We start from the raw sequence: 72,089 nt of genomic DNA on the forward strand, positions 1-72,089 counted from the left end.
TTCCTAAAGAGCATGGCTTCACTTTTACGTTTCCTAGGAAGGCCAACTATTGCAAGCAAGGATCCATCATGAGCTGAGAAGTTACACATACGATCTGATTCGCCTTCCCATCTTTAACATCACTGCCCGCCTCATTCTGCAAGCACTGAAGATGAGCTTCCTTAACCTGGCTTTGAGAAAAGGTAAAGTGTCACCACTCGGGAGCTTTCCACAAAGCCGGCTCTTCATGCCCTCTGTATTGAATATCTAAACTCCTGCCGGGGGCTGGAGAGATGGCTCAGTGGTTAAGAGCATTGCCTGCTCTTCCAAAGGTTCTGAGTTCAATTCCCAGCAACCACATGGTGGCTCACAACCATCTGTAATGGGGTCTGGTGCCCTCTTCTGGCCTACAGACATATACATAATAAACTCCTGCCTACACCAGGGGTACTAGGACACTTCTGCAGACATCAGTACAGATTTAGTCTCCTTGTCTCTGTTAAAGAATTTTCTTTCCCAAACTGGCTATCTAGCTACTACTGCCTTTCCAAAGTTTCATGGAGGCCACATTTTGATGGCCTGTATCTTGCACTAAAGGCTATTCTATGATCACTTTATAGATGCATACACAACCTGTGACATAACAGAGTTTCAGTGATAGTGAGGCAACAGAGGAGTAGAGTTCTCTTTCAGACCCAGTGTGGCCCAAGGAGCAGTAGAGGAAGATGTCAAAACAAAAACAAAAACAAACAAACAAACAAAAACCCAACAGTATTGTGGAGAAGCCACACATTCTTCTATGTGAACACGTGTGAAAATCTCCATGGGCTTTCAGAAATACTGAACAAATGTAGCCCAATGGCTGAAACTGAAAAGATTAACCACACCTAGTGGTAGAGTGGATATGGTGAGATTGAAAGTATCATGCAAGGCTGGCTGAAGGAATGTACAATCTAATAACTTTGGGAAACAAAATTACAAATTACATACCTGCCATATGATGGAGCCTCTCTATTCCTAGGTATTTGCTCCAAAGAAAGTCAGCCATACTCCATATCAAGGCTTGCATGTGAGGTCTCTTAGAAGCTTTACATGTAACAAGCCCAAACTGAAAAGAATCAAAGTGTGGACAATTGTGGAAACGGATTAGCAAACTGTCTTATTGTAGAATAATGTTGGCAGTAAAACTGAGTGGACAATCAACACACACAACCCTATGTGAACAAGCCTCAAAATTATCATGAAATCAGATGAAACAATGCAAAATAAATTGTTTGGCTGGGACTTCCAGCTCACTCCTGTGAAAGCCCCCATTTTTCTCTCTCTCTCCAAACCCACCCTCTCAGAAAATCTCCAATGGAGACAGCCAAAAAGCCCAGTTCCACATTCTCTGTGATGGGCGGGTTGTCCCAGAAGTTAACAGCCAAAGACCCCACCTGAAAGGATACCATAATTGGACACAAACCCAGTTTGTGGCAGACACATCATCATCCCATGCCTCCAGAGTATGTAAACTCCCTCCTTTAGATCGATCCCGTGATTTTCTCGTCCCCCCCCCCCCCGCCAGCCCCTACCCCGCACCTCCATCTCTAGGGACTGGAGGAGTTACCCAGGAGTTGCTTTGCTCAGAATAAACCTGGTCTTTTACTTTTTAATTCAGCTTGATCTGGCTTACTTTATCAGTGGAGAAACCTATTATTAGGGTGCAGAAAACATATGTCATTATTGAATGATTCCATCAGTAGTAAATTATCCAAAATGCAAGCTGATGTAATCTAAGCAGATCCATGTGTCCCTGGGCCACAGGTGGAGAGATGTGTGGAAGGGAGAAATAGCCAAGGTTCTATTGTGGAGTGTTATTTTAACTGGGCAAAACGTGTTACATTTGTTTCCATTGCCTTTGCTAATTGATGCAAAGATGTGTTACATTTGTTTATGCTGCATTTGTTTAATTATGTAAAGATGTGTTGCGTTTGTTTCACCTTGCCTGCCTAAGGCACCTGATTGGTCTGATAAAAAGCTGAACAGACCATTGCTAGTTAAGAGAGGGATAGGCAGGGCTGGTAAGCAGAGAGAATAAGTAGGAGGAGAAATCTATACTTGAAAAAAAGAAGAGAACAAGGGAGAAAGGGAATGGCATTTGAGGCCAACCTCTGGTCTACACACACACACACACACATACACACACACGAATATGAATATACAAATATGGCTTAAGAGGGAGCCAGAGCTCATAGATATAACAGGAAGACATCAAAGACATTAAAAATCTGGTTTATACTTTTAGTGAGTCATTTGAATTATCATTCCATTTGTGTGACATCTGTTAATATTGCTAATACCTCTTACTTGGTGAAACAACTCAATGGTTACTTGAATAACCCTTGAAATGTTACAATTAGCACACCAGATTGTAACTATTTTAGCCAGAGGGTTGGTAGAATATCATAGCCCAAATGGGAGGCTCCCCTCACCCTAGCCAACAGGGCGTGGGCTCCTTCCACCGTCCTGTAAGAAAGTCTTTCCATCTTAACCATCCCAAGGACTGAGACCTTTTATTCCAATGTCTTTCCATGGCCGAGTGACCCTCACAATCCACAGTTAAAAAATTTAGAATAAACAAAATAGAAGCCAGTTGTGTATTGGGAGAGAGAATATACTCCCCCTATTTATTTTGGTGAAATACTGTTTTGATTACCATATGCATTCTTTCTACTATAGCTTGTCCAGTAGGGTTATATGGAATATCTGTAATATGTTTAATATCATTGATTTACACAAAAAAGTTTGAAATGTTCTACTAGTATATGCAGGACCATTATCTGTTTTAATAACATTAGGTAAGCCCATATAAGCAAAAGCCAGTAGACAATGAGCTATCACATCCTTAATTTTCTCTCCACTATGCAAGGAAGATGTTAACGGAAAGGTTGGTCTCAGTTGAGTAGGGGCTCTGGCACTGAACAAAACAAGGGAGTTTGTTTCTGTCCTGTACACATGGTTGCACCAGTGATGGAGGTGCCAGACACCAGCAACCCAGGGCAAATAATTCGCCAACATTTTCAAATAAAATTTAAAGAAATGAAACAATTAAAGGAAGCTGTAGCTGCATATGGGGCTCAAGCACCCTTCACGTTGGCCATGGTAGAATCTTTCTCTGCCGTGAATTTAACACCAAGTGATTGGCAGCAATTATGCCATGCTGTCTTATCTGGGGGAGATTATCTCCTATGGCGAAGGGAATATCGGGAAAATCGTAAGCAAACGGCCCAGTTAAATGCTCTAGCGGGTCAAGCTCAACGTAATTTAGATATGTTAACTGGAGCTGGGGCTTATGCCAATTTGCAGCAACAAATTCTTTATGATCCAGGAGTATTCGCCCAAATAGCTGCAGCTGCCACTAAAGCTTGGAAGGCCCTTCCTAACAAAGCAGCTGGGGATCAACTATCAAAAGTTTTACAAGGACCATCTGAACCATTCCAAGATTATGTAGATAGACTGTTACAAGTAGCGGGTAGATTGTTTGGAGATGAGACAACAGCCATGCCTATGATAAAACAACCTGTATTTGAAAATTCCAATAGATACTGTAAGGAAGCATTACGCCCTCACAAAACAAGGAGTTTAAATGAATATATCAGGATATGCAGAGATATAGATGGGAATTTCATTCAAGGTCAGGTTATAGCAGCAGCTATTCAACCTCGGACAAACATAAGAGGACTGGGAGAGAGGGCCGGAGGCCGTTAATTGTTTTAATTGCGAAACTCCTGGTCATTTTCGAAAGGAATGCCCACAGCTGATAATGAAGGGAAGGAGGAAACCTGGCTTGTGCCCTAAATGCAGAAGGGGAGCACTTTGGGCTAAAGATTGTTTCTCTAAAACAGATATAGATGGGAAATCTCTGCCACGTACCATTAATCAACAGCAGGGAAACTGGCAGAGGGCCCTGCTCCAGGGCCCCAAAACCTCAGTGTACGGAGCAATGACTGCGGAACCGCAGGGAAGCAGGCTTGCAGCTCTGCAACCACTGAAGGGGCCCCACTTAGGGAATTTGGGCGTTGTCAATCTGTCTGGCTACTTCCTGCTGAGAGGGGATGCTGCATTCTTAGGGGTGTTTACTACAATTTACTGCCATTTTCCAGTCGCGCTCAGACATGGGTCGCTGGGTCGCGGTGGTGGGGAAGAGGCAGAGGCTCCACCTCCCCACCTTCCAGCTTGTTGCGGTGGGGCAGATCCTGTCCTGCTGGTTGCCCCTGGCTGGGACAGAGGTCCAGTTCAATGGGCCTTGTCACGGTCTTGCTGTGCTTCTGCGCCCTGAGGCCCGTGCTGGAAGCAGGCCTAGCGTTCTTGCCTCTTCGGTCCTCGAGGCAGGTCCTGGGGTTTGCATGCATCGCAGCCCCTCAGCACCCGCTGCCTGGAGCCGCTTGGCCTTGGAGCCACCGCCACTCACACTCCACTGCAACATTTCAGGAGGTCTCAGGGATTCAAACCACATGCATATCGAATAAATCTTTAGGCTCTCATCGTCTGTGGAGACAAAAACAGAACCCCCTTCCCAAAACAAATTCTTAAAACCATATTTTAAAGTCAAAATACCTTTCTTAGCAGTTCCTAGAATCAAATGTCTTTCTCCAGTCCAGAACACAAAATACAACACAATCAACATATCATACATCTGTACACATTTTATCTTTTTAAGCTATATACATTCTATCTTTCCAGAATACATATGTCTCCTCTGGCCAGGGACAACCCTGTTTGCTTACCCCTCTTTCTCGGTTGGACTTTCACTTGCTGCCTGCATGGCCTGGAACCAAAATGGAGCGAAGGACGTCAGGATTAATACATACCCCAATCCACCCTCACCTTCTGAGGGTGACCTCTCAGCGTTCCCTAGTTCCCGATATCTCGGCTGGGACCTCCAATTGCCATTATCTCGGCCCTTGGTCTGTGCTTTGTGCGCTAGACCCCAGTTCGCGAGCTTCGGGAAAGGGGGCTGGAGGTTGAGAATATTCACACAGAGACAGACCGACATGCAGACCTTCAATCACTGGTATCAAAAGCCCATCTTTAATAGCACCATGGAGGCTTAAATACACTTCAGTCAATGGCCCACAGGTGAAAATCCCATCCTCTGATCCTCAAAGCTAGGCACAGCTTCTAGTAACTTCAATTAGAAGGTTCTAGCAGGGAAGAGGAATTCAAGGCCAGGACTCATTAGTCCCAACATCATTTGAAGAAGAACAGAATAAATGTGAATTGTGAAGACATGGTCATGTTTTGTGTCAAGGAAAGATGGATGTGTTCAAAAGTAATGGCAAGAAAAACGTGCAACTGAGTGGTAGAGTACTAGCCTAGTATCCATGAGGCCCCACGTCTAACCATCGGTTCCACATTAGAACAATTGGGTGCACTGAGTCAAGAAACATAATGAAAATGACAGTGCAAGCTTAGGAACAAAAAGAAGACAACACGGTTCGGTGTGTGGTTTTGAGGTCTTGGGTGATGCCCTGGATGGGATCCTTAGGCCCATAAAATAAAGGGAGAAGGGGACTTGAAAACGTCATGAAAGCAGAGCAGAGGGCATTTGGCACTGTTTGATTCTGCTTTATTAATTATTCCACAGCCTTTTGGTATACTCACATCCTCCAATATATCTTTACAGCACATATCCATTAAATGATAATCTTACTCTGATGGTTATTATTAATTATCCATTTGTCAAGATCTAGAATCGTCGTCCAAGAGACAAACTTCAAGAATGCCTTCGAGGGAGATTCTAGATTGGGTTGATCAAGGTGAGAATCCCCAGATGTAGGTGGCACCACCCTAGGGGCTGGGCTCCTAGTTTGGAAGGGAGAAAGAAGGCTGTGCCAGCATTCATCCCTTTGTTTCCTGACAGTGGGTGTGATCAGACCAGGCCTCAAAGACTTGCTGCTGTGACTTCCCTGCTGTGATGGATGATGCCCTCAAATTGTGAGCCAACTAAACCTGTCTTTACATTGTTTCCATCAGGGATTTTGTCTCTGTAATGGGAAACATGACTAACAACACTTCCTTCGGGATGGAAGATAGCTCAATAGTAGAGCTCTTACTTAGCATACAGAGGCCCTGGGATCTGATCCTTAGCATTGCAAGCAAAATTTCAAAGTAATAAGCATTACTGAGGGACCGTCAGCTTGCAAACACTAGGCTAATTCTTTCACTTTCCCTAGATACAGTTCCTTCTGAACTGAATTATGTCTTCCCAAAACACAATCCACAATGTGATTATATTTAGAAGGAAGGCCTGTAAGGAGGTAATTAAGGTGGAATGAAGTCATAAGGGTGGAGTTCTAATCCAATAGGATTAGCATCCTTATAGGAAGAGCTACCACAATTTGTCTCTGCCCCCACACAGGAAACAAACAAACAGCAACCAAAACCCCTTGTACAGAGTGACACCTTATTCACACTAAGGGAAGAGGCAACACAGGAAACTATTTCCGTTGGCATTTCACCTTGGGTTTCCAACCTGCAGACTGAGAAAAATGTAATTGTTATTTAAGCCATATATTTTCTAGAATTCCGTTCTGGTAACAAAGTTGGTGAGTCCATACTTTGACACGAAGATGCAAGACTGTCTGGTTCACTAGAAATATTCAGTAGTTTAAGTAAACCGGTATTTTAAGGGCCATCATCTTACTGCACAACAGAATACGTCACAGGACAGCATTTTGTCTGTCATTTGCCTTTCTCTTCCCGGTTTACTTTCAGTCCTCTCCAGACAAGCTGCCTGGGTCCTGACAAAGTGCAGAATCCAGAGGAGATATTGTGCCGTCCATATGTTTCTATACGGAGCAGATTTCTATTCCGATTACATCCCATTTCTCCACTCTGAAGTTTTGGCAAGAACGCTTCAGTTGTTAGCTGTTCACATCTGTCCAGGCCTGCAAATTGGGTGTTGAAATGTGTTTTTAAGAACTACTTGCATCCATCAGCGAATAAGGTCTGTCTTTATAACTGTAGGAAGATTTGTCGAACAGAATCTGCAACTAGACTTCGAAGCTTTTGATCTCAACTTCCAGAGGACACACTCGCCTCAGACCCATAGGGGAGGACACTTTCAAAACACGTCCTTGCTCTCTCAGCGATCACAGGCCATTTACTCATGTAGGACAAGCTTCTAAGCTGTTCGTAGAGGTCTCTGCCCAGTTAGACTTCCTGGTTTTAGTACTTCACTAGTTTAGCATGATACCTTTTTTTATTCTTTGATTTTTATTTGATTTGTGTCTTCACATTTAAATTAGATAGCTGGGCATGGCAGTTCCAGCCACTATGGAAGCTGAAGCAAGAGTTTGAGACTGCCATCTGAAAACAAAATCAAATCAAACAAAATAATACAAAGTCTCCAAATGTATTGGGTTTCTCACAAGTAGTAAATTGTGACTAGCTTCTTTTCTGAGAATTTTTTGATCCTATACATTTAATGGAATTATTGATATAGCTGGATTTCTACCTACCATTTTGATAATGTTGTATTTTTTCCTGTTTTTTCTCTTCCATTTTAGATTATTATGGATTGATTGCCCACTTTTCATTTTCATTCTTTTGCCCACCAGCAGCCCTAACTTTTTGTTTTCTTCTTAATTTTTGCTTGTTTTGTCATTTTTTGTTTTGTTTTTAGTGGTTACATTAGGCTTTTGGTAATACTATAGTTATACTTGTCTAGGCTGTCTGTACCCTCCTTTTTCTCTTTAGTATTCTACAGACTTGACTCTCCTGTCTATATTTTGTATCGTCCTTATGATAGTTTCCTATGTGTGATTGCCTTTTTAGACTTCAGCTGCTTTTAAGACTTCTCTTTATAATCCCTTTAAGCAATTTAGTCATATGCCCACAATATTCATAAATTTTGTGTTTGAGATATTCTGGAAATTGTTCAATATGTTGGTTAATAGGTTTTTAATTCACAACTGAACAAACTGGCCAGTTTCCCCCCCCATTTCTCCTTGTTTCCTTCAAAACCTCCAATTTTATGTACATTGTAGCACTTTGTGTCACAACCCACCAATGCTTTTGTTCATTTTTGTCTCTGTGTTTAATTTTACATATTTTAAAATAAAGATCTTTTTATTATTTATAGGTGTGTGTGTGCGTGTGTGTGTGTGTGTGTGTGTGTGTGTGTGAGAGAGAGAGAGAGAGAGAGAGAGAGAGACAGAGAGAGGGAGAGAGAGAGAGAGGGAGAGAGAGTGTTATGCACATGAACGCAGGTGCCTCCAAAGCTGGAGCTAGAGTTACAGGAGATTGGGAGCCCCTGATGTGGGTCCTCTAGAAAAGCCAGATGTACTCTTAACTGCCGAGCCATTTCTCCTGCCCTTCTTTCCGTTTTTAAATTATGTTTCCAAACCTAGTGATTTTTTTCTTTCCCCAGCAAATCAGCTGCTTACCTTATATAATGTAATTTCTACTGCATTCCTTGAACAATTCATTTCCACACATTTATTTTGTTTTTTCTCACACACTCTGAATGGCTCCTTAACATGTTCAGTTAAATTTTTCTCTTAGGTTTTGGAAGACATGAAATACAATAAAAAATTACTATTTTAATGTTCTTATCAACCAATATGTCATCCGTGTCATTTCTGGATCTGTTTTAATTTATTCCCCCCCCACCACTTAGCAGTTTCATTTTCTTTTGCTTTTTCCTTTCTTTCTTTCTTTCTTTCTTTCTTTCTTTCTTTCTTTTTCTTTTTTTCTATTTTTGAGACATGGCTTCTCTGTTGCATTGGAGCCTATCTTGGAACTTGTTCTATAGACCAGGCTGTACCCAAACTCACAGAGATCCACCTGCCTCTGCCTACTGAATGCTGGTTAAAGGCATGTGCCACCACCGCCCAGCAAAAATGGCTTTTTAAAAGGGATTACTGCGTTAAACCCTCTATGTGGGTTTCACACCCATGGATTTAACCAACTGTAGATGAACTTTTTTTTTTACTTGAATCTGTATTGAACAGACTTTTCTTGTCGATATTCCCTAAATAATGTTGTATAACACCTATTCATATCATATCTATATTGAATCAGGTGCTATAATGATGTAGAGACCATTCATTTTAAACTATTCTGGAAGGTGGAAGTGGTGGCACACGCCTTTAATCGCAGCACTCTGGAGGCAGGGGCAGGCGGATCTTTGTGAGTTCAAGGACAGCCTGGTCTGCACCGGGAGTTAGTTCTACGACAGTTAGGAATACACAGTGAGACCCGGTCTCAAAAACTAACACGCCTTCCCTAAAGAAAATAAATGTATACAGGAGCAGATCATAGGCTTTGGGTAAAGACCAGTCAGGGGCGCTGGGTATCAGACAGGAAGCCTAGCCAAGCTATTCTTCTAAGCGCAGCACCCCAGGGAGGGAGGAGGTCAGGAGCGCTGAGCGCAGCCTGGACAGTCATGGGGGTGGAGGCATCAGAATCCTAACAAAGGGCAGGATGGGCTTTGGGGTAAAGACGAGGCCGAGGCTCCCTGGAGGGTGTTGGAAAGGCCTGTGGGGGAGCACCAAAGCCAAAGACCCTGACTCCAGGCCGATGGACCCATGCCGGAGGTGAGAGGATGCGAACGGCCAGCCCCGGCAGACCGGGATAATTCCCCGGGACGTTTGCAGGTGGGTGCGCCCGGCCTCCACGCAGGAGGCGGCGCGGCGCACGGAACCAATCACGACCGGCGTTGCCACGTGATGAGCCGTAACCAATAGGAGGTGGCGTCGAAGTCAGCGGTGAAATTCAAACGTGGCTCCGGAGAGGAGTTGGGGCTCTGCTGTTTGCGTCCTTGCTCGGCCTCCGGAGGTGAGTGCAGCGGAACGGGCATTGCGGAGCGGCTGCAGCCAGCGGGAGGCTGCGGGGAGGTGATGGCGGCGGGCGCTGGGGACCCGGGCCGGCCGGGCAGGAGCGCAGGGCGGTGGTGCGAGCTGCAGGACCCGGGGCTGGAGTGGGAAGCGGGGCCCGGAAGTGGGTGGGAAGCAGGCGGGACTGGCTGCGCACCCCTCAGAACCTGTCTCTGCTATCTGGGACCTGGGAGCTGGGAGGAGGTGGGGGGCCCCTTGCTGCCTTTCTCGCCTCATTTCTGCCGTGGGCTTGAGTTACTGCGTTGTGGAGAATCGGTAATGGGCGCGACAGGAAGAAAGACTGCTAACCAGTTAAAAACATCTTGGCGCTGAAAGACCGGGCATCTGCCCAGTGCTGCGACACTACCTTAATCCTTGGGTTAGAATTGCAAAGGCGCAAATCACAGTTTTGTCAGGGACAGAAGTGTTCAAAGTCAGTCAGCGGAAGGATGGCTTTTCTTCTTGCTTTGTACTCTCAATGTCGGTGAATACTCAGGCAGAGTAGGTAACCAAAGGGGCAACTTATTCTCAGTACCTGACGGGTTCCTTACGTCTCCTCTATCACTCCCAGTATTCAAGAGAACACCTCCTTTCTCTTGCTTGTAATGATGAAATCTATAGACGTCCCGAGAAAATAATTCTGGGGAAAAAAAAAGTGAAAGGAAGACCTTCAGTGAAATGAAGTTTTAAGGGCATTCACAGGGCACGGTGGTGTGTGTATTAATCCTAGCACCTGGGAGGTGAAAGAAGATGAGTTAAGACCAGCCGCAGGCATGTAGACCGATCAAAGCCATCCTAGGCTACTGGACATCTTGACTCAAACACACAAAACTCATGGCCAGCATTTGTCTTCCAGATACATGCAGTGTGCTGTCACTGATAGTGTATTGGGAAGAATAGATGTGTTTGGCTTGTTGAAAGTTTTCTGGTAAATTATAAACCCATGTCTTTGTGTGTTTTGTTTGGTTTTGGTTTGATTTTGGTGCTCCACTATCACTTAATAACAATTACATTTAGATATGTTTACAAAATTAATGTTTTGTTTTCTTCGTTCTGGAAGATGAATTACAGTTTAGAAATGGAGGCTGAAGAATTAGATGGCAGGAAGTTGACAATTGATTCTATAATGAACAAAGTAAGAGATATTAAAAATAAGATAAATGAAGACCTTACTGATGAGCTGAGCTCGAATAAAATCTGTGCTGATCCTACAGGTGAGTTTTTCTTTTCTTTAAAAAACAAACAAAGAGATCAACCACTGTTGCCTAACATAGTTTTTTTTTTTCTTCAGAAATTTATGGCTATCCATTAGACTGTACTTCATACTTTATCTTTTTTGTTGATAAACATTACAAACCTTTCTGCTGTCTAGAGAGAGGCGGGGGGGGGGGGGGGCAACATGGGCATGGTAGGGTACCTTATACCTGTCATCCCAGCACTTGGGGATCTGAGGCAGCAAGATCTCAAGTTTATGGCCACCGGGAGAAATACAGTAAGGCCCTGCATCAAAAACTCAAAACAACAACCACAAAAGCATCATTTATTAGTGTACTCAGCAGTAGTTTTCTGACCTCTTCTGCTCCTGCCAGCTGGCTGTGTTGGCTAATCTGCCTGCTCGCCTTACACGTGCAGGGTTTTCTGTTTGTTTTTGTTTATCTGCTCCTTTTTTTTTTAATGGGCTGAGGAAGGCTCATGAATTTTACTGAAGTTATATTGAAAAGTCTTTTTTTTTTGATTTATGTGTGAATGTGTTACTGGCACATAGGTGTGTATACCACTTTCATGCTTGGTGCTCTTGAAGGTTAGAAGAGGGTATGGATCCCCTGGAACTGGAGTTATGGGTGATTGTGAGCCACCATATGGGTGCTGGGAATGGAACCTGGCTCTTCTGCAGGAGCAACAGGTCCTCTTAACTCCTGAGACATCTCTCCAGTCTCCTAAAGTTATATTTAATCTTAACACCAAACACTGGATTTGAAGGGTCCTCCTATTGGTCTTGTGGCTTCACCACCCCCTTTCCTCTGTTAGCCCTTATAGAGCCAGAGGTCCCTTTAGTCCCAAACAGGTGTCACTTTTACCTCTTCCTACTTCTAAACGCCCGCTTGCGTAGCCTTCCCTAATGTGCCTGTTTCAGTTACCTACTGAGATGGGAGTGTGTCCCCTTGTGCTATTTATACAGCCCAAATTCATTTCATGTGTAATTTATCTGTATGTTTAGATGTCTTTCTGTTCTGATGGAGGAGCTTGCCATTCCTTCTACACTGTTCTCCACTAGAGTGCTGTTTTTCCAGTCTGTTGCTCTGTCCAGTGCTTAGAATGAAGCCTGGTATGAAGTTGGCACGCACTGGGAGACGACAGCTGAGTGCGTAATGCACTAGCTTTGTAAGAAGCATTAGTCTCACAAGCTGATTTTTTTTTTATTTTTCAAATGGTTGATGTCATTTGAGTGGCCAGCATATGGATATTCACAGGATAAGACAGAGATGCTCTGTGTTCCATCATTTTAAACTGTGGGTTAGAGCTTCAGTAACTATGTGAATGGTGGGTCAGGAAAAATTGGCAACAATGTCTGAATGCTTGGTAATTGAAATTTAATTCAAAGGCAAATGTACGATAAATCCAAGGTGCTTCTGCCTCTATGTGCCCATGTTGCATTGCTCAGCTGCCCTGTAGCCTCGGTTCCAAGTGCACAGTGAGTGTACTTTGCACTGTGCACAGTGTCCTACCACTCGGTGCTGGTAAACACTGTCTGCAGTACCTTGGCTCAGATTTGAGATGATTGCATGTTTTAACTGTGCACATGAAGTTTCTTGCTCTTACAGAAATTCAGTAGTTTAATGATGAACAGCAAAACTTTTAACATTTTCCCACTTCCTCATGGGTATGAAATTACCATTATCTTTGGATTGTAATATGTTTTAGAATGCTTGATTTTAAAGTTGCGGGTTTGCTGACTTAAATTTCATTAAAAAATTGTTAATTTATGCTTAGGATTAGAACAGAATTTCCAAGAGTTTTTAAAATTGCCATGAATGTATTTCTTCCATTTTGTACTATATATTTATAAGTGGCAGTCTCAGCATTGATGATAATAAAATCAAATACCGATCAGTCTGGAGAACACTTGAGATGTTCCTTGCCCTCCAATTTCAAATATCCAGCCAAGATTTCATTTTTTTGCGTTAAAAATAAATAAATGCATCCGTCTTATTAGGACGTAGGTTTGCCTTCATTCTTTGTTTTGTTTTTTGAAAAAGGGTTTCTCTGTAGCTTTGGAGCCTGTCTTGGAACTCACTCTGTTGACCAGACTGGCCTCGAACTCATAGAAATCCACTTGTCTCTGCCTCCCAAGTGGTGGGATTAAAGGCATGCACGACCACTGCCCGGCTTTGCTTTCATTCTTGATAAATGGTAAAATTATGTGTGACAAAATTATTTTGAAATAGGTTGATTTATGTTATTGTCAATAAGTGTTCAATTTGTATGCCTTTTTCATGTTCTTGCATTCCTGGTGGTTGCTTAAAAATTTCTCAGGTGAAAGGGTATTGCAGATTTGGAAGCACTCTCTGTTCAGTAGAGAGCCTGGTTGGTGCCCAGAGGGCTTGGGAGTCTATCTCCCGATCACAAATGACAAAATGCATTTTTTTAGGTATTTCACAAAGTAGCTTTTAGTAAACTAGTAGAAGATAAACTGAGAAATTAAGTTAGGATTCGGCCACATTAAATTCAGAGTGAGAAAGCAAAGTCCAGAGTAAGATGTTCTGGCAGAAAGCAAGAAGAGTCGTTTTGTCTGCATATGGAGTGACAGCTTCTTTGGGAAACTATAATTTAAAAGTACTTATTAACCACTAAAATACCCTAATTAGGAGATTGGTAGTTAAGTTTCTTTAAAAACAAACAAACAAACAAACAAAAAACGAGTCAGCACTGAATAAGTGCGTTACCAAGTGAAAATTATGCTTGGCGGGTTTAACCCAGGACTGTGTACACCAGGCAGGACAGACTTGGTTGTTGAATGCCTTGAAACTCAACACCCAGAAGGTAGAGAGAGGATCAGAGGTACAAGGTCACCCTCAGCTAAGTATTGAGTTGTACACCACCCTGGGCTATATAAAACTCTGCTATAAAAACAAAACAAGATTGTCTGATTTTCTTGTTGTGGTTTTGGTTTATTTATTTTGAGACAGTCTACCTATAGCCATTCTGATAAGGCTGTGTAGACCAGACTGATCTCAAAACTCACAGAGATCCTCTTACCTCTGCCTCCCCAGCTCTGGGATGAAAAGTGTGCATCACCATGCCTCGCTTGAAGTTTCTTCTTGCTGTTCTATGTAGGATGAGATTTCACAGCAAGAAAACTAATGCCCACCGCTTGAAGTTTCTTCTTGCTGTTCTATGTAGGATGAGATTTCACAGCAAGAAAACTAATGCCCACAAGAAGCCCTGTAGGATCTGAAGGCATGGATTGGTGAGACCAGGAAATTGGCAGGGCGTTTAAGAGAAGTGTAGGAAACTTGGAAGAAGAAGAAGAAGAAGAAAGCCTTAATGCTCTTGATCCCTTGCTTCTCTGGTTGTAGTTTAAGTAAGTTTGAGGTACATGGAACTAATGTTGGCTATTATTATTACTATTACCCAGGAAAGGTTGTGCCCAGCCAGAGGCTCATACTTCTGAAACGTGAATTAGATGATTGATAGAGAATTTTTCAGCGTGAATTCTTACAGTTGAAAATAGTGAGATATGACCTGGAGCGATGGCTCAGTGATTAGAGTACTGGCAGAGGACCCAAGTTCACCCATCCTGCAGTTCACAACTGTCTCTGTTTTTAAGTTTATAATTACAGCTTAGACAATCCTAAAAAGATATCTCAAGACCCCTGGCTTCCCAGAGCACCATGCATGCACGTGGTGCACAGACATACATGTAAGCAAAACACCCATACACCCAAAATAAATTATTTTAAAAATAAATAAAATCATGAATTAAAATAGTAATATTACAAGGTGCTTATATACATTGACAGTATTGTAAATGCTTAACTATAATTTGGAGGTCACTGTAATTTGCTTGCTGTTTATTTGTTTCTCTGTTGTAATTTTTTTCTCTTTATTCATATAATACAGAAACGGTTAACCAAATTATGATGGTGGAGAACACCCCAGAGAACTGGTTGAATTTCTTGCTGAAACTAGAGAAGAGCAGTGTGCCGCTAAATGATGCTTTTTTAAATAAGTTGATCGGTCGCTATAGTCAAGCAATTGAAGCCCTTCCTCCAGATAAATATGGCCAGAACGAGAGCTTTGCTCGAATCCAAGTCAGACTTGCCGAATTAAAAGCGTAAGTTTTAGCTTTGAAACTACACTTAACCAGCTATATATGTACTACATTACAAAGAGAGAAGGTAAAAACTTGTAATTTGTGTTTTTTAACCCAATAATTTTGTTTTAATATAAATGTTTTCCTGTGGATATAGATTTTTCAAAGTTGCAGAGTTTAGAAAGTTCCTAAAACAGTGCACAAATGTCACCTAGGTTTTTTTATTTTTGCATAAACAGTAATCCATGTCTTTGAAAGGAGAGAAGTTATCAAGTGTAGGTAACTATGTCCTTTTGATTTTTTAAATTTGGGTATGTTTTGTTGTAGTATTCAAGAACCTGACGATGCTCATGACTACTTTCAAATGGCCAGAGAAAACTGCAAGAAGTTTGCTTTTGTGCATGTGTCTTTTGCACAGTTTGAACTATCTCAAGGTAATCTGAAAGTGTCACGTGTACACTTTTAGTGAAAGCATGTCCTACTGTACATTAGTGTTGAATCATAGATTTGAAGTGAAAAATTAAAGCGGAAATACTGCAGTTGAGCAGATGAACACGTGGAACGGGAGTGCTTTGTGGCATAAGTAGAGTGTGCTCTCTGCTCACAAGGAAAGGTCTGTGGAAATAAACAGACATCTGAAGGAAAGCTTTCTCACTGAGTATTTGTAAAATACAAATACTGGAACTTAGATAAACTTGTCTAGTGTGTGTCACAGCCCTGGAGGGTGTGTTAAGATAATGCTCTACCATTGACCTGGTGGATCTCACTAGTACCCACTGCAGGAACACTTCTCCAGCTTACGTGATTCTTCATAGTCTGCCTTTTGTTATAAGGCCAAGGCATCTTTTCTGTGAGACATTTTATAAGCTTATTAAAAATTATAATCTTTTTTAACTTTTTATTCTTTGTGTCTTTCACATCATGCGTCTTGATCCTGTTCATTTCCCATCCCTGAGTATCTGCCCTCTGCTCTTGCAGCACCCCCCCCCCCATAAAATTTAAGCGAAAAAAGAAAGGGGGGAATCTCATCATGGAAGCTGAAGTGTGACACAGTCACGCAGTAAACTCTTTTATCCGTATATCTTCACCTGCAAGTGTTCATTGCAAAGAATCTTTAGCTTGAGGCCTCTAATTTCAGGTGCTGGACCCTCACTGGAACCCCTGTTGGTGATCCTGCTGTTACCCTGTATCATGGAGATCCTGCACCTTTGGGTCTACAGGATCTGTCTCTTCCCTTGCTCCAGCAGATCACAGATCGGGTGGATATTGGGGTGGACCAACCCATAACCCTGGTTCTAGGCCTGGGTAGTTGCAGTGTTGGTCAGCCCTCCCTTGTCCTCTCTCCACCAGGGTGAACTCTCCTGCATTGTTCCTGCAAGTTCACCCCTTGCAGCAATGAGCCATGGACTGGGCTTGTTTTCCTGCTTTTCTGTCCTCATGTCCAGCTCTATTGTGTTGGTAATAGGGGCCACTATCCTGAGTGCTGCAGCAGAGGAGGGGCAGGGCTAGCACTCCCTCTCTTATGACCTCAAGGTCAGCTCTCCCACCTGCCTCAGGCATTGATGGACAGAAGAGGGGAGGGCATCTCTCTCCCACCCATGCCACCACATAACTGACAGCTCCTCCTCACAACTTGGGGACTAGCTCGCCCATGCCTCTGCCAATAGCGTTAACTCTATTGTGCTGCTCACTTGAGGTGTAAAGCCTGCCCTCCCAACTGTTGCAGCTGGTAGGGGGCATCCCTGAGACATTTTTAAGCTGGCTATTCCATAGTATTTTTCCCCTCATATTCTGGGGATCTTTGGCTATACCTAATGTGACTAAAGTAAGGTTTGTTCAAGGCAAACTGCTCCCCAGGTTTGAGGTGGAAAAAAAACGTTGAACAACTCAGACATGGTTTGGAAATCCTCAGTTTACCGAGGGGTTTCCCAAGTTCTAGTAATAAAATCTGTAGTGTACTGTGTATTTATAAAACACACATTTTCCTCCTAGAGAAACTGATATCTCCTTGCTTTTTATGGTAGGTTTGGTCAGGCCTTTAAGACCCAGTGGGTTTTCAGTGGTAACTGTAACAGAGAACGAATAAACTGAGCTGTCTGTAAATAAACACAAAACTAAATCCCTGTAGTACAGCAGAAGCCGCCAGGTCAAAATTGTGATTGCTTTGAGCAGGGTGGATAGACAGGCTGCTGGAGCTATGCACTTCCCAGGACCTGAGCCCAGATTGCTGTCTGCCTTTAGAAGGGAAGGGCATCCCAGCATTTTTCCAGAGGTTCTCATGACTTTTTGACTTGAGTTAATAAGGTCTTAAATTATTGGTGCTTCTCTAAGTCTTTAGGTTTACTAAAGTTCTCAGTTACATGCATTTTTTCACATTTCTCAATAAACATAAGGATTTAATCATTTAAAGTTTTTTGTAGGGCATATGTTATATGCTGAGCGCATCTTCCCTACCCAGTTCTCTCCACCTGCCTTTTTCTCTCCCTCTCCCTCTTTAATCACCTTTGTTGCCCCAGTCAGGTTTACTTCTATTTGTGTGTGTGTGTGTGTGTACGTGTGTGTGTGCGTGTGTGTGTGTGATTTTATTTTACTGTATAAAAATCTACGGCCATAAAAGGAAAAAAATGATATTTAGCTAAGATTAGCTTGGTTTGCTTAATATGATTGTCTCTAGTTGCATCCATTTTTTGCATCTGCAAAAGTCGTAACATCATTCTTCCTTTGGCTGAAAACAATTTCATTGTGTATATACACCACATTTTTGTCATCCATTTCTCTGTTAAATACCCATCTTGATTTCATGGCTTAACTGTTATGACTAGTTTTCTGTTTTATGTGTATGAGTGTTTTGCCTGCTTGTATGTTCTTGAACCATATATATACCTGCAACCCATAGAAGTCTGAGGAAGGCATCGGGTCCCCTGAAACTGGAGTTCTAGATGGTTGTGGGCTACCATGTCAGTGCTGTAGACCAAACCCTGGTTCTCTGTGAGAACAAGTGTTAAATGCGGAGCCACATCTCCAGCCTTGCCTAGACTGCTGCAGCAAACACCGCTGTGAAGTCTGTTTTCTGTTATATGTCCTTTGAGTAAGTAAATACCCAGGAACTAGTTGGGCCATGTTTAGGCCTGTTAGTTAGGTCTGTTTCTAGTGTTCTGATAAACCTTGGTACTGATGTCCACAACGATTGGGCTAATTTACATTCCCATCAGTGGTATATAAGAATTTTTTTTGTCCACTTCTGTACCTACATTCATGGTTTGTATTCTTAATTACTCACATACTCCCGTTGGAACTGGAATAAGATGGATTCTTGATTCAGTTTTGATTTGCGTTTGTCTGGTGACTAGTGAAGTTGAACACGTTCATGTATTTATTGGCCACTTCTGTTTCTTCCTTTACGACTGTCTTTCTTTTCATTAGCTTATTTATTGTTTGAGTTGTTTTCTTATTGCTTAGTTTTTTTTAAGTTCTTTTTGTATTCTGGATATTAGACTTCTATTAGATACATAGCTGGCAAAGATTCCCATGTTACAGGTGGTTTCTTTACTTTGATTAATTATCTCCTTTGTTGTATGGAAACTTTTTAATGTCATGAGGTCTCATTTGCCAGTTTGGCCTCATTTCTCCAAGAACTGGGACTCCTTTCAGAAAGTCTTTTCCAATAGTGATATATGAAGTGTTTTCCCTACTTGATATTCTCTATACCCTAAGGGCCACATTCATAGCACTATAGCCCATGGGTTCCATTATTGTTGATAATATCCTGTGTGATACATGATGTACACATTGAATATTTACCAAATATTAGGGATACATTTGCATTTGAAAGAAAATTTGGTAATCTCTATAGTTGTATGTAATCTTTTTTGGTTATTTTGTATTTTGGCAGTTGTGTGTAGATTAGTCTAACAGCGGATGTTAACCCTTTGCCCTTCTTTCTAAGTAAAGAAGAGGCTTTAGCAAATTTTTAGTCTTGATGACTAAATGTTACAATGAATAGTTTGTTACAACAAATGATTGTTACTAGTACTGCTGTACTACATAGAATGGTTGAGATGTTTCTAATTGCTGTAGTTGGGTTTGGTGTTTTGTGTTAATTTATTAAACTTCTAAATGGTGTTTCAGTGATGGACAGGAATTGGTATGGAGGAATTGAGTATATGTATGAGAAGTGAGAAGTTGTTTATTTGTTTGCCTGTGTAATAGTGTGAGTGAGTCTGCTTCCCCCCGGGCACTAATGAATAAATAAGAAGCTGGAGATGGAGGGTGAAAAGTGCTGCATCAAAATCAGTCATTTTTTCCTCTCCTAGGCAATCTTAAAAAAAGCGAACAGCTTCTTCATAAAGCTGTAGAAAGCGGAGCAGTGCCGCTGCAGATGCTGGAGATTGCCATACGCAACTTGCACCTCCAGAAAAAGCAGCTACTTTCAGAGGAGGACAAGAAGAGTTTATCAGGTGACTGTCAGTGTGTACTATGGTTTGCTGGAGTAAAATTAGGATTCTGGATACTTTAAAAATGACAAAAAAAATAGTTTAGCTATAGTACTTAAAACCTAAAGTTAGATTGTAGGTGTATAAGAGGTAAGATATTCAGAAACAAAGATCCTTCCTGCATAAACTTGTGTTGGTAACTCCTTTAAAATGACTTGGTCTAAGTAAGAAAGTTGTACTTATTTAGAAGTAAAGGATATACTTTTACCCTGGGGATAAAGCCATGTAAAAGAACATATTGATGTCATTGTTGTGCTTCCATACCTTGCCTGAGGCTCTTACCTATTATAAGTTGTCTTTTAAAATTTTTCTGTTGATAAGATTACTTTTTTGTAAATTTAATCATAATTGTGAAATTTGTACAGCATCTACAGTACTAACTGCCCAAGAATCATTCTCCAGTTCCCTTGGAAATCTACAGAATAGGAACATCAGTTGTGATTCCAGAGGACAGCCTGCTATAGCCAGGATTTTATATGGGTAAGAAGATGAATTCAGCTCTTTACATGGTTATCTTTTATATATCCATATATACATATGGATATATATTATTTATATATATCCATATATATATATATATATTTCAAGCAAGTGTAGTAACTATGTTTAGCAGTAAAATGAGGATACATATTCATAATAGTCTCTGAAAAATCATAGCTATTTTCTTTCTATTCAGAGAGAACATACCTCCACAAGATGCAGAAATAAGTCATCGAAATCCCTTAAAACAAACTAACAAAGCTAAACTGGTAAGTCATTTTTGGTCTATTTGAGGAAGGCGATGGTTAGTGAATTCTTTGTGTGGATCCATTGGTTTCTTAATCTCTCAAATCTTTTCTAGTCATGTCCCTTTGGAAGAGTCCCGGTTAACCTTCTGAATAGCCCAGATTATCATGTGAAGACAGATGGTTCAGCTGTACCAAATTTTTCAAAAAGGTATGTTTGAGTTTGGATTTTTAAATTTTGTTTTTATTTAAAGACTGATGTCAGAATATTTTTTTTCTGAGTAGTAGTGATTATGGTTAGTTTATTTTTCTTTGTATTTCTAGGGATTACTTGAGCCTAGGGCCCTAGTAATGCTCAGAATCAAAAAAGAAATAGGATAAGTTAATTGGCTGCTGAGTACAGTGGTGCAGACCTGTAACCCCAGCTAGCAGGGTGGCTGAGCCAGGGGAATCTTTTAAATCAAGAGGTCGAGGGTTACCCTGGGCAACATCGTAAGACTCCATCTTCAGGAATGAAACGTCGTTCATGGCATGTGGTATACTCCCCTACTCTGAGCTTTAGTGTTTGCTCCCATATAAGAAATGTGAATATGCTGAATGTGTGGTAGGTGCTAGTAAGATTGAGAAACAACTATTTTAGTTGGTACCTTCAATAACTGAAGTCTTGTTATATTTAGACTTTGAGTAAATGGTGATAGTTAAAAGGGTACCTGCATTTAAGGTACATATCCCTTTTAGTTTATCTTACTCCTCCATTTCAAATACCTAGTTGAACCATTTTCTCCCACTCTGAAAATGTATTTTTTTTTAATACATCCCTCAAGTTTTATTCAGCCAGGTTTTGATACTTTTTACAGAAGACTGTATGCCAGATTATAGAGGTCCACATGGCAGCTCACTGTGTGTTCTTATCCTTGATCTGTGTGCAGTCTGAAAAGCCTCACCTACGTACTTTTCCTTTCCCACATTCTTATCTGAACTCCAGCTGTGACTTCTTAGGTAATGAAGACGTTGGCAATCACCTATCTCTTCATCAATTTTGTCATTGCCCAGCGCCTAATTTTTAAGCATAGTCACCTTTGTTTTAGAATTATGTCACTCTTAAAGATACCTCTTAAACAGATGTTCCAATTCAAAGTGTGTAGTATCAAATATGTGTATTTAAAACCAATTTTCAAATGATGAAACAATTTCAAGTTAACTGTTAAAATCCATTTTTTTATGGGTAATAGAAAGATATCCGGATCAGATTCCCGAGATTCAATTATTCCTGGATCCAAACCAAGTGGAAATGATTCCTGTGAATTGAGAACTTTAAAGGTATTTCAGTTTTAAGTGAATGTGGAGTAAAGGTTCCAGGTCTAAAAGTTATAAAGCTTTCTTTAGGGAAAGGATCTAGTGTTTATCTATCTCCACTGTATTGGTGAAGCCACAGGAGGTTTGAGACCACCCTGGGAGGTGACACACAAGTCCTGGACTGTCTATCAAACATTAAGTTGTTAGAGCAAGTGTCAACCATCCTTTAGAAGAACTATGAGGTACACTAATTAGGCATATGTTTAAGTGGATTAGTTGGCCTGGGTCTAGGAATCAACATGGAGCTATTCACCAGGTTTTGTTTATTACTATGTTTTATCTTATGACTCAAAGCATCTTTAAAATCAGAGCCCATGTTGGTACAGAGGTGAGAGCATAAGTATCAAAGTTATTCTTCCCTGCCCCACCTTCGTTAACTTTACAAAGAAGTGACTAGTTCAGATACAGTGATTTCTAGGGGTTTTAATATTCTTAGCATACTTGACTTAAATCCCTGGCATTGTGGTATAAGTTTTCTACATTACAAGTTTTAATAGTCTTATGCTTTGAAATATTAATTTTCTCTATTTTTAGGGAATGGTACTTAATTATATAAAAAGATAATTCTCTGAATTTATAATAACTACTGTCTTGAGGTTATGCAAGTACTAATTTTTATTAGTGCTGTTCCTTAGTGATACAGTAAAATCAGAGCAGGGGTTTGGCTGTGTGGTAGAGACTTCGCTGCTGTATGTGGGCTCTGGGCTCATTTCCCAGCACTGTACAACCCGTAAACACAAACTAAATAAATAGTAATGTAAACAAGATAATTATGTTTTCTCTTGTTATCAGACTTATTCTTTTTTTTTTAATATTTATTTATTTATTATGTATACAATATTCTGTCAGTGTGTATTCCTGCTGGCCAGAAGAGGGCACCAGACCTCATTACAGATGGTTGTGAGCCACCATGTGGTTGCTGGGAATTGAACTCAGGACCTTTGGAAGAGCAGGCAATGCTCTTAACCTCTGAGCCATCTCTCCAGCCCCCTATCAGACTTATTCTATGGTGGATATAAACCTTCTAACCCTTTCTTTGTTGGGTGAAATATAGTGTAATAATTAAGTAATATTAATATGTCCACTGAAAAAGCAAATTAACCAAGTTAATGGTTATGTCTGTTCTGATGTTTAATCAGTAATTGAGAAAATTAATATTTTCTGAGTTTGTGAGCCTACTCAAATATCAAATGAGATAAAGTTTTTCAGTCATTTCACTTAGATAAAGCTTTATTATATTGAACAGTAGGATAAATTAGAAGTAATGTTATTTATAATATTGTTATCTTACTTGAAATCTTTCTGTGCTTTTTGTGTAGCCCATTCAAAGTGTCCATTTCAAAGACTCTCTGGTGTCCAATGAAAAAAGTTCTGAGCTTATTTCTGATTTAGTAATCTTGAAGAGTAAAACTGAATCAAGTCTTCTAACAAAATTGGAAGGTAAGTTCTTATGTAAGCAACCTTGATTAAACTCAGTGGGCTGTTACAAAAGAGGGACATGAAAGTCAAAGGGGGACTTGTTGGGAATAAAAAGGCTTTCAGCTGGGGAGAAAGAAAGATAAGAGAAGGTAACCATAGCATGAAAATGATTCATTCTATATATGTTTGGAAGTATCAAAGAATAAAACACATAGATTGGGGAGATGGCTCTGTGGGTAAAGTGTTTGCCATGTATGCATGAGGACTGAATTCAGATCTCCAGAACCCACATAAAGCTGAATTTGGTAGTATAGATCTGTAACTTCAGTAGTCCTATGGTAAGATGGAAGGCAGGGACAGGAGAATCCCCAGCAACTCATGGGCCATCTATTCTAATAACAAGAAGAGACCCTGTATCTAACAAAATGGAAGGCAAGAACTGGTACCTGAAGTTGTTTTCAGATTTGCATGTGTTCACACATACCCAAGTGTGCACATGTCATACACACATGAGTGCACATAGCTTGAGAAAAGAGATTAACTACCTATTTGTGGTACAAAACTCTGTCTTCCTTTATTTTCCATTTTAATTTTTTTACAGAGTACATGAATAGTATTGAATCCTATAGGGGAGGAAGCTATTTGTCTAGAGGGTGCATAAAATAAAGAGAGGAGGGACAATATAATAGAAATAAAATAACTTAGTTATTTCTTTTAGTTGATTTGGCTGCTATTTTTATCAAAGGACATAAAAGCAACTTCTATATCACAGCCCAATCTCATTTTTATTTTAAATCATACTTTGATTTTCCACTATGTAGATGTTGTAATAAGTGTTGTAGGGATCCAATAATTTTAGGAATGGAGTCACAAAATATCAAATCAGTTATGGGGTATATGTAGAATAGGTGATGCATAATGTGAATAAAATGTACAGATTTTAGGAGAGATGCAAGTAAAATGCTATGAGAATTTAGGAGAAAGAATTTTAGGAACCTAGTTTCAATTAGGGAAAATATGGAAGAATATATGAAAGAGACGAAATTTGAAACCCCACTAGCATATAAGTGGCAGCTCACGGTAATAGAGCTCAGATAGAGGGAGAATAGGTTAGGCAAACAGAACCTAAACAGGGCTGTTCAGTGAGGCTGAATTGAAGACAGATGGATAGAGTGGGCAGTAAGACTAGGTAACTTGAGTGGCATGCTTACACTCCAAAGTAAGCAGCTGCTCTCAGGGGAGGAGCAGGCTTGCCAGGTGAGTGAGTTCTAATGCTTTTCTGAAGCTGTGGTAAGAGCTGAGGATAATATGTTAATGTTCATGGGAAGCCCAGAATCCAGTCAGAGGTTTCAGTGTTTTCCTCTCCACTTGTCGTAGAGCTGAGGAGGGACTTTGAAGACAAGTAGGACTTGCCCTGATGTTTGCCTGGTGCTTTCATGGTTTTTAATACGGAAATCCAGTGTCACGGGTACTGTAGCCTGTGAGACCAGCTCCCTGGGCTGCACCCAGGATTGCAGAAAAGAATGCTTTCAGAGCAGCAGGGATTTAGAAAAATTTCCTATCTATCTGAAGGAAAAGACTCACATCCACAATCTGAGGGTCAAGCACTTTATTCTTTCCAGTTCTCCTTCAGTTCCAGTTTTCTCATTCTGATTCTTCCCTAGCTCCTTTGTTCACACAGCTCATATAGACACACATTCAACAGCAAACTTCTTTCAATATGAAAGGCTACAAAAGCTGCATCTGAGGGAAGTTAGTAACCATGGCAACACTCAGCTTCAAGGTTCCTGATGCAGAGGCTGTGATCTGAGACCAGGGGCATAGTGCCCAGTAAGACAAGCTGCTTAGGAATTTGTGCAGGGAGTGGGTCCTTTATCAGCCAGGCTTGGTGAGAGAAATTGGCATAGTATTTTAGGTTGATTTGTGCTAATAACCTGTAGACACCTGTTATTCTGTCCTTGTGCATATCTGTAAAGTGTTTAACTTACAATCTGTTTACAGAGACAGTCTAGTTTGAAATTGTTCTGAGGTATTAAATCAGCTAAATATATGTAGCTTGTCTTAGACTGGGGAGAAACTGTTGTTTTCTCGTGTTAGTCTGGGTAATGAAACAAAACAGACTTCTAAGTGTCTTACAGTCCTGGTGGAACAATAGATCTAGTTATGAAGCGTATCCTAGTATATTTCTGTTCATCAGAATTATATAGGTTAAAGAAAAGTCATCTTCCTGACTATCCACAGATATACTTGCCCATCACATTGAGATGTAGTCATGAGGTTACATGTACAAATTACATGAAAATGCACAGTAATGGGGAGATTCCACAGCTATTTTTGCACATGTAATTTTATAGACAGAAGCAGCTGGGGTTCTCTCCATCTGTCGGGTGACATCTGCCGTTTTGGAGTCATGGTACCCAGGAGAGCCTCTGTCCCGAGCAGTGCTCCATCCTTAGAGCAGTTTTCTGACTCTTTGCCTTGAGTTGATTGGGAACGGATTTCTAGCCTTGCTCTTTGTTTGAATCTATATTTCATATTTTCTTGTCTTTTGATACCATTGGGAAAAATCATCTTTATCAAATAGGCCTGCTCATTTGGTAGCTAATTTGATGAAATGGAATTCTGAATTTCTATGCATACCAGTCTTTGTTCTTGTACTTTCTTTTATTTTAAACAAGGTCTATGCAGTATCATAAACATATTTACAGATCTTAGGTAATCATTTTATCTTTCATATTTGATTCAATTTTGCTTGAATTTAATATGAACATTAAAGCATATGTATAAGATAAAGTGTAAAGATTTGTTCTTGATTTTTCTCATACAAATGTCAGTTTGACCAAGAGCCATTTTGAATACCCTCTCTTCTCTGTCTGGAAATTTAGGTGATTATATGTTGGTGTGTGTTTTGGGATTTTTTGCCTTTGTTTCATAGTTACTTTGTCTTTATTATAGTGAGTCTTGTTGTCTGTTAGTGCTAGTGTGTATGTTTTCGTTGTTTTCTTTAGGATTGTTTCAGTTCTTATTAGCATTTTGAATTTCCATGAAAATACTAGGAGTTATGCATTAGTACCCATCCTTTGAAAAATGGAAGTTTGATTGAGAAGCAGTTGAACCTGTAAAGCTATTAGAGATCTATTGTCCTCTTCCTTCATCAGCTTTTCGGCCCACTAGACTGGCTTGTTTTTGTTCACTTACTGCACTGAGAGAAGCTGTGTTCCCGAGTGCTCTGGTACATGCTGTGGTGAACCTACCCCCTAGGATAGCTGATAGCTTTTGCTTTGCAGTTTTTGTGTTCAACTTTTATTGTTGGTATACAGAATTAATTGCTTTTTAACATAGATATATTGACATTTCTACATTCACTGAACAAGTCTAATAATTTTCCTATGTATTCTATAGGAGTCTTGTATTTATACTTGTTTGTTTCTTTTGTTCTTTTCTGAGACAGAGTCTCATGCTAGGCTGTGTAGCTTCAAACTCATAATTCTCCTGCCTCCACTTACTAAGGGCTGAAATTATAGGCATGTGTCAGTGCTCAGTTTGTGGGGTTTTGTAGGTACACAATCATCTTTGAAAATAAGTAACTTTTTTTTCTGATCCTTTTCATTTTCTTGGTTATTTTGCAGCATCTAAGAGGACCAGAGTTATTATTGCTAGGAGAGATAAATTTTTTGTCTCTCTATTGTAAGGGGACGTTTTTAGTATTTTAACTCTTGAAATTATAGCTGTTACAGATTTTTATTGTTTATTATCTAATTCTGTAAGCTTTATTTTAAATGTAGATTATTAATATTTTTGTGTCTGTGTGTGGTTCAACATTGATTTTATTAAAGGACCTTTTGTTGAGTTAGTCATGTTTCTTTTTGATTATAGCAAGGTACACTGATTTTTTTGGGGGAGGTGTTTAGCAAGCAGCATTTAGGAATGAATTATATTTTGATATAATTTATTAGGTCATTCATTAATTGTTAATATTTTGCTTAGAGTTTAGAATTTTGGTATTCATTGAATTGTGAATATGTTATTGGCATTTTTGTTTTTAGGCCTTTAAGACAGTCAATTAGAAGCTAGTAAAATAAAATCTGTATTAAAATGGAGGTCTAAGAACAGTAGTTTGTTAGTTTTTCTTTATTAGTAAGACTTTAATATCCACACTTAAAAATTTTAATTTATTTATTAAAAAGCAGAAACACTTAAATCTGGTATGGCTTCCAATTAAACTTTCAAAACTATTTAGGGAAGTTACTGACTTGCAGTTTTTGTAAACCTGACCCCTTCTTTTCTCCCTTCCCCCTTTCTTCTTGTTTTTTTTTTTTTTTGTTTTTGTTTTTTCCCAGAATGAAAATGAAGCATAGTTTATATCACCTTCTTATTGCTTGCACTTACTTATATATTTGGGGTTTATTTTGTTTTATTTTGAGATGGGGTCTTGCTGTACTGCCCTAGGTGGTTTCAAACTGTAGGGGTCTGACACCCCAACATAAACTACTTTTCCCTCTCTGGACCTGCGTGGAGGAGTGGAAATAATTGAGACACAGTTCACACAGAAGGGAGTCTCAGGCTTCATTCATTCCTGAGGATCATCTGCGGTTATTTTTCAAACACCTTTTATTCCCCTAAGTATACTAAGGTGGAAGTTCATTGACATTCTCTTTCCAGGGGTAGCAGAACTTGGTCACTAGGTTGGAAAGAGAAGGAGCAGTACATCCTGAGCCCTTGTTAGGTAGCGACAGCCTGTCTAGAGGGTGTGATTGCTTTGGATACCAACTGTGGCCCGAGAACTTGGCTGTCACACCATGTAGAAATATGGGCCTACATCAGACACCCTGGTTCAAGTGATCTTTCCCACCGTAGCCTCCTGAGAGCTGAAACTACAGGCCGATGCCACCATGCCTGGCCTCAATTATTTTTTCATCGAATACTGATTTTTAATAACAATAAAATTTCAGAAACTAAAGTACGTCAAGAACCAGAGATTGCAGAAAGAAAGCACAAACCATGGCGGTCCACAAGAAAGTCTGAGGGTTTGAGCCAGAACCAGTGGCACATTCCGGATGTTACCCCTAAGACTCAGAAGGAGGTAATGTGTTCTCTTAATACCTGTCAGAAGCTTGATGGCAATGTTGGGTGTTGCGTCTTGAAGTGTTTATGCCATATTTAGTGGAATCGCTTATTTACAAGATGTTATTTTTTTCAGAATACTGTACACCTATACGTTCAGTAAGGGTACATGTCAGGATAAGTTCTGGTTTTGTCAGTTTACTAATAGACTTGTAGCTTTGTTAGTTTTTTGTATGTGTGGGTATGTGCCTGTAAATGCAGGTATTTTTTTTAAGATTTATTTATTTATGTTTACAACATTCTGCCTCCACACATGCTTGCACGCCAGGAGAGGGTGACAGATCTCATTACAGATGGTTGTGAACCACCATGTGGTTGCTAGGAATTGAACTCAGGACCTCTGGAAGAGTAGCCAGTGCTGTTATCCTCTGAGCCATCTCTCTAGCCCCCTACATGCAGGTTTTCATGAAAGCTAGAGCCATTGGATCTTCCCGGAGATTTAGATCTCTGTGAGCTCCAGTCTAGCCAGGACTACATACTGAGACTGTCTCAAAACAGTGGTTCTCACCCTTCCTATGCTGTGACCCTTTAATACAGTTCCTCATGTTGTGGTGACCCCCGACTATAGAAGTATTTCATTGCCACTTCAAAACTGTAATTTTGCTACTGTTATGAGTCAAAAAATGTAAATATTTTTGAAAATAGAGGTTTGTCAAAGGGATCGTGGCCCGCAGATTAAGAAGACTGGTCCACAACAAAACTAATACTGGGCTCTGGAGTATACAAAAGCCAGCAACTTCCTAATTTCTTCTGGCTTCTACACCCATCCCATACATCATCTGTCTGATAGCTGGCCTTGACATTCGTAACTCCTCTCTAATGATCATCCTTCATGGTAACCACATATACTTGTGTGCTTACTGCCTTACTTCAAGATACCAAGTGCACGCAGCCCACTGCAGCACTGTCTTTAACATTCCATTGCTCAGTAACTTACAACTTCTTCCTCATATGCTCACCAGTAATCCCAGTGTACATGTCCGCACTCCTGTTTATACATGAGGAGGTCTTAAAGGAGAAAATATTCCAAGAAGAGAGGTCTTTTAGCCATTTTTTAAAGTTAAAAGGACTCCATTACAAAAAGATTTATCCATTGTGATTCTTCTATAATGAGGTGTCAAGGTCTAAAATTATAATCAGTGCAATCTAGTGCAAATACTTTCTAAAAACTAAAACTTTCCCCAAATTGAAGTTCATCTCCCTAGGTAAAAGAACATTTTATAAAATTTTAACACTTAATAGTTCTGATACAATGAAGATGCTGGGTCTTGTTTTGTTAAATAATGCGTGCCTTTCTGACATATAACCACTTTGAGTAGAGTATATTAGGATTAAGAGTTTGGAATAAAAGAACTGTAATAAAATTCAACTAGAAGTTGGGCAGGGCGTAGCTTAGTCAGTACTTGCTGTACAAGTGTGGGGCCCTGAATTTGATCATGAGTGTCAGTGTGCTTGTAGGGAGATGGAGACAGGTGGGTCCTAGGACCTGAGGCTCATACATTAGGCTAGGCCTCGGGTCCTAGATCGAGACTTTGTCTCAAAACACGAAGTGCCTGACATCTGAAGAACACTCTTAAGTTGACCAGTGAGCTCTAGCTGTACATGTGCATAAACTCCTGCATATATGTACATAAACATACACATATGCCCACCTGTTTTATCATCTTTTGGTTTTCATATTTTTACAATTATAAAGGTTTTATTTGTTAAGCTGTTATATCATTGTCTAATTTGAAAACTCTTAAGTAATGGAATTTAAAATTTTCTTCTAGCAGAAGTGTCCCACTGTTGAGCCGCTTGTCTTATCAGTTTCAAAGCAATCACCTCCGATGTCAGTTCCTAAATGGATTGATCCAAAGTCTGTCTGTGAGACACCTAGTAGCAATTCCGTGGATGATTACATGAGCTGGTAATTACCTTTGCATCAAGCTCAGAATGCAAGGTCGTAAATAGAAATAAGACAACTGAACTTGCTTGAACCTGCTTTCTTATTTTAGATACTTTGAAATTACTGTTTTTCTCAACATCATTTTTTATCACCTGTAAAATGCAAATGAGAAAGTGGTTATGGTTACACGTGTATTATCTTTTTTTAAATTTATTTAATTTTATTTTATGTGGATTGGTGTGAAGGTATCAGATCCCCAGAAACTGGAGTTACAGACAGTTGTTAGCTGTCATGTGGGTGCTGGGAATTGAACACGGGTCCTTTGGAAGAACAGCCAGTGCTCTTAACCACTGAGCCATCTCTCCAGCCCCCATGTGTATTATCTTGATGTATAATAATTCTGAGGTTTTTTTGGTTTGGTTTGGCTTGGTTTTTGTTGTTGTTGTTGTTGTTGATTTTTTTTATTTTTTTATTTTTATTTTTGGTTTTTCGAGACAGGGTTTCTCTGTAGCTTTAGAGCCTGTCCTGGAACTAGCTTTTGTAGACCAGGCTGGCCTCGAACTTACAGAGATCCGCCAGCCTCTGCTTCCCAAGTGCTGGGATTAAAGGTGTGCACCACCACCGCCCGGCCGTTGTTGATTTTTCAAGACAAGATTTCTGTGTAGCTTTGGAAAATGTCCTAGAACTCACTCTTTAGGCCAGGCTGGCCTCGAACTCACAGAAATCCACCTGTCTCTGCCAACTGAGTGCTGGGATTAAAGGCGTGAGCCACCAAATGATTCTTCATTTAAGAACTGTTGTAGAAGTGATAATCTTTGTTAGAGGTTGAAAATCTTCTGAGTGCACAGTCTCTTTTCAACATGTATGGCTTTCTGATTGAGAACATGTTTTTCAGGAAGTTTAGCATTCTTAGAAAGGATAAAGGGATAGATATTTCTGTAGGGAGTGGTGTTTGGAATGGGATGGCTCCTGAAAGAGGTCAGGTGTATAATTTACATGGTTTGGAAAGCACTCAAAGATGCAGGCCTTGGGACAGGAATGAGGGATGTTAGGATAATGGATGGTCAGAGCTGATGAAAAGGGGAAATAAAGGTTTTGCAACAGAAAATGAGTAGCATTTCAGAGAAAAGAAATAGTCTTGCCAGGCGGTGGTGGCGCACGCCTTTAATCCCAGCACTCGGGAGGCAGAGGCAGGCGGATCTCTGTGAGTTCGAGACCAGCCTGGTCTACAAGAGCTAGTTCCAGGACAGGCTCTAAAGCTGCAGAGAAACCCTGTCTCGAAAAAACAACAACAAAAAAGTCTTCAACTGTTGGCTATGTTTTTAATGTTTTTAAGGCATAACATAATTCTACAATAAAAAGCCTTTGACTTTTTATTTTCAGAATGTTATTTTTTATCCTAATTGGAACTGTCCTTTTTATAACTAGTTTCTTATTTATGTAATACAATTTTATTATTGCCTCATTTTATTTCATGTAGGACATTTCAAAGAATGATTGCTAGCTAAAATAATAATGCATTTCTTAAGATATTTGTGTGTGTGTGTGTGTGCTGTATGCATGTGTGTATGTACAGTTGTACATACATGTACCTGCAGGCCAGAGTGGGGTGTCACTCTCTACCTTCTTCCCTTTAGATGGGATCTCTCATGGAACCTGGGGCTAGACTGGCAGCTAGCAAGCCTTAGTAGTACTTGTGCCTCCGACCCGCACACTTTAGGGTTATGGTCCTGCACATAGCCAAGCCCAGCTTTTCACATGGATGTTGGTGGTTCTGACTCAGGTCCTTGTGCTTGCACAGCCAGTGCTCTTACCTCTGAGCCATCTCTCCAGCCCCAGATTATTTATTGTTCATATTTGTAGAGTTCTTCTGTACCAACTACTGTTACGGTGTTGGAGATATAACAGCAGACAGAGGAACAGAGTGTGGTGTGTGCTGAGCAGACACACAAGCCGGAAGACCAGACACCTTTGGTAACATGATGGCTCTCAGCTATTTCCAGCAGGCTGTCATAGAACACTGTTGTTTAAAACCGGTTCTAAAATCTGTGGTCAGACCTTTGCCTTAACTAGACTATTATAGAATTCTCCTTACTCCATATTTTTAATTCCATTTTGCTTATTTTATTAACAAGGATTTCTTTTTAGGGGATGAAAATTGATTTCAGAATAATTTTCACCAAATTAATTATCTGGTGTTGATATGAGTAGAATATAAATATTAGCTATTATGAAAAGTAGGTAATGTGCCATAAATAGAAAATATAAATATTGGCTCTTATGAAAAAAAAACTAGCTAATATGGCAATTTTAGGTTTGTGTGACTCTTTTTAGAGTATATAAAGACTTAAAATTATCCTTTTAACTTGTTAATATTTTTATATTAAACAAAATAAAAATCTTCTCCAGTTTTAGGACTCCAGTTGTGAAGAAGGACTTTCCACCTGCCTGCCCGTTATCGACACCTTACAGCCAGCTTTCCTGCCTGCAGCAGCAACAACAGCAGCCACAGCAGCACCAACAGCACCAGCAGCAGCAAGGACTCAGTACTCCTCTTCAAAACTTACAGGTTTGATGAGCATGCTTTATGGTGACATGTGTTAAGGTGCAGTCATTTTCATAGCTTTTGCTTTTACAGTATCAATTTCTTGAGAAAGGTCTTTAGAACCTGTCCATTCTTAGGAAACTTTTTGACTCTTGATTAGAGTGTCTCCCACCTATTCTTGGGGAGTAGGCCAAGGATCCAGTTTGTGTAATCTGGTAAAACTTGTCTTATGATGGAACTTACTTTCTATTTGTGAGTAGCTTTGTTTCCATAGCTAATGCGCTCTTCATTTAGAAAAGTGAATTTTCTGAATAATCAGTATAGCAGTGTGAGGCACTTAGAATGTAAACTAACAAAAGATTTTGCTTATATGTGATTTACCATTTGACACAAAACAAGGTACTGAAATTACTGTATAGTACCTGTGAACGCAGTGTGAACATGGGTCTTTTAGAGAGGCTTCATGGAGGTGATTTTTGGCTGTGTGATTCACCAGCTGTGTGATCTTTGGCAAGTTACATGAGCTCTTTGTACCCATTTCATCATGTAACAAATGGAGAAATCACACTGCCTGCTGCTGGAATGGTTGTTAAGGTTACGTTCATTACATGTGTAACTCCTAAAGCAGAGCATGGAGGACCCGACACTTAAAGTTAATAAACGTTAGCTTATATTGTTGTTTAAGTGAAACAGCCAAAAGAGTGATTATCTATTAAACTATTTGGTTAAAAATAATTGACAGAAAGTAGAAGAGTGGTTACATACCTTGGAGGGAGGAGCTGGGGAATTGTTAAAGGGCAGCGGGTACAGAGTTTCAGTATTTGATGACAAAAGCTTCTGGAGATGGACTGTGCTGATGTTTCCACAGTGACTACTGTGTCTGTACCACTGAATTGTACTTAAAATTGCTTACAAAGGCAACATTGGGCTAAGTATGTTTGCCACTATTAAAAAGATGACCAAAAGATTACCTGATGATCGATTATATAATATTAGCTATGGAAAGACTTGATAGTGTCTGCAGTCTTGAAATTATGTAAGTTACAAAGTGAAAGGAAAGCCTAACATGGTGGCATATGCCTTCAGTCCATGTCCTCAGGACATAGGCAACAGGATCCCTATGAGTTCGAGATCAGCCTGATCTTCATAGAAGGTTCCAGTACATCCAGGATTACAAAGGAAGACCCTTTCTCCAGGGGAAGAGGGAGAGATTTATGTTGGTTCAATATCTGTTCATGGACCTGTTAGTGGTAACAGGTCTTGTTCTGGCTAAAATCTGGAAGGCAATTCAGAAGTGATTGGGAAGGGGGCTTGGAGAATGTTCTAGAGGGACTTCAGAAGGAGTCAGGCGTGATTTCAGATTGGGGAAGGAAAATGGTGCTGGAGGTTTTCCTGGGCTTTAAAAGTTGTAGGTAGCATAGCGAGACAGAGTAAACTGATTGGGCTTTTGGCCCGATGAGGAGACGTGGGTAGGGATGAGGAGACGTGGGTAGGGATGAGGAGAGGTGGGTAGGGATGAGGAGAGGTGGGTAGGGATGAGGAGACGTGGGTAGGGATGAGGAGAGGTGGGTAGGGATGAGGAGACTCATAGCGGAAGATGCTGGTATTGAAGTAGAGTTCACTGGTGTCACTGTATTCTGAAAAGTGTACACAGCAGCAGTAAGAATGTCGAAGTAATTATTGTCTAAGAAATGCTGCTTAAGGAGAGACAAGCATGGGAGACAGCTCTGACTTAAGACTCTCAAGTGCCGAGAATAAAGAAATTAGAATCCTTCTCTTAGCTTCTATAGGAGACTTCATGGAAGATCCTGTCATTTTGAATTTAAAACATGGCTCAGTTAAACTGAAGTTTATTCAGACTTTAATTGATTCAGTTTAGTTACTTTGGTAATCACAAACTCTCATTTCCCCTTACTATCTCAAGTGGCCTCTTAGCAAACCGTCTCTTTTCAAGTCTCTATAAGCACAAAGCAAGACCGTCCAGCCGTAAAAGAAGGAAAGGGCACTGCTGTTGGTAGATTGCCTGGGAGGATGCTGAGGTTTGGGGAAATTACATAACTTCTTGAACTTCTCTCAGGACAGAAGAGGGACAGGCGTGGATGAAATGTCATTGTCTGACTGGAGCTGACTGCACCTTAGCACATTGCTTTTCTATAAAGTTAAATGGGAGGGGTGACTGCCTGCTTGTGGAAGTAAAGAGACACAAGGAAAAGAAATAGGAGAGAAAGATGAAATGTTTCTGCTCAGATTAAGTAAAAATCAGGTAAAGAGGGAGCACCTTTAGAGGTTTGTCTCTGAACAAATTTAACAAATTTTTCTTATTCACCTTTTACGACTTTTGTTGTTTTAGAATCTTTTTGAGGCGGTCTTTTGTAGCTCAGGCTTGCCAAAATTGGGAGCATTCCACTATACCTAATGCAAACGAGTCTCTTATATATGATCTTTGAACTTTTATTTACATATTTTAATTGTTTAGGTTTCAGGATCCTCAACAATAAATGAATGCATTTCTGTTAAAGGAAGAATTTATTCCATATTAAAACAGATAGGCAGTGGAGGTTCAAGTAAGGTAAGTAACAAATAAAATAAAAACACTCTGTCTTTTCAAGTATGGGAGCAGTTTTATTTTCTAGTAGCCCTTGTTTCCCTGGAACCAGAAAAGCTGCCTCATATCCTTCCCTCCTTCCTGTAAAGTAAGTTACTCTCTTTAGACCTAAAACTGGATCTGTCTCATGCCTTTTCTTCAGTGTCCTGTGCTTTCAGATTTCTTCTGTATCACCTTGACATTGGCTTGCAGTGGCCAGTAACCACCATGTATGATCACAGGGAGGCTATAATTGAGGACGTGACATGATCTGCGGGTGCACTTAGACATTCAGTAAAAATTTTCAGTAGTGAGTTTGTTTTATTTGAGGTTCCCCATTTTATGATGCTCTAGTCACATAAATTTCTGCAATTAGATTACTTCCTAAATTTATCTGAGTGATTTATTTTAAATGTATTTTTATTTTTTATATTAGTGTGCAAGATATTAGATAGCATTATCACCTTCCATTTCCATCCATTTTCCTACAGATTTTATTTTTCTTTATAGCTAAATGAAATCTCATTATGAATATATTTTTCATTATCCACTCAATTGTGGATGAACATTTACTGGGATCATTTCTTGCTGTTGTGAATAGAATGGCAGTTAGGATAGATATACAAGTGTCTGTGTTGTAGGATATGGAGTCTTGGAACATATGCCTACAAAGGATATTGCAGCATGAATTCTAATTGTTCTTAATAAAGACCGGGAATCGGATAATAGGGAGTGAAGGCTAAGAGATCAGAGAAGCAGAACAGCCAGCCACTAGAGAAACCTTTTACCTCTACCAATGCTCAGACCAAGGGGCTATCCTGTCCTCAGACTGCCTCCTCAGACTTGTCCTGAGTTCACTGTGGCCTTGAACTAATAAAGATCCCTCTGCTTCTGTCTGGGATTAAAGGTGTGTGCCACCATAGCCTGGCCTCTAGTGCCTTAACTCTGCACTCTGATCTTCAGGAAAGCTTTATTTGTTAAAACACATACAAAACATCACTACATTTCCCCTTTTTGTCTAAAAAAAAAAAAAGGCTATACTAATATAAGAAAAATGAAGCATGATTAAACATACCTAATATGACTACAGGTTTAATTGTAATAGGTGACCAATTACTACCCTTATTATCCTAAACAGTTGGTAATAATAACTTTCAAAAATTAGAAATTTGCATTACATTGTTTAAAATGAGCTGTATAGGTACAATACCTTGAGCACGAGTAGAAATGTGTGAAGAAGTTTTAACAAAATGAATCTCAAATTTTGTATTGATTTACAAAATTTGTATACAATATACAAAAGTCCAATCAATGTAAAACATTTAAAACTAGTAGTTGCTTTTTAAAAGTAGATCCATTAATCTACCTTTTTATCTTATGTCAGTAGCCACCCTTTTTTTCCAGAGTAGATTGATAATCTACCCTTTTATTCTATATATCTGTATCCCCATTTTTTTTCTTTCAAAACAAGAACCCTTAATCTAGTCTCCCTTATTTAGCTTTTTTTCCTGACCATTACCAATAACAACTTGTAACCAATGACAAATATCCATAACCCAATGAAAGACCAAAACCACCCATCCCACCTCATGGGATGTAGATATTGTGTTCTTAAATTTCCTTCCTGCTGACTGGGGGTGATGGCATCTTTAGGGGATCCTGAAAAGAAAAATTCGGGGTAATTGTCAAGTTCTGGGAGAGGTCACTGTATCATTTGTTGTCCAGTCTCTGTGTAATGGAAAAGTGCAGGGCTTGTCTCAGGTCCTGTCTAGAGTAGTCTGTTAGGCTGGATCATCTCAAGTAGCCACCTCAAAATTGTTCTAAGCAGTTTGTAGTCCAAAGCCGATCTTTAGGTGATACTTTTCAGTTTAATGGTGTTATCATAGTCCTGGAGGAATTTTATTGTGGATCCCATCATCTTTTTGGAGACTTCAGAGATGGCATTAGATCAGATTATTCTTTTTCTTGGTAATATTTTTCTTGGTACTTCTCCCTTTTTCTTTTCATACTTATTTGTCCAAAGGTCTTTAAATTCCTCAAGATGTTAGTTATTATTTTCCCGTAAAGACAAAACCCTGTCCCAACCCTAACTTTAGGGTTTAATCTATATCAATTTTGATTCATAGTTTCTTCTGAAATTTTTGTTTTATCTTCTAAAGCTCTTCTGTCATCCAGAGCAGTATGGTATCTTACAATAGGCATTAGGTTTTTTAATTGGTCTGGGAAGAAGTTTCCTTCATGATGACAGGAAACGGCCAAACCAAATTTGGCATGGGGGATATAGTGGGCTGTGACAGGCCCATCAAGGCATTTCCCAGTTTTTAGGGGTAATTCTATTACAAGTTGACCATGAGTTTAACATTTGATTCACAAAAGGTGAATCCATGCCATATAAGAATATTGCTTCCTTCAATCTTCTTAAGTCAATCATTGCCACAGGAGTCACAGACATTCAGCTCTTACAGAGTCTTGGGGATATCTGTCATTAGCAACTCCTGTAAAGTTACTGGATATTTATTTAAGGTTTGTTGTTTGAAAACCTTAGGCTGTTCCTCTCAAGCCTTATCATGCAATGCTGAAATTGGTTCTTTATTAAATTCTTCTGTCTGGATTTGAATATCTCTATGATCTGTTTTATTAAGTTTTCTAAGGCCTGTATCTTGGCATACATACCAAACAACTTTTTAAGAGATAAATCAAGAATTATCAAAATGGCAACAAGGATTATCAAGTATGTATTAACAGTATGTCAATCCTGGTTGATTATCCTTCCATTTAATTGTTCCATTTTTAAATCATGCATTGTGTAATCATACAAGCTATAAGATTTTTATCATGAAGCCATGGTGACCTTTGCCAAATGCCTTTTCTGCATCTGTTGAGATGATCATATGGTTTCTGTCTTTATTATATGTATTAATATGTATATGTGGAGCCAATCTCTAGGATGAAGCCCACTTAGTTGTGACATTTGACCTTTTCAATGTGCTTTGAGGCTTTTTTGTTATTGTTGTTGTTGAGAATGTTTACGTCTATGTTCATTAAGGAAATTGGTTTGTTTTTCTTTCTTTTTTTCCTTTGTCTCTGTCTGGATTTGGTATCAGAATAACACTGGCCTTGTAGACTGAATTTGGTGCTGTTCCTTTCCTTTCTATTTTGTGAAATAGTTGAAAAAGTGTTGGTATTAGCTCGTCTTTTAAAATTTGATAGAATTCAGTGAACACATCTGGTTCTAGACTTTTGTTTGAGAGGAAATTTTAGATTACAGTTTCAGTCTCATTGCTTGTAATCTTGTTTAGTAATGATACTTCTTGGTATAGTTTTTAACTGATTGAATATTTGATCCCATTATTTGTTTGGTTCCTTTTCAATGTTTCAGTTTCCATGTTGGTATTTTTCCATATCTTGTACTTTCTCCTCCCCCACTTTACTGTTTTGTTCACTTTGGAGATTGTCTTTTGGGGTCTTGGATTGATTTCCTAAGATCATGCACATGCCTGTTTAAGTCTTTGGTTTGGTAATTAATTAATTTCACAAGTAGGGCTCTGAATTATTTCAGTCTCAATGATAACATTTTCTTCTGGGACTGCTTGGTGCCGTGAGCTCTGTTCTCATCTGCCTGAGTAACGAGGAACGCGTGGTGAGTGCTGTCTTTATAGGCCATGGTTCTCACCCACTGCAGTCATCTCTGCCTTAGACACTCCCCACAGAGCCACCCTCAAGATCATTGGAGCTTTCGTTAAAACTGGTTTTGTGCTTTGATTTTTAGGTTTCTTAGTAGACATTGGGGGTTTGTTTTTATTGTAGTTGTTCTCATTGGCAAGCACACACACACACACACACACACACACACACACATACACGCAGCCCTGTATTTATTCTCTCACACTGATGCATTTTTCTCAGTCTTCCTGCGTCCTTGAACCTTAAGTACGAGGCCTCAGGACTTAAGCTTTCATCACTTCCCTTCTCTCTGAACTCAGGCTTCCTTCGGTGTTTTCTCCAGGGTGGTGATTATAAGTGCTGTGTTTGTGCTGACAGCTTCCAGACTTGTATTTCCAGTTCAGGCCTCTCATTTCCAGACTAACTTTCCACACTTGACTGCTCAGCATCTCTTCTTGGTTACCAGGTGTTTAAGACAGTTGTGTAAACACTCACTCTCTAGTTTTTCCAGTTGTAGTAAATAGCAGCTTTATTCTTACAATTACTTAGCTAAAAACCTATTGACTACTCTTATTATCATATATACAACTAGCTTGTCAGCAAGCCATGCTGTCTTTCCTACCTCTTGAGTAGCTTCAGAATCTACTTTTTATTGGTGTTGTTAGTTTGCTATTATCTTTTTGCTTAGTTTATTACAACAAATAATAATTTTACTCACTCAGTCTTTGTTCTTCTGATCTTGCCTATATCTTTTCTCCTTTCCTTCCTTCTGTCTCTCACCACGGATGTCTTGCTTTTTAACTCAGGTAGCCTTGAATTTGTAGCAGTTCTCCTGCCTCCACCTCCCAAATGCTGGGATTACAGGTGTGTGTCACCAGCCCATCTCTCTCCTCATGGCTTTGCTTATGTGCTTGTGTCCTCTCGGTCAGGGCGTACTTGATTACACTCAAAATTTAACTGCAACTCCTACCTTCCAGTCACCAGTGTTCTCCGTTCTCCTCTCTGTTTCTACTGTAGTTTTCTTTTCTTTTCTTATCTTTTTTTTCCAAGACTGGCATCAAACTCAGAAATCAACCTGCCTCTGCCTCATTTAATGCTGAGATTAAAGGTGTGTGCAACCACGCCTATCCATAGCTTCCCTATTAACCACATTCTGTGAATAGTTTGTTTGTTGTTTGTGCTCCACCCTAAACTTACTATCAAGATGTCAGTATTTGACTGCTCAGATGCCTGCAACTGAATAGGGACATCATTCCTTTCTTGAATGTTTCTCCTTGGTTATTAGGCTATTCTGTGCTGTGGTGGTATGTGAAACAGGGCTTTTGGGCTTTTTAGGTTTTGCTGTAGTTCTCTAAGCCAACTAACAATAACGAGTCTTGTTTCAGGCTATCCTATTAATATATTGCAAATAAGGAAAGCATCAGACATTGTGGCACTCATCTGTAATCCCATCACTTGCCAGGCTGAGGCAAGATTTGCCTGGACTGCAAACATAGGATATGTACGCTAAGGGGTATGCTCTGGTAGAATATGTACGTTGTGGGTTCAAGACCCTGGGTTAATCCCTAACATCAAAACCATAAGAAAAAAAAAGAGCAAAATAAATAAGAGTATTTATTACCACACATCGATTAATCCCCAACATCAAAACCATAAGCAAAATATAAAATAGAGTGTATATTACAACATCTAGCAAGTCTTCCAATAAATATTTTTCTTTTCATGTTCCCTTTATCAAATTCTCAGTTATAAGCATAAGGAAGGAGTTGGGGTAAGAGAGTAATAGAATAGGAATGATAGGAAAGAGGATGCCTTTTGGGAAGGAGATGAGCAGGTGGGGGCAGGGGAGAGACATGACTCTGCTTTCTTTCTCCCACAATTCTGTTCTGTCTATTCCGCCTACATATGTTCTGACCTATCAGGCCAAGCAGTTTTCTTTATTAATTAACCAATGAAACAACAGATATACAGATGACCCTCCTCCATCAGACATGAAGGAAGAAGAGAGTATATATGAAATGTCATAGTGAAACACTTTACTCTGTGCGTTCTTTGGGAAAACCAGTATTGAAGAAGAGTATGCTCTGCTTAGGACCTGATGGGCCCTCTGATGTGTGCAGTTTCAGCTCCTGAGCCTCACATGCGTTTAGGCTCATTCATCCTCAGTATCTATGGGGTAGTCACAGTTAAATGACAGACACACTGTTCAGTGTCAAAGGATGAAAGTGAATAGATACATGTTATAGGCACTGTTCTTTGGATTTGGATTACTGTTGTGATGTATATGTGTTGGAGAAGGGGCCACTTGTTGGTTCCTGGCCACTTAGCTCCAAAATAATCACACAGAAACTGTATTCATTAAATTACTGCTTGGCCCATTAGCTCTAACTTCTTATTGGCTAACTCTTACATATTAATTTAACCCATTTCCATTAATCTGTATATCGCCACGTGGCTGTGGCTTACCAGCAAAGTTTTGGCATGTCTGACTCCAGTGGCGGCTCCCTCGGCTCCCTCACCGTGCCCTTCTTTCTCCCAGCATTCTAGCTTTGCCTGCCTACCTAAGTTCTGCCTTGCTATAGGTCCAAAGCAGTTTCTTTATTCATTAATGGTAATCACAGCACACAGAGGGTACTCCCACATCATACATACTGTTGTACCCTCACATGCTTCCCTCTTTCAGATGTTATTTTCCTATTGGTGTTTTTAGAAATGGACTCATAAGAACATATTGTTAACCTAACTGAAAATGTGACTTACCCTACTTTTCACAAATGAATATAATGATGGCTTACAGTTACTGTATTTTTAAAAATATTCTCTATCAAAGAAATAAACTTGTTGATATTAGTTAGGCACAATGAAAAAAAAAGCAAGTTGTCTTTCATAGCCTTAGTCATCCTTACCATTTCTGAATGTCTTTTTCTCAGGGTTACTTTCATGGATGAGGCATTCCTAGAGTTTTTTGAACATAGCAGCAAATTTAAGTTGCTCTTCTTAGATGTTGATGTAGAAAACTTGAGGCATTTGTACAGTTGAGTTACTTGAATGTCCATTGTCACAGGGGCTCGAAATGGGCACTCACTCGCTCATCATCCAGGGTTTGCTTTACTTCTACATTCAAAAGCCCAGAATCTTCCATTGTTCTTAATGGTATTTCTTTCAGAATTGTAATGGTTTATAGAGGGGGAGGGTGTGTTCTAAACTTTTCTCTTTGCTGTCTATGCAGGTATTTCAGGTATTGAGTGAAAAGAAGCATATATATGCTATCAAATATGTGAACCTAGAAGACGCAGATAAAGAAACTATTGACAGTTACCGGAATGAGATAGCTTATTTGAATAAACTACAGCAACACAGTGATAAGATCATCCGACTCTATGATTAGTATGGTTCCATTTTTATTTTTAAAAGAAAACTTTATTTTTGCTATAATTCATAGGCAAAGAGTAGATCCTTATTGATTTAATATAGGCAATTATTGTTTTGTTGCTTCTGTTGATTTTTAATTGCAGTGAAATCACAGAGCGGTACATCTACTTGGTAATGGAATGTGGAAACATTGACCTGAATAGTTGGCTTAAAAAGAAAAAATCCATCAATCCGTGGGAACGCAAGAGCTACTGGAAAAACATGTTGGAAGCAGTACACACAATCCATCAGCATGGTATTTTAAAATCTCTTCATACATATGAAGTTAAAAATAGTTGTTAATTGTGTCATCTTATACTCTTATTCTGTCAGTACCTACCTATAGTGATTAATTGGAAGATTATTTAGAGATGAAGAAACAAACCCATTTCTTAAGACTGGTCACACAGAGGACACAGAATGCAAACTTAAATCCACACACGTGCAATGCAACTGTATCCTTGTATTAACTGGTGATTCTTACCTTCACGTCCTTGGATTGTAGTAGGAGGTCCTAGACTTAAGGATCTGGACGTCCTAAAAATAAGAAGGTGATGGTCAGTACTTCAGCCTCCAAAGAATTTTCTGTTTTCTTGTCTCAGAGTTGGTTTTTTTCTTCTTGCTTTTGTGCTTTACTATTAGACCCTGGTTTTCTTTGTTTGTTTGTTTTGTTTTGTTTTTTTATGTGTTCTTAGTTCTTTTCAAAGCTTTTCTTTGCACTTTACCCTGTCTTTAAAATAAACATGTTCAATTTAATGTGTTTCCTCTGCTTCTCTTTTTCTAACCTAAAAATAATTAGTCAGTGATTAGGATTCTTGGGTGGTGTGGGAAGGTCTTGCTCTCTGACTGTGATTCGTGATGCTCTCCTGGGCAGTGTGCAGCAGGGTCCCACATTTCGACCGCCAAAACACCTCACTTCAACCCCTCCCTCCTTTAGATCTAGGCCCTGTAACCTTGAACAATTCACTTACAGTCAAATTACATTAGTGTACTCACCCTGAAAATGAGGATAATGGTACTTACTCCTTTATCCAGCATTGTTAACAGGTCTAAAAGTGTTCATTACAAGTGGCAAGTTTAGAGTGGCACTTGGCACACTGAATTTGCTAAGAAGGTATAGAATGTGTAATAAATGAATATTAATGTGTTGACTAGTTAAAAGAATCAGCTTGATCCAGGGATTGTAAACTGTTTTTGTTCATAGAATGTTTTACTTTATCTAATATAATGGATTTTATTTTGAAGGCATTGTTCATAGTGATCTGAAGCCTGCTAATTTTCTAATAGTTGAAGGAATGCTGAAGCTAATTGATTTTGGGATTGCAAACCAAATGCAGCCAGATACAACAAGCATAGTTAAAGATTCTCAGGTAGGACACTTTTTGCTGTTTTGAATTGTGTTTTAGTGTTTTAAACCAGGGTTTCATATAATCTAGAATGGCCTTGGCCTTGCTCTGTATCAGTGGCCAGCCTTCAATTCCTGATCCTGCTGTCTGTGCCTCCCAGGTGTGGGATTACAAGTGTGAGGCCAAGTCCTTGCTTCAGGTAGAACTCTTAGTGATTGCTGGTACTAAGGTTTAGTTCCTTTATATCTGTTAAGTATTTTGCCATTATTATATTTTTTACTGACCATGTTCTTCAAAAAATTTGAAGTCTTTTTAAAAGAATAGAGACTGTGATTATAAAAGTTCCCAAACCATAGTCAATTTGATTTAGAAAAGCAGTTCAAAGTCAGACAAATATATCAAGGAGTTCTGAATGATTTTCTCATTGCTGAACTCACTGCTGAAGCAGAGCAAAGAGGAACCACGGTTGCATGTTCTCTCCATTGTCCTGTTTCTTTTCTTAGCACTTAAATTGGGAGATTTATAAGAGCTTTATTAGAAATAGTGAAACATTCCACTCAACTACATTAAAAAAAGAATTATTTTCTTTCTTATTTGTGGTGTGTATGTTTGTGTGTATGTTTGTCAAGTGCAAGCATGCTCACATCAGATTGTACAGCACGCTCACCTCTGTAGCCCCCACTGTGTTCTTGTAGTAAAATCTTCAGTAGCAAATGGAATGAAGCCGTGTTGTAAAAAATAAACTAGTGACATGAAGACAGACCTGAAAGGTGATCTTGGCTGAAGCTCACTTGCTGTATCCACGAATGCAGATTCCTGACAGAGGTCTGTCAGTTCTTGAAGCAAAATCAGACTTTGTTAGGAAGAATCAGTTGACAGCTTATACTTAAAATAATTGTACTTGACAGTCAGTCGTTACTTTTTGTATCAAAAGTATAGGTGAACATTGGTTTATAGATAAACTTGAAGTTATCTATGGCAAGATCCTACCATTCAGGCTTTGTTTGTGTGTTTCTTTTGTTCTTAACCTTCTTACTGCTGTGACCCTTCAATACAGTGCCTCATGTTGTAGTGACCACAACCATAAAATTATTTTCACTGCTGCTTTATAACAGTAAATTTGTAATTATTATGAAATGTAAGGTGGACATCTGATATGTAACCCCTGGGAAAGGTTCGTTTGACCCCCAAAGGGGTTGAGACCCACAGTTTGAGAACTGCCTAACTAAAAGATTATACCATTTTTGACTATAGAAACTCTTATATATGATTTAGATTTCCAGCCCATTTCAGTCTGCATATGGGGCCAAAGATTTTGGAAAGATAAAGCTAACTGGTTCTTAATTTGTTGGTTGGTTTACTGAAGTGAAAATGTTAAATTTATTTGAACACGGAAGTGAGTGAACAGTCAAATCCCTGAGTTCAGAATTAGCCTAGGCAATTGAAAAGGCAGATAATATTAATTTCCCAACACAGTTACAGACAAAGCACAGGCACTCGGAAATGAGCCAATTCATTCCCAATCTGACTCACTTTGTTGGAGTTGTAATGTGATCTTACATATATTGTTGGCAGTTATTTAAATTTTTCAAGTCTGTCACTTAAATCACTAATTATCCAAGTTTCTAAGAATCTGACATTTATGTATTTACAAATAAAGAAAGATGTTCTCATTGTTTTTTTTGTGGTTTGGCAAATAGGTTGGTACAGTTAATTACATGCCTCCAGAAGCAATCAGAGACATGTCTTCATCAAGAGAACACGGGAAAGTCAAGACCAAGGTACTGGAACAGCTCACTTGCCTGGCACCGCGAACTGCACCTTTGTATTTGTTTGGGGATTCACTTTCCCCATTCTTTTATTTTATTATTTTATGTGTGTGTGGTTATTGGCTACATATATGTTTGTTCACCACATGTATATAGTGTTCGTGGAGGCCGGAAGAGGCAATTGCATCCCGAGACTGGAGTTAGAAGGCTGTGTGTGAGCTGTGGGATGGGTGTTAGGAGTGGAGCCCAGGTCTTCTGCAGAAGCTGCCTGTGCTCCTGACCACTGAGCACCTCCCCAGCACCAGTTCCACTGCTCTTTATTGACGGGAGGTTGTCCTTTAATGCTGTTCTTTTGTATGGTGGTTCTTCACGGTGTGCTCATACAAAGTTGACCTAGGGAGAGCTTTTTGAAGTTTAAGTTAAAGGCAATTTTAACAATAACTCTAATCTAGACACCAGAAATGATATTCCTTGATATCCTGTGGAGTCTTTTTGTTTGTTTCCTTTCTAATTTTTTGCATTTACTGTTTTTGTAGTACTGGGGATCGAAACTAGAGTCTTGTGTATTTTAATGATCATTTATTTACTTGTGAATTCTATTAGCCTACCAGTGGCAACTTTATTTCAATCTTGTTGAGTGCTGTTGGCCCCCTTGATGTCCCTTATCAGAGGCCCATTTTCTCTGTTCATGATACATCAGGCTACCAGGCTAATCTTTGTTTTGCTGTTGCAGTGTTTGCACATACTTGGGACCCAGCAACCTTCATGTCCGTAACGCTGCCTCTTCTTCAGCAGTGAGATAACTTATGTTTCCCCCTGTGAGTTGGACTTGTGAATAATGTTTATTTTAGAAGAAAACAGAGTAACTGAGAAAGTTTTCATTTCAGCATCTGACTCACTGCTGCAGAAATTTGCTTTTCTTCCCTAGAAATCTAGGCTTTTAGGGATTCAAAGAACTTATATAATGTCTGCGTTTATATGTCCATGCCTATGCTGGTCCACACATGTATGGTGTGTGTGTGTGTGTGTGTGTGTGTGTGTGTGTGTGTGTGTGCACATTGATGTCCTAAGTGTGGGCACATTTGTGCCATAGCACATATGTAAATGGCACAAGGTGACTTTGGGTATCTATTGTCACCACCCAGCCTGTTGGAAATAGTCTTTTTTGTTGTTGTTAGTGTGCCCAGGTGTACAGCAAGCTAGCTGATCCCCAGGCCTTGGGGGTTTCTTTTGGCTCCCACTCCCGCCTTGCCCTGGGTTGCCATGCCTGACTTCATGGGGTTCTGGGAATCTCAACTCAGGCCCTCACACTTGGGCAGCAAGTGCTTTCCCACTGAGCAGACCGTCTCCCCAGCCCAGTTTGTGTAAAACCTTGTTGAATATTTTATTTTATAAAGCTGTTTGCATAATTGTTTGCCTTCTGATTTCTTCTCTGATTTATATTTGCTGCCTTTTAAGTTTTCTTTAGACTTCTCATGGTTTTGTTGAACTTAAAAAAAAACCAGATATTAATTTTATGCACAACTTCTATTGTATTTTACTTTCCAGTTTGTGTTTTTGTCTTTGTTAGGTGTTTGGTTATTTGTGCTCTCCATGTTCTCTGTTTTTTTGCTGCTGTTTTGTGTTTGTTTTGCTTTGTTTTGCTGTGACTTTTGCTTGAAGGCCGGGTCCAGTTTTGAACCCTTGTCTGGCTTTGCACTTCAGGCGAGTCTCCTGCGTTGGTTTCTTGGAGTGGTGGCATTATGTGGTATGGGTATTACATTGCTTGACTTACCACTGACACTGCCCAGCTAAATATTTTCACTCTTTTGGGTAGGAATGCAGGGAACTTAACCTAGGATCTTGTGTTTGTCTCTTGAGCTGTCTCTCCTTGGTACCCTGGTTATTTTCCTGTCTTCTTAATTTAAATCATAATTGTTTTAAATTTAGTGTTTGTACTTGAATTAAAGCTGCTGATTTAGCTGGGTGTGGTGGTGCGAGCCTGTGATCCAGCGCTGGGAAGCTAAGGTGAGGGAGTCAAGAGGCTAACGACTGTGGGCTCCTTAACATCACCTTTCTTGTAAAAGATGAAGGGTTTACTGAGTTTTAATTTGGCTATTATTTACAGAGTTTATTATAGTATTTTAAATACCTATTTCTAAGGTTTGTAATTTCAGTTAGAATCTGTCTTTTTTACTTTAAGATTTTGAATTATATCTAGAGATTATAATTTTTTCAATTGTCAGCTCAGTGATTTAATATGCTGTGGCAAATTTCCCCTCCCCACCCTCCCTTCCCTTTACTCCATTCTCAAGAGACATAGTCTCTTTCCTTATATTGTCTAGATGAGCGTTGAATTCTCAAATCACTTATCCTAACCTTCTAAATGCTGCGATTGCAGACGTATGCCACCATACCTGGCTCAGCTTTCATGATACAGTAACATTTTAAAAATTCATCCATGGGGCTAGAGACATGGCTCAGTGTTGAAGAGCAAATTCTGCTCTTGCAAAGGACAGTTAAGTTACCAGCATCCTTGTTGGTAGCTCACAACTGCATGTAACGCCAGCTCCAGGGGATTCAATGCCCTCTTCTGGTTTCTGTGGACAACCATACACGTGTCACGCGTGCACAAACGCACATACATAATCTTTATTTTTTTAAGTTTATCCTTTCCCTTAATTGGTAATATTGTTTATCAGGGTTAAAACCGCTTCCTTTTCTCTGTGATGCTTTGGTCTCATTTCCTAATTGAATTGTAGTTTCCACTTTACTTTTTGTTTCTTAACTAAATGGGTTTTGAATGTCCATTTCTCTTTCTTCCCCGGCCCTCACCAACTTTCTGTATCATTTGATTTAGATTTATCCTTTGTGGAAAGTTTATGTCTGTGTTTGTTTTTCCTGCCCCATTTTCCTGTTGCTGTGATTATTCCTAATGTGATGTAATACCGTGAACGTTTAACAGTGTTGATCTGGGGGAGAATGAAGGCTACTTATTAGTAAGTTTTCGGAAACTCCTAAGGAGGTAGCTCAGTAGTTAAGAATACTTGCTGCTGTTGCAGAACCTGGGCTCAGTCCCCAGAACTCAGGTACACACACACATACATAAAATAAAAACTAAATAAGTAAACCTACAAGGAAAAAGAAACTTCTATGATTTACTATGTTCTATTTATTTAATACCCATGGCAATATGCTTTATCTTATTTTTGCTGTTGGGGATTCACTTGGGGGTTCTGTGCATGTCATGTGAGTGATCTGCCCCTGACTCTGTCCAGCCTGTTTCAGTGGTTTATACTCTGATATGGGTCGTACAATTTAAACAACCTTTTAAAAATACATACATATTGTGAGTTCAGATACAAATGTATTACAGTGTAATCATTTTGGAACAAACAAGTAAATTCAAATTTATAGTATGTTATTTTTTAGTGTTATATTTTCACAAGATGCCAAGAATTTATTTCCTTTAAAGTAATTTTGAGTTTTTCAAAGTTTTAAAGTTAGAAACTAGGAAAAGATGTTTTGTTGTGTCATGTAAGCATAATCTTACACTTTGATATTCACTGAGATGTTAAGTGTTACTATATAATCAGGATTTCAGATATATAATATTCTTATATTACCTTTTCTTTTAAAATAAAGCAACTTTTTCTGCTTTTCCTACTTAGATAAGCCCCAGAAGTGATGTTTGGTCCTTGGGGTGCATTTTGTACTATATGACTTATGGGAAGACACCATTCCAGCATATCATTAATCAGCTCTCTAAACTACATGCCATAATTGACCCTAATCATGAAATTGAGTTTCCTGATATTCCAGAAAAAGATCTTCAAGACGTGCTAAAGGTAACATTAACAGTATGGGGATGTAGAAAGATAATGTCTCCTAATTTCATGTTTGTTTAAAGGAAATGGTTGACGTGATCAGAGTTGTTCAGCTGTCTTTAATGTAGTCTAATGAAAGGACTTCCTGGTGGACGCTGTTTGAAAGCATGCTTTCTATGGAAGGTGTTGGGAATTTCTAGAGGGTGACTCAGAAAGCCTCCCACTGTTATCTGAATAGATGGTTGCTGTGTAGCTTCTGTAGTGTGATGTCATCTGGAAAGCTAATTTGTCAGCCTCGTGTCTGAAAACTTGCTTTTTTTTGTTTGTTTGTTTGTTTTTGTTTTTTCTTTAGCGCTGTTTAGTAAGGGACCCTAAAGAGAGGATATCCATCCCTGAGCTGCTCGCACATCCGTATGTTCAGATTCAACCCCATTCAGGTACTGTTTCCTTAAAGGTTACTATTTACTAGATTACCAACATGAATGAATAGTGTGTTAACTATTGAAAACCAGAATCTACACTGGCCACTCCCTTATAGCCTGACTTCTTCAAGGAAGTTAGTATTTTGCTTAATAATAAAGTTAATAACATTGCCTTTTTAAAACTTCCTTATAAAATCTTACATAAGGGATTGAGATAAATTACAATAATGCTCACTAGTGTACAACTCATTAAGTAGGATGTATATCTTTTTGTTATTTTGGAGACAGAATGGCCTTGAATTCATGATCTGTTTACCCAACCTCCAAACTGATTTTTCGTTTGTTTTGATTGGGGTGGAGGTGTCTTGCCTCAAACGTGGAGCAACACTCCTACTTCAGCCTCCCGAGGGCTGGAATTACAGGCTTGTACTTGGCCAGAAGGTGTATTTTCAAATGAACGTACAATATTCTTATGAGCACTAGCATTTTGTTGATTATGTTCCTTGTACAGGCAGCCAAGTGGCTAGGAAAACCAATGATGAAATGAAATATGTTCTGAGTCAACTTGTTGGTCTGAATTCTCCTAACTCCATTTTGAAAACTGCCAAAGTAAGTGCATCTACATTAATTCCAGCTGTTTTAATGCAGTGAGTTAGATACTTAAAGACACATAGCCGAAAGGAAAGTTAACTGTTCACATCTATGATGAAATACATTTCTGCGATTTGGTACTTACTGTTTCTGAGCGTGTTTTACGAGTGTAAATCTTTCTGATTTGTGTTGTTATTGTTCTTGGGGATCCAGCTGGATTAAATAGGAATTTATCTTCTAGACTGTCTCAACATTCTTAGCACAGCTCTAGAAATCATCTTTTCTAGTCAATTTGTAGTGCAGCCTTAGGAAAATGACAGTATATATCATGTGCAATAGCTTCTGTGGCAGTTGGTACATTCCCCAAAGCACATCTCATGCTCGTCAGCTTCCTAGGACTTTCTGTCTCCACTGTTGCTTGAGGCTTGATTTTGTTTGTTTGTTTTGTTTTGAGGTAGTCCTTCACTCTTCAGTCTTTGTATCCTAGACCTCATACTAGCCTTGAACTCAGGCAGAAAGTCACCTACCCTCTGTCTCTGGAGAAATGGGAATAAAAGTATGGGACACCATACTCAGATCCATGGTGATATTTGATCTCATTGTCATCAAATACTCTTGTAATTTCTAAGATCTATGATTGCTTATCAATTAGATTAGCTACCAAGCTATTACAAATTAGATATTTGAATCATAATATAAAATTATGGAAATTTGAAATAACTACTTTGTTCTCTGGAGTAGGATCAAGTCAACCTATATTGCTAATGTGGGCCCATCTTGAATGAATTTCTTATATATTCTCTATACTGTATATATTCATGGACTCTTAGACTTTTTTCTCAGATGCTGATGGCTGAAAAAATATCCTTGGGGTGTTTAAGTTGAACAAAATGTCTTTATATTTATTGCTTTTTATATCATGTCTCCATATTTTAAGTTCATACCAGTATGTTATTCGAAATATTCTTTTGAGTAAAATTAAGGTGAATTAATCGCTCTGTCACTAAGATTTTATATTACTTAATGGCAAATATATCTGAAGACTAGATGTTGACTAGTCTTCAGTCTTTTCTTCACTTTTAATAATTCAACTGCTTCCTGTATCTGTGGGTTCCATGTCTAGAGTCAACTGTAAATCAAAAACATTCTGAAAAATAATTCTTGTGTACTGGACTATACCTACTGTCTTGTTATTATTCTGTAAAAAATGCAGGAAATTGTATTAGTTATTATAAGTGTGAATTAAAATATTCAGAAAGATGTGTGTACATATATGCAAATAGTATGCCCATTCTGTAAGGGACTGGAGTGTCTGTCAGGTAGGAATCCTGCTAACCAGCCCTTCAGAGGTACACTAAGGGACAAGGAATCTAATTATAGGATTATTTACATAATAATTTTAATGTCTTTGTTCATTAGTGTAAATAACTTCTGAGATTATATATTGTTTCCTAATGAATATGTAGGAATTTATGAGTAAGTTTTAAGGAGAAGTAAAGGGATTGCGGTGATCTTGCAGGTCTGCATATATGCTGGTTGTGTTGTATTATAATTCTCTTATGGAAAGGTTGAGCTGCATTTCTTTATATTTAGAATTCATCACAATCTTTACTAATTTAGTAATACATTGAGCTAAAATATTGAAAAAGAGATTTGTGTTTTTATTTCAGACTCTCTATGAACGCTATAATTGTGGTGAAAGTCAAGATTCTTCATCATCCAAGACATTTAACAAAAAGGCAGAAGGAAATTGATGTACAGCTACTCACAAACCAAAAACACTAAATCTGTCTGTCTGCTATACTCTTGAATCTCCACGGAAATCTACCTTAGGAAACAAACTTGCCTGAATTTTTTCAGTAAAAATCTTTGTAAATATTATCCTTTAAGAAAACTGTAAAGTTAACCACTAATGGCGCTGTATTAGATTATATAGTTGTGCTTTTGTTTTATGCTTTTCTGTAAATCTAATCTGGTAACATTTCACACAGAGCGGGGACTCTGGACTGTTGACGATCTCTGTAAATAGAGAGGACCTCTTACTCTGAAGACCTGTGTAAATAAAGCTTATCATCATGAGGGACACCACCATCCCCAAGTTGTATGGCAGTTTTCTTTAATGTGTTACTGGCATGATAGCAAAATTCTTAGACCTGGATTAAGAATAGACCTTAGTAATAAAGTATATCAGTTAAATTTCCAAAGGGTTTAAGATTGTAAGTAGGTCTGGGTGGTGCAAGCGGTGAGTTCAAGGCCAGCCTGGTCTACAGAGCTAGTTCTAGGACAGTCAGGGATACAAAAGAAATGGTCGCAAAAAAAAAGCAAAAGCTAAATAAATAAATAAATAAAAAGACCAAGACTAAACAAACCACCACCACTAACAAAAAGATGGTAAATAGGTTTCCTAATTGTCTGTGGCCCTGATGCCATCTATAGTATTAAGCCTGCACGTGGCTTTTTCAGTTCTGCCTTTGATGCTTAATAGTACACATGGGTTTTGGTATCAGACTGTTGTCATGACGTCTGTGGTATAGTTGTAGAGTTATAGTTGCATGCCATTATTAAGTACTTTTTGGTAATGGATTATTATAAATGTGGCCTCAGTGTGTGAGCCTGTCTTTCTTTCTCCTGTTCCCCACTCCTTCCCCCCTCCCCCCATGTTGGGGATCAAACCCAGTGCCTTGCAAGAATCACACACAGTATATGTGCAATTATTTCCAAACCAGATTCTGAATACTTCTCTCAAATATTCCCTGATATTGATATTCAACTTTGCCTTGCATTAACACAGTATTAGTTTTTAAAATAATATATTAGATTTCCTTTTTTAAGAGCAGTTTTTGGCCCACAAGAAAGCAGAACTCTTAGGTGTCCTTTACATTCTCTCACAGGCTGCTGTCACATCTAAGTCCCACAACACAGTGATGCCTTCTGTGGCAACCCATGACTGAAAATCCACAATGCATGTAATGTACATTCTGTGGACTTTGACATGTCTCATATGGGCAGAATGGTTTTGGTGTTCTTGCCCTTAACCCTCGGGAGACACCGCTCCTTATACCTATTCTTTTTCCAGCCCTAGTAAAAGGGAGATCCTACTACAGTCCTGGAAGTGCTGATGGGGCCTTCCAAGCCCTCATAAGCTTTCAGAGTAGCCTGGCCCTCAAGGTTGCTCAGAGGAGGCTCTTTCTAGTAAACCAACTGAAGCTCCAGACAGGTACTTGGAGCCAAGCTCCCTGCAGCGTTCTACCGTGAGGGTGAGCACTGCTGAGCTATTTCAGGATGAAGAGGCTTTGTAGCTTTGTAGGTTCTGAGCAGGCAGACCTAACACTGGAACTGTTCTGGGTTCCTGACACTATAAAGAAAAGCATGGACATAAATGAAGTTGCCAAATGGCCAGCCAAATGGGAATATGGCTCCTGGGTGTCTGAGAAGCACTACTTAACTATGTACCTCTAAAATTCTACTTCCCCCTCCCTCTGTGGTGGTTTGTTCCTATTAGAACAATAAGAATGACCTCCATATGCCCAGCTGAGAGGGATTAGGAGGTGTGGCCTTGTTGGAGAAAGTGTCACTTGGGGTGAGTTTTGGGGTTTCAAAAGCTCAAGCCAATCCTAATATCTCTTCCTGCTGCCTGCAGATCCAGATGTCGGTCCCTCAGTTATTCTGCACCATGCATGCCTGCAGGTCCAGATGTAGATCCCTCAGTTACTTACCCTGCACCATGCATGCCGGCATGCTGATGACAGATAAACCTCGGAAACTAAGCCAGACCCAATGAAAAGCTTTCCTTTGTAAGAGTTGCCGTGGTCATGGTGTCTCTTCACAAAAATAGTACCTCTATCTATCATTTATCTTTCTGTCTCTCTATGTCTCTATAACTCTATCTTCCTCCCGTCCCCAGCAATCCCCCCATTAATGATGAGGACAGGATGGAAGACCAGATCACAGGTTTGTAGGTCATTTGTTACGGACATTGGCTTTTAGTCAAGAGTAAAATTGTCATCATAGGGTTCTGAAACATGGACTGACATGATCTTACTGTGGCTGGTTTTAAAACACAACCACAGCCTGGGAACAAGCTAAGGGGGGAAAAGTAGACCTGGATAAGACCAATTAGGAAGTCATTAACAGCACTGATGTGGCAAGCAGCAGTCAGGCTATAGGTGTATTTAGAAATGGACAAACCTTTCCTGATGAACTAGATGAAAGGAAAAGGATTAAGGACAACCTAAGAGTTCAGAGTTGAGTAACCAGGATTGTTGTGGCTTGGATATGAAATGCTCACCACAGGCTTATGTGTTTGAACTTGGTCCCTAGCAAGAGTTGCTGTTCTGGGAAGCTATGGAACTTTTTGAGTTGGGGACATGGATGATAGAGATGGGTCATGGGAAGGCAAATGTTTTGAGGGTTACAGTCCAGCCCTGCTTCCAACCCACGTTTGCTGAGTACTGACTCAGATCTGAGTCAGCAGTGCTGCCAGCTCCCCTGCCCTACTCTAAGCATGTGCAGATACCTTCGCTCTCCCACCATGATGGGGCCAACATAACCCGCTTACATTGCTTCTGACAGACACTTGGTCACACAGTGAAAACACTTAAGTCATCAGCCGACATGGTAAGAATTTCAGGGAGCAGGTTTGGTTTGTCTGTTGTTTTGAGATACTCTTGCTGTGTAGCCCAGGCTGGAATGCTCAACCCTCCTGTCTCCACCTACCAGTGGAAATATATGGTTTCAGGACTGGCCTAGAAAACAGATTTTGATAAAGGCCAATTTTACTTTGCATTTTGAGTTTGAGATGTCTTTATGAACAAACATTCAAGTGGAGATATCAAGTAGTTAATTGAATGTGTAAATCTGGACCTCAAGAGTTGAGTCTAAATTGTATATAGACCTGGAATTATCTACAGGTATATGGCCTTAAACCATATGAGAGGATGAGCCCAAAAGAATGCTTAGTAATGAAGATCCCTCTTTCATTAAACAGAGACCTTCTGGGAAGTGTGAACCAAGCTTAGCATTCACTGTGTTGTATCTGACTCAACTTTTGGTAGATGCTTCCTTTCAAGACTGCTTACCTGCAAATCTTAACTTTCTAAAGACGGATGGAAAATGGAAGACCAAAACTCAAGAAAACAATTAAGCAGCCAATCTACATAGTCCCCAGCAATGCATGCTCACGCTCCTTGTTTTGACTTGGTCGCAGGCCCCATTTCAGCCAGTAGACTTAATGGAGGAGGGGTGACACTTTTCACCTAGGAGAAGCCTGGTCAATGAATGCAGTTAGAATCTAGGCTATGCTGAACACAGGACTACCCAGTGCAGCGGAGAAACGAGACTTCTTTGCTTTGTGCATTTAGGATCAAGAAAGGAGACCCAGGTCTCCAATTCTGACTCCAACTTTGAGCTCATATATGAAAGTTGTTGCCTCAGAGAAACAAGGATTTTTCCATCATCTAAATTCAGTTTTTATATGAATTTGTAGACTTGAGACCTGGGCCCAGGAGAGGGTATAGTCCATTGTCCTAATTTCCCTAATTAAGGCTATCATGTTTCCACATCATTGGCAATAGCTCGGCCTCCACAAGCTTGCCAGAGAATGTCTAAAGGAAGTCCTTTCCATTTAAAACTGGCCACACTCTATAATCTTCAAATAAATGGCATTCAGTAAGCCCTAAATTATGTTCACAAGAAAGAAATTAACATTCTGAACGCTGTTATAGAATATCCCTTTGTTCAACTCACATAAGTAGAGAACATTAAGCTGTCAAGACATTTTCTGTTGTGAGATATTTGTACACTGTGTGAATGTATAATAAAAAGATGAATGGCCAATCCCTAGGCAGGAGGTTAGGTGGGACTTCTCGAGACAGAGAAGACTCTGGGAAGAAGAAAAGGTGGATGGAGAGGAAACAGGTGCAAGTTGGAAGAGAGGTTACGCCACATGATAAAGTGTAGATTAATATAAACAGGTTAAGTTATAAGAGCTAATTGGGGACAAGCCTAAGGTAAAGGCTGAGCTTTCATAATTAATAAGACTCCATGTGGTTATTCACGGGCTGGCAGTCCACACAAGAAAGCTTACTACAATTTTCTAATTAAACACCAGATTACACCACTGAAATTAAGTGTCCACGAGATCAGTTTACAGAAGGGTGTCGATGGCACACTTGACTTTGCTCATGCACACGTGCTTGGGGAATCTGTACACCAGGTCAGCGCTCTTCTTAGCCGAATTTCAAAGGGCACAGTTTATGTTCCATGCTGAGGTTTAGAATAAGTTATTTATTCTGGGCTCACAGGTGCTACTTCGAGGTGTTGGTGCCTTTCCCGACGAGATATTTGTGACTCACGACAGGATGAGCATTCTAAAGATTGCAAGTGAAGTTATTTCAAGACAACATTTAAAGATTAGTGGTATTTACAAAAAGCCTCTAAAGGGTAATTTTCTAATTTTTAAGTTGGGTTTTTAGCCATGCTTTCTACATGAGTGGGTTTACAGAACTGCAGTTTAAGCCCACTAGTTATTTATTACATAAATGTAAAAGCGAAAACCCTGAAAACTAATAAATGTGGTTGAAAATGGATGAACTGAGAAGTAAAAAAGTCACATAACAGGAGAAACTATTTAAGACCCATTGGAAAGGATTGTTACTCCAAATATACGGAGCTTCAAGGAAGTGTTGATTAAAAGATGATGACACCACATACTTGTTACAATGACCAGACCCCAAATCCAGACATCAAATCTGGTGAGGGCGGGCAGCCATGAGAATGCATGTTTAGTGTCAGGATAGAACACGGAGCATGGCAGGTGCTTACAACTCTAAATACTCTTAGATGTAGTTTCTACCCATGAAAAATAGATGAAAACTGACATCATACAAAAACCTGCACAGAAATGTTTATAGCAGCTGCATTCAAGACTTAGAAGGAACCGAAACGGCTTTCAGCTGAGTAATAGCTGCTCCAAGGCACACCCAAAGGACTATTAGTGAGGGAGAAAGAGTCACTGTCAAAAAGGCTTGGAGCAAAGAAGTCCACCTGAAAAGAAGGGGCATCTGGAGTGCAGGGTGGACCCGGAAGGGTGACTATGGTCTCCAGGTTGGCTGTTAGCTCTAGGTTCTGTGGAGTTTGGTGAGTGGCCAGATCATACCCTTGACACCTTCTCATGGAGACTGGAGGGCTAGCTGACTCTCAGAGTAGTCCAGGCTTTACTTAAAAGGAAGATATTAAATTCAAGCTATTGATACAGAAGAAAAAAAACCCACATTTTTCTAAAACCTAAAAAATAGAATTTCACACTCAAGATTGTATTTTCATCTTTGGGATTCAGATAAATAACTATAATGCGCAATGCAATTAAGAAGATTTAGTGCCAAGTTTTGCTGAAGCTTCATAGTGAGGCAAAAATTAGAGGACAGCTTGGCATGGTGGTGCAAGCCTAGAAACTAGGCACTTCGGGCACCAGGGCAGGATGCTAGCCAGAAATCTGAAGCTAATCTGGGATGCAGAATAAAACTCTCATCCCACCCAAACCCATTTTTCTAAATACATAAAAATAGTAGCAGAGCTAATGTTTTATATCCACTTGGGGGCACTGCCAGGCTGCTTTTTACTTTAGGGGCAAACAGGCTTAGCAATCATAGTACAGGTTTTCAGACCCGCCTGTAAAAAGGTACTATTTGTCAGCTGAGGAAACTGGTGTGGATCATGATAAGTCCCTGGTTTAAATCTGAAGCAGCCCAGTCGCCCCTACTTCCTTGTGGTATTTACATGTAGAAGAATTAAGAATAAGCCTCAGGCCAGTGTTAGTACCAGCACCAGAGAGGCAGAGGCAGATAAATCTCCATGAGTTCACCACCAGCCTGTCTACATGTTGAGTTCAGACCAGCCAGGGCTGTGCGATGAGACCCTGTCTAAAATAAAGGTTTTAAACTGTAAGGCTTAGTTGTGCTGGTCCAGTTTTAAGTGCTTGGTAGCCAAATGTGCCTCCCTGGCCAAGGTACTGGAGAGGCTGACAGAACGTATCACCCACCAGTGGCTGTTCTTTGAGAGAGTCTCTCCAGGAACTGCCGCAATGAAATCCATCCACGCCGCATCATTCCTGGCTTAATCTAGTTGGTCTCTAATCAGCAGTTGAAAAAAAAAATCTGTTTTGCTTTAATTGGTTCAATTGTCTATTTAAAATGCAGCCATGGAGGCCGGGGAGATGACTTGTTGGCAAAATGCTTGCCATGCAAGCATGAGGACCCAAATCCAGTCCCCAACACTCACATGCAAAGCCAGGTGTGCTGGTGTGCACCTGGAATCCCAAGCCAGGTGTGGTGGTGTGCACCTGGAATCCCATGGCTGCAGGGCTGAGGCAGAAGCCTCCCTCAAGCTCACTGGCAATCTAGTCTCACTGAAATGGTAAACGAGGTTCGATGAGAGAGCCTGTCTCAGAAACTAAGGTACGGAACCATAGAGAAGCGCATCTCATGTCACCCTCTGGCCTCTACACACATGCACACGGGAATCTGCACACAAATGACACACATTTTGTCATTCATCTTTTTTTATTTATAAATAAATGTCTACTTCTTAGGTAAAAGATTTTTTGAATTTTTAAATAAATGCCCTTTGTCATTCATCTTTAATGGAGTCTTTCTCATTCTTGCTCTTATATGTATAGGTTTTTAGAAGTAGAATTTTTTAAATTTATATTTGCATATGTATATGAATGTTTGTCTGCATGTATGTTTTACACCACATGTGTGTCTGATGCCTGTGGAAGTCAGAAAAGGGCTTTGGATCCTCTGGGACTGGAGTCACCAATGGTTGTGAGCCACCATGTGTGTTCTGCAAGCTGAATCTGGTCCTCTGCAAGAATGGCAAGTGCCAAGCTACCTCTCCTGCCCAGGCTGTTAGAAATAGACTCAGAGTTGATTTGCTCAAAGTTCTGGCTTGATTTCTAAATCTTCACTGCTGAATTAAGTTGCTCTCTAGAGAGGTGTCTACCAGCAACTAGAAATAATGCTTTATGTTTTCCTTATAATCTTTAAAAGCTGGGTAGGAGGGATGTCCCAGTGCTCTTGCAGAAAACCTGAGTTCAAACCCCAGTACCCATGTCAGGCAGTCACAACTGCCTGTGACTCCAGATCTGGGAGAATCTTTCACCCTTGGCCACTACAGGTACCAGCACCCATTGCTCATACTCCCCCCACCACACACACACACGCATGCACATAAAAAAGAAAAAGAATTGGGAAAGTTAAGACGGGGCTAGGTTGGTGGCTCAGTATGTAAGCACTTGCCATGCCAGCCTGAAGACTGTTTGGATTCCCAGGATCCCCGGAAAAGCCAGATGTTGCAGTGCAGGGGTCTGCCATCCCAGGTCTGTTTCCTCTGTCTCAGATTAAGACGGTGTCTTCTCTGTGCCTGGTTGTCTGTGCTTGTGCTGCCGTGCTATCTGTGTGGGGAGTGAGGGCACATGAAACCTTCTGTGCTAGAATCTGCCTGCAGAAGAGACTTCAGTCTGCTCATAGCAGATCCTCCTCCCCACAGATTCCAGGATCCTAGGATCAGATCAGAAGCCGTGGGTTTTATTTCTAGATGATAATTTCTCTGGGAGGGATTTCTCTGGTTCCAACTAAAAGAGAATGTTAGGGGTACAAAGGTCCCTTGTTGGGCAGATACTGGCCTTGGTTGTTTACCGTGTTCTATGCAGTCACCAAACTTAGAACTCACTCCCACTGGCGCCGCTTCTGCCCTCACAGATGCTCAGCTGGTCTTGTCCTTCTAAGTTCTTATCGCCATTAATAGTTTAACCTCATTGTTCTTACTAACTGGCTTTTAGTTATTTTTTGTTACATTACTCAATTATCCCGCAAAACTCAGTAAAACAACAGCATGTCGCCTATGTTTCTGCAAATGGGGAACACGGCTACAATGTAGATTTCTGTCAGCACTCTTCCATTGGCTCCCTTGGACCATTACCCTGCACCATCTCACCTGAAGCTCTTGTGGATCACAAGGTGACCATGCTCACTTTCAGAGTGTCTAGGAGGATCTCGGTCCTTGTAGGTTGAGCCGGAGGCCTCACTCCCCTCTGGATTCTGGTGAAAGGCCTCTTCGGTTCCTTGCCAGCCCACAGCAAGTAAGCCCAAGATGTAAGTGGTAGTCTTTTTGTACCCTAATCTTGGAAGTGATTTCCCTTTGGCGACTTTGTTAGAAGTGACTCACTGGGTCTAATCCCGTGATGGGGTCTTAGGAAGCAAGCTTTGTGGGCTGTCTTTGAGAGTCCCTGCCACAAATTTCTGAATCATTGTTGCTTTCTGATATATTCTCTGTTTAATACAAACTTGTAAGTTTAGCCTCCAGACTGTTGGTGTAAATGTCCTTTGCCCTTGCTTTAAAAAAAGATACACAAATGTACATTCTTATTTATTTTATTTTTTTCAAGGTCTGATCATTTGTCAGTCTTAAAGACTTATTTGTGACTGGATGCAGGGAGAAGCTCCCAGCAAGGAAAGTCTACCTCTCTGGGCAGTCTGGTCCCGGTGTTTCCTTTGCCTTCCTTCTTTCTCTTGGCCAAAAGTTTAGCATCCTTTGCAGCCTCCTCCTCCTCGCTTCCTTTAGTGTGTTTTTTCTTCAGAGCATAACATCAGTATTTGTGTCTCAGGACACATCTTCGATTTTGGGTGCTTTAGGCCTGGGCTTCTTACTGTCTTTGTTTAAGGGTTTCTGACATACAGGACATCATCTTCTGTAGAGAGATTGAAAAGCTTTCTAATTCTGCTGGTACTTTTTGGTCCCAACCGCAAAGGCACAGTAGTATCTCTCAGTCGAGGAATAGTCTTCTTTCCTTATTTAACAAAAACCAAGTTACGAACACTCATATTGGCATCGGGGATTCATCCTCCGACAGACCTGCACTTCCGTTTCCGGTTCTCGCTGGTCTGTAAAGAGAATGCCTCTTACTCAACAACAGCAAGCACACGGCAGTGGATGGAGATGCCTTGCTTTATGGGAAAGCCTTGTTTATCGTTCTCATCACTGATCCACATCTCCCTTCACCCGGAGCCTCAGCAGCTGCTGGTGTGGCCGTGCATTTTTTATAGAAAGGACCGAGTCTTCGCTCACCATCCACTTCAATGAGCTTTGGACAGCCGTGGCTGGGAAATGGTTATTCAGCTTGATACAGCCAACCACCTAGGAGGTGTCGCAAGAAAGAACTGTACATCCTTAAACACTATATTGGTATTCCTTCCCAGTCCCGGTGCTGGTTAGTTTTTGTCAAACTGACCCAAACTAGAGTCACCTGGGAAGAGGGCACCTTAATTGAGAAAATCCCTCTATCAGATTGTCCTGTGGGCATGTCTGTGGGGGACTTTCTTGAAGAATGCTTGCTGTGGGAGGGTCCAGTTCACTAAGGCAGTGCCAGCCTTGAACAGATGGCCCTGGGCGCTATAGAAAAGTCAGCAGAGCAAGCCAAGAGAAGTGAGTATCCCTCCTTGGTTTCTGTTTCAGTTCCAGGCTCCAGGTTTCCGCCCTGAGTCACCCCCAAACTTCCCTCAGTGACAGACTGTGACACGGATTGGTGAGACAAATAAACCCTTTCCTTCCCAAGTTGGTTTTGGTCAGTGTTTTGTCAACAGAGAAGCTAAATAGTACAGAACACACACACCACACACACACACACACACACACACACACACACACACACGGTAAAAGGTAGCTTTATTTCCTAAGAGCAGAACTTGAAAGTTCTTTCTGACTGGCAGATATTTAAATGATCTTTTCCTTTTGTTAAATTAGCACGCAAAGTGTTAGATGTCAATACAGCATTTTCAAAGCGTTTTTAGTAGATTTCCCTCCCCTCATCTCCATGACTCTGGCTAGCCCTAACTCACCAAGTAACCTCCCGCAGTCTCTTTTCCTCTTCCGTGGATCTCCTTTTCATATTTAATCCTGAGTAACAGGATGCTTGATGCAAAAAGAGTTTGTGAGCAGCTAATAAAGAGCCCTCTGGTGCTTTGTTACATTGAAGTGTCACAAGATACCATGAAGCCTTCAAAACGGAGCATGACAAACTGTCTACTTAGTGACGCTGCTTAAAATACCGCTTCCTGGAGTCTAAGTAATTAACATGATTAATAACACATGACCAAAGGGATGCCCTCTCATGAGCATCAGGGGAGATGAAGGACCCTGGCCTGACAGCCAGAGTTTTCCAGAATACCTACATGATCCTGACGTTCCTACAGCAGAAAATGAAGGAAACAAAACTGCCTTCCTTCCTTAAATCCATTTCAAGCTTAGTTTTACTGATTTAAGTATCAAATTTTCCCGATGTGGATATAACATGTACATTATGCAGTCTGAGGAACATGAGCGAGAAAGTGTTCTGCTGTATCTGCTGGTAATTTGGAGCTGGCTGGCTTCGGAGCTTTTGAAAAATGCTATTGTGACGTATGTTCTTCTGGGCTTCCCTCTTGTCTTTCCTTGTTCTCTCAGTTGTACTCAAAACGTTTCCATACATGTATTTTATATTCTGTCCTGTTACACCATATAGTATACTATAATTCATTTAAACGATTCTAAATATCTCCTCTTGTCAGTAGATAATGTATTTGCAGTTTTTATTTTTAAAAAATGGTGCTAACACGCATGTCTAGAGTTCACAGATCACAGGTCATGCATGCAAGCTCTTTATATGCAGGAGAACTACATTAGATTAGACTCATGTTTTGCTTACAAAATAGTGACAAATGTTTCCCCAAAGTTCCATGCCAATCAAATGTCCCTCTGTTATTGAACTGTTACTGATGCACAGTATCTTTTGCAACGAATGACTTTATTTTGGCTATTTCACACTGAGATTGTTACGTATCTCATTTTCCCTTGAGGAACACAGTTGAGCGTGTTGCCATATTCTTTTGTGTTATAACGTTTGGGTTTTTGAGGCAGGGTCTTAGTGGCCTCCATCTTGTAATCCTCCTGCCTCAGCCTCTTTGTAGTTGGGATTATGGGTGGGTGGCAAGCATTGTTCTGCTGTATGTTTATTAGCACTCATGTTTGTTTTCCAATTATTAGAGTCCATTCTATTTTTCTCTGATATTAGTATGTTGATGTCAAGTTTGGTTTTGGACTGTCTTTTTTTAAAAAAAATGTTCTTTGTGTGAGGCGGTGGTAGGGCACGTCTTTAATTCTAGCACTCAGAGGCAGAGGCAGGCAGAACTCTGTGAGTTCAAGGCCAACCTGGTCTACAGAGTGAGTTCCAGGACAGGCTCCAAAGCTACAGAGAAACCCTGCCTTGAAAAAAAAAGTGTTCTTTATATAATAAAGATTAGTATTTGGAAACAGCTCATGTGCTGAAAATATATACCTCAGGAAAGTATTGGCTATTTGTAGCCCTTGATTCTTCAGATCAATTTGCAGTTTATGTCATGAATATGACATACATAAATATGTCATGAAAAACATATTTGGGTTGTGCTAAAATCGCATTAAGCGTGCAGAGCATTTGCAGGTAAGTGACACTTTTAACAATGAGACTCACAAGCATCGTGAGAGTCTCAGCTTAAGTCTCTGTTTCTTTCCTTGAGCTCTGCAAGTTTTATATAGATATTTTCTGTCTTATTTGCAATGTTCCTGACAACTTTATTGTTTGGTCACTATTATAAAGAGGATCTTTCAAATTTCATATTTCTAAAAATAAGTTAATCTTAAAAAGAAATACTACATTTGCTAGCCTTTTGTTGCTACTTTCACAGGACTGTAACCACATATAGTGTGTTGAACTTTCAGCCAGCCAAATTTGCTGAATTCTTGTGTTTCTCGTAATTGCTAAATAGTATAGGATTTTATATCTAAGCAATCACATGTGAATTAGGAGGACTTTCTTCATTACCCGGTTATGTTTCCATTTTATTTTTATTTTTCTGTTTTTTCCCCTTTTAATATAGGTGCACTAAGATCTTCATTACAATCTCATATAGAAATAATGCTAGTTACTTTCACCATTCAATTTTGTGGTGTCTTTGATATATGTGTAGTGTGTTTGTGTCTGGTTTGTATGTTTGTGGTGTAGTGTGTGTGTGGGCTGTGTATACACTAAGCATGCGCTTTACCACTGAGCTACATTCTTTCAGTTAATTCTTGTTTGAGGCTTTTGACATTTTAATGATATTAAAAAACAAACAAATTCCCCAGAATGCCTTCATATTACTAATATTACTGCATTTTGTTTTAATAACGATATTTTAAAAATTGACTAGCTCAGTCTGTGTCCTGGGACAGTGTTAAAACTGGTGTCTGCAGTGTCCACCAAAGGCCTATGTGTTAAAGGCTTCTCAGCCCAGGCTTTGTGGTAGGCATGGAAACCAAGAGGTGGGACCTAGTGGGAAGTCTTGGGTCCCTGTGGATGTGTCTTTGAAGGGGATTGTGGGACCCCAGTCTCTCTCTCTCTTCACTTCCCAAATGCCATGAAGGGAACCCTGTGCCCCACTACACACTGCCTGTCATGATGTCCTTCTTGCATACGGCTGAAAACCAATGGGGCTAATCCCACTGTGCACTGGGACTTCCACGCTCTGAGCCACAAAAACCTTTCTTCTTTTTAAGCTGAGTATCTAAGGCATATGTCATAGCAAATAGAACTGATGCCAATAACACATTTTTTTCCCCTCTGACTTTAATCTTGTTTGCTTTTACTTTTTGGAGACAGTGTTGCTGTATCAAGGAGGCTGTCTTTGTACCCATGGTCCTGCTGTCTCAGTCTCCAGCATGCTGGGACTACAGGCATGTGCTATTACATCTTAAAACCTAATGTAGTAAATGAGATAGGGTTTTCTAATGTTAATTTTCTAGTGAATTCTGACATAGATTATCTATCATATCACCTTTTAAAATATGCTAATAGTTTGTCAATCAGCTTTTACTGCATGATGAACCACTTTAAAATGTACTAATTTGGGACTAGAGAAACGTTGCTCTTGCAAGCAGTCTTGAGTTCAGTTCCAAGCACCCATGTTGGGTGGTCCAGTTCCTGGGGACCTGAACCTTTTTCTGAGCTCCACAGATACAACATTCATGTGTATGTGACACACACAATTAAAAATAATAAGAAAAAAAATTAAAAATTTTAGAATGTACAATTTTAGTCATTTTTTTCCTCATTTGTGGAGGCAAATGTTTTCCCACTGATCCACTACTGCCCCAGCAAAACTGACTATTTTAGAACAAGAAATGTGTGCTTGCCATGGTTGTCTGGTTGGCTTTTTAAGGTGGGGCTGGGGAATCCACGGTAACCTGACTCACATGTGTACAGCTTCTGCTAGGGAGCTGAGATGAACCGTGAAGGTCTTTCGGAAGGACAGAAGTTTCTTAGACATCACTATCAGCGGAATGGCCAGTCTTTCTAGGTACATACATCACAAGGAATCACAAGACACAGGCTGTTTGGCAGCTAAGCCCAACCCTGAAGGAACAGCACTGGGGTGGGGGTGGGGGGTTGTCTTTTTTTTTTCCCCTTACCCTGTCTTGTGGTTTTTAAGATCATGTCCAGGTAGGTTTCCTTGTTTATTTGTTTGAGTAAGGAGCTCACAATGTAACCCAGGCTGGATTTGAACTTTTGACAGTCCATGTGCTTCAGCCTCCTGAGTACTAGGATTATAGGCAAGAGCCAGTACCTCTGGCATCCAGTTAAGCTGATCCAAGAATTTTCCAAGGGATCCACTTTCAGGGCATATCTACTATTAGCAAAGCCTTTGCCACCTCCCCTCTGTCTGTCAGCGGGATTACTATAGCAACTCCTCTCCTCTCTGCTCTGTCCCTTGACTCTCTCGTCTTGTCATCATGTCTCATTGCTCTCTCTCAGGGCCACCAAATAAAGTTCCAATGACTGGGTCTCCTGCAGCTGCAGCTGGACTGTTAGAAATGCACCTCTCTGGCCCCTGGGCTGTTTCTATTGTACAAACGCTTTTTCCCAGTAGTCACTGGGGTGGTCCCTTCACCTTTTTGTGTTTATCCAGATATTTCTTATTGAGGCCACCCTTAAACACTGGAGTTAATGCTAAGGTTCCCCTACTCCTAACTGTGAAGTGATAATCCCCTTCCTTGCTCTACTTACTTTTATGAGATCCCTCCCCCCCCATTTTCAATAACTACTGATTTATTTACTGTTTGCCAGCTAATCCAGCAGCGACTTTCCAAATGCACACCTTTTATCTTTGCTGTTCACTGTCCTATGCCCCATTGCCTACTGGAATGCTTGGTCCATAGTTGGTATTCAATTAATATTGTTTGAATAAAAATTCAGTCCTTTGGGCCACACAATGGTGGCATATACCTTTAATTCTAGCACTTAGGAGGCAGAGGCAGGCAGATTTCTTTGAGTTTGAGGCCAGCCTGGTCTACAGTAGCAAACTGTGGCTCTCAGCAGACCTATATCCCCCCCTAACATGCCAAACTCAGGGGGCGTCTTCATGGGAACCACTCTTTGTGTCTGTTCTCTAACATGCTAGGCTAAGGGGGTGTCTTTGTAAGATGTAAGAAATGGAAGATATTTGCAGAGTTATTCTGGAAAGGTTCTTGGCTGACAGAATGGGTCCTATGCAGAACTTGGGGTTTAGTTTTCCATAAGAAACATTATGAGATACATGGTTGCGTGTGAAGTACTTCTATGCTTGTTTATGTCTTTGTCCTCTGCCTGTGATCTGAGGAGGCACAACTTTGTGCCTTTGTTTGAGGCTACAGTCCAGTGGTCCTAGAACTGACTTTTGATCTTAAAGCAGATTCATAGGCATATTGACTGACAAGACAGGGACAGTTGTGCAGCTGTGTGCCCATAGTCCTGGAAGGTTTCAAGGGGATGCATTTAGGGCTGTCTCATACTCTGTTGCCAGTGAGGAAGGGGGCAATCCCTTCCTATCTCTAGTGGAGTAACCCCCAAGGGTTCTGGATGCTTCTATCCCAGACTAGACTCCTCCTTTGTCTTAGGCTTACCCAACTTCACAATAGGACTGGGATGGCATCCCCTGGTGGTAAGAAAAGGCGAGAGAAACTTGAAGGTGCTGCCCATCCCAAAAGTTTGGGAGCCACTGGCCCTATGAGTCAAGGTTCACAGTTCCCAGCCCTGGGGTGGGGGTGGGGTAGCAGTGACAACAGCTGTCATTCTGGTCTTGAACAGGAATTTCTGGTTTGGGTGTAGAGACTGCAAATGGATGATATGAAACAATGCTATAGGGCTCAGCCTGGGACAGGTGTGTAAGTGGGTCAGGTTAGTTTGGAGGACACTGCCAATCACTGTTACCCAATCTATCCCACGGTACCCAGAGCATGCTCCTGGCAGGCCTGCCAACCTCTGCTTTCATTTAGTCCTCACTAGTTGGCCGCTGCTAGTTGATTTTACATCACCAAAAGCAACAGAACAAGCAGGAAGGATTCCATTTTACCAGAGATCCACTGCAAGAGCGATGGCTCTTCATAGAACTTAACCTTTTATTCTTGCTATTTGGGCCACCGTGTTGGAAGACTTAAGCATTCCTCCGTTTTCATTCTCCTGCCTCACCCATCCCAACCACACACTAAGTCCTTTGCTTCCATTCGTTCCTGGCCTTAGTTCATAGTTGTGGGCTCCAGCTCAACAAGCACAACATGGCTTCTCCGGTGTGACTCGAGTTTAGAGTCACTGAAAACCAGTCAGGAAATGCAGACTCTCTGGCTCTGCCCCTGGCTTCCAGATTCAGAGGGTGCGGCCCAGCAATTTGCTTTTAGCAAGCCCTCTGAGTAAGATCCTCCGGGCCGCGGAGGGAAATCACAGGCAGATTCACCTGCTACAAGCATATTCACCTGCTACAAGCATATTCGTTTCATCAGCCGCCTCACACATCCGGAAGCGCTCCTCCTTCTCCACAGCATTCAGTCCTGATTTCGTCCCAGCCCCAGACGGAATTCCGGGCCCTCTGCATCATAGGGGTTCCTGTCCTTCTGCATTGTCTTTCCTGCCCACTGACCTCTCTTCTCTCCTGCTCCTGTCAGTCATCCCATCCCACCGCCAACCCAGTATCTCTCACACTGACTCATATCCTGTGCATCTTTGATGGCATAAGCCATGCTTTACTCCTGAGCCCAGCCCAGAGCTGCCTGCTCCCACTGAACCTATTCTGGGTCTGTGTATTCACATGGTCTAATGAGTCGCCCAGCACCTGCCCATTGTGTCTCACATCCAGTTTTCACTGTACATTGACCTAGTCCACATAAGCTTCTTGGGGTTTTAGGACATCACATCTCTTTGTATTACAATACGTAATTATTTTTTTTTATTCTGCAGCGGTGTTTCCAAAACTGCTCTTATAAGACTATCCTGTACACTTGAGAGAAACATGGACTCTCAAAGGCCCCACCCACCACAGCTTTGGACACTGGCATCTTCGGGGAAGGGGCCTGCCAACAAGCACAGTGTTCCCTTCATCGGGTATGTTTGACAAATACCCTAAGTGCTCAGACTTGATTTTTTTTTTAACGGCAACTTTCCCATTGTTTCTTAAGCAAACAGGAAGGAGGGGGCTTTTGCCAGACATCCTATGAGTACTGGAGACAGGTCCAGTCTGGCATGTGGAAAGTCTGGGCAGAAAGAGCCTTCGGGAGGTATACCTTTTGAGCATCTTGTGAGTTACCAAGGCATGCAGGAAATTTAGAAGGAACAATTAAGGAAGGTGAGAGGGGAACGAATTCTAGGAGGAGAAACAGAGGTTGGGGACTGAGGAGAAATCCATGCATGTGGGCCTGGGATTTCAATGACTGTTTCTCCCAAGCGTGGTGCCTTATGCTCCCTGGTTAGCCAGCTGGGTAAGATAGCAGAGAAGAGGGAAAATGGGGATCAAATGAAAAGTCCCTTTACTACAGAGTCTGAGCTGAGTGATTTCACCATTCATAAACCAGTAGGAGCCAGAGTTGTTTTCTCCCCAAATAATACTTTGTGGAAATCTGTGAGAAGTTAGTCTTTGAGAATTGTGACTATATGTGATGGCACACATCTCCAGTTCCGGCACTCCGGGGATAGAGGCAGAGGCAGGCTAATCTCTGGGAGTTTGAGGCACCATGTCTACATAAGGAGTTTCAGGCCAGCCAGGGTTGCATAAGGAGGGGTTTTATGAATCTCTATTTATATACAAAAACAAGATAATAAACACCTAATTTAATCCTCAAATTTCAGATGTGAGACCCAGCCCTGAAATAAAATGAATGGAAATAAGGCCATCAAAGTCAATAGCACAGCACACAGTACTGAGTGTGAGTACCTGTATGTTCTTCTGGACTTTGAGTTAAACATTCAGACTCTAACCTGAACATTCTACTATTTTCACTGCTTGCACAACCAAAGGTATTTTTCTCAGATCAGTTGGAATCTTTGCTCTGTTGAATGCACATTGTACAGTTTTGTTGATAATTGTTTGGTATCTAATACTAATATTTAGTAGGTGTATATATAATAATGTGCTTATTTCTCTAGACCTTGGCTTCTTTACCTACAGTGTGTTAATGACAACACCTTCGATGGTATCTCTGAAGATAGACTGCAATGATATTTGAACACACATAGTACCAGGCATTTAACAAGTTTTCTATGAGTATGGTGGCTTTATGATTAATTATGAAACTTTATTTATTTATTGTGGGGGAGGGCATATATGTAGAAGTCCAAGGACAGCTTGTAGGAGTTGGTTCTCTCCTTCTATCCCTTGGATTCCCATGAGCTAAATCAAGTCATCGGGCAAGGCCTTTACCTGATGAGCTACCTCATCAATCCTGACTATACCCTGAAAGACAGAGACAATAACCCAAAGGAGCAGTGTCTGAGACAACCGCCCGAGTTACAGTCCTGGACCCACTGTTTGCTCCTTGTGTGACCTTGGAACTGTCACTTAACTGCTCAGTTCCTCAAGCTATAGTCCTTATCTTAGTCCTGTACCTAACTCATGGGGTCACTATAGAAAATGAATAACATAATAAAGGAAAGTGCTTAACTCAGTACAGGATATTAAAAATCTACCCCACAAATATTAGTTATTGTTAAAAATTTATTCCTGTGTTTATTGGTCAGGAGGTTTCCTGACTTTGAAGATAAGACCCTTCCCTGTCAGTCTTGAAAACTCCTTCCCAGCCATGTGTGCCTAAGTTAGTGTTCTGACCTGATGGCCCACACCTGCTAGCCCACCATCCGTCCCTACTTTTCCTTTGTCCTCTGATTTGTGAATGTAGGGAGTAGGGATTAAACCCAGGGCCTCTAACAGTGAGCTTCACCTTCTCCCTTTCCTGTATTTCTGCTCAGAAAACAACCAGTTAACCATGAAAAAATGGTTAAGGGGTGGGCACAAGGATGTTGACAATATATTTGATGTTTAGATTTTTTTTTTTTTTTTTTTTTTTTTTTAAACAAGGTTTCACTACACAGACCTAGCTGGCTAGCAATTCACTCTGCAGACTAGGCTGGACTCAGAGACTCAGATCTGCCACCTCTGCCATCAGAGTGCTGGAACTAAGTACATGTACCACCATGCCTGGCTAGACCAATTTTGAGAATGAAAAAGTGTAAACATAGGTGGTACTTTCACATCTCAGCTACCCAGTCCCCAAATAATCACACAGAAACTTAATAGCAATTACAAACTGTTTGGCCTATTGCTAACTAGCTCCTCATTTTAAATCAATCCATTTCTATTAATCTATGCACTGCCACACAGTTTGTGACTTTACCTGTGGTCTAGTACATCTTGTTGCTCCTGTGGCTCGCTGGCATCTCCTCCAGTTCTACCCCTCCTTATCTGAGTTCTCAGTTTGAGTGTTCTGCCTAACTTTACCCTGCCTGGCTATTGGTCAAACAGCTGTTATTATTAGCCAATGAGAGGAATACATATTTACAGCGTACAGAAAGATAATCCCACGACATTTCCCCTTTTCTGTCTAATCAAAAAGGGAGGTTTTAATTTTAACATTGTAAAATTACATATAACAAAACCATTATCAAGCAAGAACTGTAGTTATAATATCTAGTTATTTGTATTTGACAAAATTAGAGAAAATATTTAGTTATTTATGCTCTCTTGGTGAGTTTAAAGTTTTATATCTGATTTACCTTTTTATCATAAAAAAGACAAGGTATAATTATAACTATCTAGTCTTCAACTTCATCTAAGACCTGAGAAGGAAATGATATTACCTCAGGAAGCAGGAAGTACAGTCAAGTGACTTTCAAAAAAGACAGTGAGAAATGACAGAAACAGCTGGCTGCCTGAACAGTTTCCCAAAGTTCCTCTGCAATGTTGGGGCATCCATCTTTGGTCTACAGACCTGGAATCTCTGACAGACCCTTTTAAGAAGCAGGAAAATTTTAAGGACTGTCCAACCCTGTCTTGGCAAAGCTTGGCAGTCACTTTATTTTACATCCTGCTGGTCCAGTTTGGACAGTAACTGTTAGCAATTGAAGAAAGGGCAGTTTCTTTGCCCATGGCTAGAAGAAAAATAACCTCCATACAGAGTTTCTTTGATGCCCATCATTTTCTCTGGACTGCATTGGTACTGTCAGAAGCAGATGTGTATCACTGTCAGGAAAAGTTTAAGTTACTAAACTATTTTTAATGCCATATTCTGTAGATCTTTTAAGTGTTGAAGAATACCTATCTATCTTTATATATCTTTATATATCTAGAAAATCTAACTAACATGACCTTAAGTTTGATGAATATAGATAACTAACTGTATTTTTGTAAATCTGTATTTCTTAAATATACATTACACTTTTAATT

The 72,089-nt window shown here is 40.2% G+C and overlaps 1 protein-coding gene and 1 pseudogene across 4 annotated transcripts; one reads left to right on the forward strand and one right to left on the reverse strand.

Moving 5' to 3' along the window:
• Window positions 1-9,721: 9,721 nt before the first annotated feature.
• Window positions 9,722-52,389, forward strand: Ttk (TTK protein kinase). Of its 4 annotated transcripts, none has more exons than XM_038324273.1 (22): window positions 9,722-9,804; window positions 10,903-11,056; window positions 14,964-15,177; window positions 15,484-15,590; window positions 19,470-19,613; window positions 20,015-20,129; window positions 20,326-20,398; window positions 20,491-20,585; window positions 21,607-21,694; window positions 23,050-23,170; window positions 28,102-28,232; window positions 30,046-30,182; window positions 32,571-32,730; window positions 35,183-35,275; window positions 42,183-42,340; window positions 42,469-42,620; window positions 43,610-43,734; window positions 45,411-45,491; window positions 49,130-49,306; window positions 49,638-49,722; window positions 50,219-50,316; window positions 51,969-52,389. In XM_038324273.1, the coding sequence occupies exons 2-22, from the start codon at window positions 10,903-10,905 to the stop codon at window positions 52,050-52,052; spliced, it is 2,592 nt and encodes an 863-aa protein (XP_038180201.1). In that variant the 5' UTR covers window positions 9,722-9,804; the 3' UTR covers window positions 52,053-52,389. The 4 variants fall into 4 exon arrangements, with proteins under 4 accessions (XP_038180201.1, XP_038180203.1, XP_038180204.1 ...); XM_038324275.1 differs by lacking the exon at window positions 9,722-9,804 and adding an exon at window positions 10,229-10,347; XM_038324276.1 differs by lacking the exon at window positions 9,722-9,804 and having other exon boundaries at window positions 10,814-11,056; window positions 30,049-30,182.
• Window positions 52,390-60,761: 8,372 nt separating this feature from the next.
• LOC119809432 lies at window positions 60,762-61,459 on the reverse strand (annotated as a pseudogene).
• Window positions 61,460-72,089: the final 10,630 nt, after the last annotated feature.

Source organism: Arvicola amphibius, chromosome 3 (genome assembly GCF_903992535.2).
Source record: "Arvicola amphibius chromosome 3, mArvAmp1.2, whole genome shotgun sequence".
Lineage (NCBI taxonomy): Eukaryota > Metazoa > Chordata > Mammalia > Rodentia > Cricetidae > Arvicola > Arvicola amphibius.

What these genes read in the sequence shown, in the direction of transcription:
- Ttk (XM_038324273.1), top strand. Translation starts at nt 10,903, where the DNA reads ATGAATTACAGTTTAGAAATGGAGGCTGAAGAATTAGATGGCAGGAAG. An exon ending in AGACTTGCCGAATTAAAAGC is followed by an intron (nt 15,178 to 15,483) that starts GTAAGTTTTAGC and finishes GTTTTGTTGTAG; the next exon opens with TATTCAAGAACCTGACGATG. An exon ending in GTGAATTGAGAACTTTAAAG is followed by an intron (nt 21,695 to 23,049) that starts GTATTTCAGTTT and finishes CTTTTTGTGTAG; the next exon opens with CCCATTCAAAGTGTCCATTT.